Source organism: Hibiscus syriacus, unplaced genomic scaffold (assembly GCF_006381635.1).
Source record: "Hibiscus syriacus cultivar Baekdansim isolate YM2019G1 unplaced genomic scaffold, ASM638163v2 tig00000340_pilon, whole genome shotgun sequence".
In the NCBI taxonomy this organism is placed as follows: domain Eukaryota; kingdom Viridiplantae; phylum Streptophyta; class Magnoliopsida; order Malvales; family Malvaceae; genus Hibiscus; species Hibiscus syriacus.
Window position 1 is genome coordinate 9,272,647 of NW_024061783.1, and position 72,089 is coordinate 9,344,735.

Here is a 72,089-nt window from a genome sequence, read left to right on the forward strand (position 1 = left end):
TATGAGAGGAAGTAAATATCCAAGCTTCCAAACAACTCTTCTCCTTCTTTCTTCTTTGTGCGTATAAGCCAAGGTAAAGGTAACAATTCTTATTAGTTGTTTATTAGTTGAGATTTAAGTTTGGTTTTGATCATTAAATGCTAAGTAAGCTTAAGGAAAGTTTAATTTGCTTCAAAATAATAAGATGAAGGGTGTAGGAAGAATTAAAGGTTAGGAGTTCTTGAATGAAATTTTGAAATAAAGTTCATAATGAGAATTGGAAGTTGAATTTGACCTGTCACCAACTTGATCGAGGGATATGAAGTGTTAGAATTAGATTTAGAACATGTTGGAATTTGAGTGAGATTCTTGAATTTTATATGGAGGATTGGATTTTTAAGTTTTAGAGGTGTTGAAAGGATAATAATTAGTTTAAGTAGGTGTATGCTAGTTAGAGGCATAAAAGGAGGTGAAATAAAAAGTTTTGAGAGGATTATGAAGGGATTTTCGTGCTCAAAAGCACATTCTGGGTTATGTGCATCGATGCAGCTTCAATGTGTATCGATGCACTCTCAAATAAATGAACATCGAATGAGATTTGTGTATCGATGCATACCTTCATTAAAAGATAAAAATAGCTTTCATTTTAGCCTAAGGAGTGATAGTTTAGAAATATCAAATAGTATACTGATATGTATCAATGTATTACTATGTAGATATAGAACGTAATCTTGTTCCGGAACAATCGAAGGATTAGAATCGAGTCAAAGCAAGGCTAAGGTGAGTGCATATCTCATATGAAATTGTATTGAGATATGACTTGCGATGAGTCTATCTCTTATAGTTAAACTTATAATTTCACATTCATGTACATGCATATTTATATATGTATCAATACTATAGTGCTTTCATGCATAATTCATTCATGCTTTAATATGAATCTATTTGAATGAATGCAATTATATGAGAATCCATTCATGTATGGCAAACATGAAAATGATTAGGTGTACTAATATGAAGTGAATTATGTATTTATGTGAAAAGTGATTGAAGAGATATGAAAATGAGAATTGTATTATAATTAAGCCCATGTTAATTAATGTGAGAGCTGTAGGTATAATTGGCATGCCAAGAGTCGAGGGATTATCAGTGGTCCTTCGGGATAAATATTCAATGCCCCTAGTGGGATTTTATTCGAGTTGTGGTGACAACATTGTGTACAACCTCAGTGTACTCGCGTACCTTCTGTTCTCGATAACATACATGGGCGATCCAAAGATAAATTAAAGTGAAACTAGCATAAGAATACAAGTTTTATAGATGTGCATATTATCATCATATATGTGATAGTGTAACAGATACATGCAAGTTGAAATGTCATGATCAATGGTAAGAATGCATGTTCATGAATTCATTGTTATATATATGTATATGTATGTATATATATATATATATATTTATGCTATGCCTCACTAAGCCTGTGACTTAGAGTGTAAGTGATTTACATGTAGGTACCAAGAATCGGGAAGAACATAAATAGGAGTGGCAAGAACATCAACACTGCTAGAAGATCAGATCAGAAGTAACTGATAAAGTATGTATTTTGTTGTGTATAGAATGTTGGCATATAAGAAAAGTGTAAGTTGTGAATGCTCTGATCGATTTTGGTTATTTTGGTCAATTTATGTAAATAAATTACCTTTATTTTAATGAAAGTTTTAAATTTTCCTTAAATGTTGTCAAGAGTCAAAGTTTGAAAAGTTAATGTGACACCTCAGACTCGTATTCGGGTTGGGTACGGGTTGGGGGTGTTACAGTTAATGGTATCAAAGCTATGGTTTAGTCGTTTCTCGGCATAAACCGAAGTCTAGAGTGTCTTATAAAATATACATGCCAACAAAATAGTGAAAGCTTATGATTTGATATAATAGTAAGTATGTTGTTTTGCTAATAGAACAATATGGTTATTTTTTATATAGATGTACGGACATGGTAGTTCTAGAAGTGAAGTGGGAGATGATAGGCCTGCTGAAAGTAGCAATTCACCTGCTCTGGCCAGGCAAGGTGAAGAGCAGGAACCTTCTAGAGTGCCTGTAGCTGATCAAGATGTATTCTTTAGGACTTTGGACGCGGTATTGGCGTGTTTCTAACCTTCTGTTACTTCAACTCTGAGAATGATTGTTGCAATTGAGTTGAAGAGTTTAGGAGCACCATAGTTTAGAGGTAAAGCCCGAAGAAGGTCATGTTGATGCGAACCTTTGGCTTAATGATGTAAAAATTATGTTGGAGGGACTTCATTGCTCCGATTTAGAGAAGTTAGATGGGGTGGTTACCTTGCTTATAGGGTAAACAAGGATTTGGTGGACAAATGTTACACTGAGAATGACTAATGATCAGGTAACATGGTCCTTGTTTCTAGAGGAATTTAAACATAAATATATTAGAGATCAGCTCATCTGACAAATGAAACGAGAGTTCATGAATCTGAAGTAATGGAACCGTACAGTTTATGAATACGAGTGTGAATTCAACAAGCTGAGCCGCTTCGCTACTGAGTTAATTCCTACAGAGAAGGATGCTTGCGAGTGGTTTGTAGAGGGATTGCGTCCTCGTTTAAAAGAGATGCTTATTGTGTTGAACTTATCTTCATTTCAAGAAGTGGTGAATCGTGCTAAAGCTCTGAAAAGAGCTCAAAATGAGAGGTTCGGAGATTCCCGAGCTTAGACTTCGAAAAGATCGGGCGCATCATCGAGTGTTGCACCCTAAAAAGGGGCAGAGATGTGAGTTCTCGACCCCAAGCGAGATCAGAGTCAGTTGCATCTTCTACAAGGGGATCAAATGAGATGAGGGGTTGACAGACACAGTCAGTGGGATCTAGAGCTGGGAGATCTAACCCAAGTCAAGTCAGATAATGTCCACATTGCGAAAAGAATCACTCGGGGATATATAGGATAATTTCTGGAGCCTGCTTTAAATGTGGGGACACCAAACATTTTGTTTGGGATTGTCCTATGTTATCTAGTGAATCTTCTCAGCTAGAGAGGTCTACCTCGGCTACCCAGAGGGGAAGAGGTAGAGGAAGAGGAATAAGCCAGTTAGAGTCCTTAGCTCCACAAGAGATACGTTCTACAACTCGTGTGTATAATCTCAAGACTAGCGAGGATCGAGATGACCCTGAGATAATCGCAGGTATTTTTCAGTTGTATGATAAGAATGTGTTTGTACTGATTGATTCGGGGTCTACTTATTCTTACATTTGTAGTAAGTTAGTAAAAGAATTGAATATTCCGTTAGAAGCTATTAGTAGTGAGGTGGTAGTGACTAATCCATTAGGGCACAGTGCTAGACTCAATATGATGTGTTGAGGGTGTCCCATACGGATTCAGGGAATTGAATTTCCTGCTAATCTGATGGAATTACCTTTTGACGAATTTGAGGTGATACTGGGAATGGATTGGTTATATCGATATTATGCTAATGTTGATTGTAGACTGAAAGAGTAACGTTGAGAAGTTCAGAAGGTATAAAAGTTATTGTATTTAGTGAAGGATGTAACTCATTGGCTAATGTAATATCAGTGATGTCGACAAAGAAGTTATTGTTACAGGGATGTTAAGGGTTTATTGCTAATGTATTGGATGTTAGAGCTAAAGAGAAGGGGATTGAAGAAATTCCTATAGTTAGAGAGTTTCCTGACGTTTTTCCTGCAGAATTACCGGGTTTGCCTCCAGATAGAGTGGTAGAATTTCAGATTAAGGTAATGCCAGGAACTGCACCTATCGCCATGGCACCATACAGAATGACCCCAAAAGAGTTACAAGAATTAAAGATCTAATTACAAGAATTACTGGACAAAGGGTTTATCAGACTGAGTGTCTCACCATGGGGAGCTCCAATTTTGTTCATCAAAAAGAAAGATGGATCCATGCGTCTTTGCATTAATTATAGACAACTCAATAAAGTGACCATCAAGAACAAGTATCCCCTCCCCCGAATTGACGATTTATTTGACCAGTTGAAGGGAGCTTCAGTGTTTTTGAATATTGATTTATGTTCTGGTTACCATCAATTGAAGATTTAAGATAAAGATATTCCAAAGACGACATTCAGAACGAGATATGGGTATTATGAGTTTATTGTTATGTCATTTGGAGTTACGAATGCACCGACTGCTTTCATGGATCTCATGAATAGAATATTCCAACCCTATTTGGATCGATTCATAGTGGTGTTCATAGATGATATTTTAGTGTATTCAAAGTCAGAAGAAGAGCATAGTTCACATTTAAAGATTGTTATACAGATTTTGAGAGAAAAGAAGATGTATGCTAAACTCTCCAAATGTGAATTCTGGTTGAAGGAAGTGACGTTCCTTGGACATGTGATTTATGTAGAAGGAATTCGAGTAGATCCCCAAAAGATTAAAGCCATTTTAGATTAGGAAGTTCCAAAGAATGTGTCAAAAGTCAGGAGTTTTCTGGGGTTAGCTGGATATTACCTAAGGTTCATTAAAAACTTTTCGATAATAGCATTACCCCTAACTAAATTATTGAGGAATGAGATAAAATTTTTGTGGACTCCGGAGTGCCAAGAGAGTTTTGAAAGGTTAAAGAAGATTTTGACAGAGGCTCCAGTGTTGGTTCAACCTGAGTCTGGCAAGAATTTTGTAGTGTATAGTGATGCGTCTCATAATGGCTTGGGATGCGTGTTAATGCAAGAAGGTAAAGTGGTGGCTTATGCATCGAGACAATTAAAACCGCACAAAAAGAACTATCCAATGCACAATCTGGAGATGGTTGCAGTAGTATTCGCTCTTAAGATCTGGCGTCACTACTTGTATGGTGAATGATGCTACTTGTATACAGACTATAAGAGTTTGAAATATTTGGTGACTCAGAAGGAGTTGAATTTAAGATAGAGGAGATGGGTGGAATTTCTAAAATATTACGATGTAGTGATCGATTTTCATCTAGGGAAAGCAAATGTGGTAGCAAATGCCTTAAGTCGAAAGACGTTTGTAGCCTTACGAGCTGTGGATGGCAGAATATCGTTAAGCGGAGACGGTGCAATATTTACAAAGTTAACTCTCAAGTCATCATGGCTAGATCGAATTAAAGAATTCCAAGCTATAGATGAAAAGTGTTCAAAGAAGCTACAACATATAAGAAATGTAGAGGTTACGGATTATGAATTGAAGACTGATGGGAACCTATATTATCAAGGGAGGCTAGTGATTCATGATAATGTTGAATTGAAGAAAGACTTGTTAACGGAATCTCACTGTAGCCCATTAACCATGCATCCAGGAGGAAACAAAATGTATTTTGATCTCAAAAGTCGATATTGGTGGCCTGGAATGAAGAGAGATATTACAAAATTCGTATCCAAATGTTTAACTTATCAGCAAATCAAAGCTGAGCATCAGGTTCTGTCAGGACTGTTGCAACCTATGTATATTCCTCAGTGGAAATGAGAGAATATAACAATGGATTTTGTAACGGAGCTGCCTTTGACTCTAAATAAAAGAGATTCAATCTGGGTGATTGTAGACAAATTAACTAAGTCAGCTTACTTTATTCCGGTACGAGTTGATTTTTCCATGGATAAGTATGCCGAACTGTATATCAGGGAGATTATACGTCTACATGGGGTACCTGACTCTATTATTTCGGATCAAGATCCTAGATTTACCTCACGATTTTGGAAATCATTACATCGAGCGTTGGGAACTCGGTTGAACTTTAGTACAACGTTTCATCCTCAAACCAATGGGCAATCTGAGTGAACAATCCAAAATTTTGAGGATATGTTAAGAGCTTGTGTTATCGAGTTCAAAGGATCATGGGAAAGGTACTTGCCACTTGCCGAGTTTACATATAACAACAGTTATCAATCAAGTATTAAAATGGCACCTTATGAAGTTCTTTACGGAAGAAGATGTCGTACGCCTCTAAATTGGTTCGAGCATAAAGATAAATAAGTTATTGGTCCTAAGTTGATCCAGGAAGTCGAAGAAAAAGTTCAAGTGATACAAAATAACCTCAAAGCTGCAGCTAACAAACAGAAAACTTATGCAGACTTAAAAAGAAAAGAAATTGAGTTTCAAGTGGGAGATAAAGTGTTTTTAAAAGTATCCCCAAGGAAGAAAGTTTTAAGGTTTGGACGTAAGAGAAAACTTAGTCCTAGATTCATCAGACCGTATGAGATTGTTTAGAGAGTTGGACCAGTGGCATATCAACTAGCTTTGCCACCTGAGATAGAAAAGATTTATGATGTCTTCCATGTCTTAATGCTTCGGAAGTATCAATCTGATCTCTCCCATATTGTGACTCCATAAGAGATCAAGATTCAACCGAATTTGACATATGAAGAAAAACCGGTTCGAATCTTAGCTCATGAGATTAAGCAACTAAGGAACAAGACTATTGCATTAGTCAAAGTATTGTGGAGGAATCACAAGGTAGAGGAAGAAACATGGGAGAGTAAAGAGGATATGAAGAATCAATATCCCTATCTCTTCATGCAATGAAAATTCGAGGATGAATTTTCTTAAGGGGGCGATTTGTAACATCCTCTATACCGGGTTAGTGACTAAATTGTAAAGTTACAGAATCTGATGATTAAAGTAGAATAATTGATTAGTTCAAGGACTTATATGAAAATGTTGTGTAGGATCAAATTTCAAGGAATGGAGAACGGAAGAACAATATGGTCATTTTGTTAGTAAATAATTAAATTGGTTAGATATATATGGAGGCCACGTGTATGAGAGAAAGCAAATATCCAAGCTTCCAGTCAACTCTTCTCCTTCTTTCTTCTTTGTGCGTATGAGCCAAGGTAAAGGTAAGAATTCTTATTAGTTGTTTATCGAGATTTAAGTTTGGTTTTGATCATTAAATGCTAATTAAGCTTAAGGAAAGTATAATTTGCTTTAAAACAACAAGATGAAGGGTGTAGGAAGAATTAAAGGTTAGGAGTTCTTGAATGAAATTTTAAAATAAAGTTCATAATGAGAATTGGAAGTTGAATTTGACCTATCACCAACTTGATTGAGGGATATGAAGTGTTAGAATTAGATTTATAACATGTTGGAATTTGAGTGAGATTCTTGAATTTTATATGGAGGATTGGATTTTTATGTTTTATAGGTATTGAAAGGATAATAATTAGTTTAAGTAGGTGTATGCAAGTTAGAGGCATAAAAGGAGGTGAAATAGGAAGTGTTGAGAGGATTATGAAGGGATTTTCGTGCTCAAAATCACACTTCTGGGTTATGTGCATCGATGCATCTTCAATGTGTATCAATGCACTCTCAAATAAATGAACATCGAATGCAATTAGTGCATCGATGCATGAGGAGTGCATCGATGCACCCTTTAAAAATACAAACATCGAATGGGATTTATGTATCGATGCACAGGAAGTGCATCGATGCACACGTTAAGGAATGCATCGATACACTGTAGAGTGCATCGATGCATACCTTCATTAAAAGATAAAAATAGCTTTCTTTTTAGCCTAAGGAGTGATAGATTAGACTATATCAATTAGTATACTGATATGTATCAATGTATTACTATGTAGATATAGAACGTAATCTTGTTCCGGAACAATCGAAGGATTAGAATCGAGTCAAAGCAAGGCTAAGGTAAGTACATATCTCATATGAAATTGTATTGAGATACGACTTGCGATGAGTCTATCTCTTATAGTTAAACTTATGATTTCACATTCATGTACATGCATATTTATATATGTATCAATACTATAGTGCTTTCATGCATAATTCATTCATGCTTTAATATGAATCTATTTGAATGAATGCAATTATATGAGAATCCATTCAGGTATAGAAAACATGAAAATGATCAGGTGTACTCATATGAAGTGAATTATGTATTTATGTGAAAAGTGATAGAAGAGATATGAAAATGAGAATTGTATTATAATTAAGCCCATGTTACTTAATGTGAGAGATATAGGTATAATTGGCATGCCAAGAGTCGAGGGATTATCAGTGGTCCTTCGGGATATTGTGGTCTTTCGGGACATAGTGGTCCTTCGGGAACAAATATTCAGTGCCCCTAGTGGGATTTTATTTGAGCTGTGGTGACAGCATTGTGCACAACCTCAGTGTACTCGCGTACCTTCTGTTCTCGATAACGTACATGGGCGATCCAAAGATAAATTAAAGTTAAACTAGCATAAGAATACAAGTTTTATAGATGTGCATATTATCATCATATATGTGATAGTGTAATAGATACATGCAAGTTGAAATGTCATGATCAATGATAAGAATGCATGTTCATGAATTCATTAATATATATATATATATTTATGCTATGCCTCACTAAGCTGTGATTTAGCATGTAAGTGATTTACACGTAGGTACCAAGAATCGGGAAGAATAGAAATAGGAGTGGCAAGAACAATAACACTGCTAGAAGATCAGATCAGAAGTAACTGATAAAGTATACATTTTATTGTGTAAGTATGTTGGCATGTAAGAAAAGTGTCAGTTGTGAATGCTCTGATCGATTTTGGTTATTTTAGTCAATTTATGTAAATAAATTACCTTTATTTTAACGTAAGTTTTAAATTTTTCTTGAATTTTGTCAAGAGTCAAAGTTTGAAAAGTTAATGTGACACCTCATACTCGTATTCGGGTCGGGTACGGGTTGGGGTGTTACATATGGCGTCAACCTCTTTGCCATTGATACTTGTGGTTCCTATCTCCCTATAGATAGTGAGTCAAAGTCTTTGTTACCACCCCTTAGAAAGATTTGTAAGGCTGGGTCTTTTCTCATTATAGCACTAGTTCTTCCTTGGTCTTTCTAAGATACTATCCTCACCAACCATACTTTGTTTCATCTCCCATTCCATATCCATATCAACATACTTCCGCTACCATTTCTCATAACATAAATTGCCCTCCATTTCACATTTACATCAACTACCAAGCCATCTATTTGAGTCATTCACTTATGCAGGTTGTTTTGCTTCCTTCCTAGATCCACAATCAATTTAAGGTAGGAGTACCTTACATCAAGCAGTATTCAGAGCTTTGGTGGATGAAGCAACGTGCAACAACAACAAAAATAAAATACAAAAAGAAGTGCAAGTGAAAGATTAAAAAAAATCAGTAAAGAAATTGCAAGCACTCAAAAGAAAAAAATTCAAGCACTCAAAAAGAAGAAAATAAAAAGAAAAGAAAGAAAAATTGAAGCACTCAACAATAAATCTCATCACTAAGCCATTTCAAGTAAGCATTTAAAATTGATTGTGGTGATAGACAGGTTGTGAAGTGACTTTGTATAAGTAACCCCTTTATTCTCTTCTTTCTTATTTCTAAGCCACCCTTTTCATTATATTTTGCTTTCCATTCCTACTAACCCTTTTGCAGCCGATGCAAAAGTAAAACTTTACTTGGTATAGTTTTGAGTAAAGTTACTTAGAACTTGAAATAAAGAGAATGAGAGGAAAAAGGCTTGAGTGTGGGAGACTAGAAGAGGACTAGTAAAAGCCTTGAAGTCCTAGAGTGCAAACAAGAGCGGATTGAGTGACATTCAAGTTTCCTTGGAGGGAACTCGTGAGGCTTTGTGAGAGCGTTATTTGGTAAAGTCCTATACACATTTCCTTTTTCTTATTTGCTAATATGTCTCTTCTATCCAATATATTTGTAGTTAAAAGGACTTTGAACATTCAAAGTCAAGAAGATGAACAAAAAGAGAATATCTTCCATACAAAATGTCATGTGGGAGATAAAGTTTGTGTAGTGATCATTGATAGAGGAAGTTGTACAAATGTAGCAAGCACTCACATGGTGGAAAAGTTGGGCCTAAAGACTTCTAAACATCCTAATCCTTACAAACTTCAGTGGCTCAATGATGTGGGGGAAGCAAAGATAACCAAACAAGTTGTTGTCCCTTTCTCTATTGGAAGATACAAGGATAAAGTTCTCTGTGATGTGGTGCCCATGAGTGTAAGCCATATTATATAAGGACGACCTTGGCAATTTGACAAGAAGACTACTCATGATGGATTTTCCATTGAGTATTCCTTTCAACATCAAGGAAGGAAAATCATATTGGCTCTTATGATTCCAAGTCAAGTCCATGAATGTCAAGTGACCCTTAAGTCACACATAGAAGAATGGGAGAAAATGAAGGCCATAAAAAGAAGCTTTGAAGAAGAACGTTTTGAAGAGACAAGAACAATTGGAAACTAATCGGTTGGAGTTGAAAAGAATGTTTTGCAAGTAGTGGAGCAAATTGAAAATGGCAAATTTGAAAAGGAAGAGTGTAGAAAAGAGAAGCAGAGTGAAGGACAAATTTTACCTAACAAATCTTCTTCTACCATTTCTTTTTCCTTGTAGGATATTCAAAGAGACATATCTTTTCAAGCTGAAGATTCAAGAAACATGTCTTTTCAAGAACCAATAGGTGTGACCTTTGGTACTCCACAAGACATGTCCTTTGATGTTCCAACGGTTATGCCACTTGAAGTTCAAAAAGATGTGTCACTTGAACTGCCACAAGTTGTGATCATTGAGGCTCCAAGTACAATACAACTATTGAAGAGAATTCAACAACCAATGGAGTTTTCCATCATCAAGCAACCAACGCCCATTAAACATCCACCATGGTTTGCTATTTCCATTCATATTGTTTATTCAGTTTCTAACGTTGGTTTATTTTGTAGCAAAATGATTCATATCTATGGAGTTATTTTCACTTATGTTGAACAATTCGAAGAGATGAATCGAGAATTATCAACCAACTCAAAAGCCACCATTTGGAAAGGTACAAAGTTTAAAGGAGTAATCCAAAAGGCAAGTCCTATTCTAAAAGAACATCTCGCTTCCAAAGAGGGATCTCAATGGATTTGTGCCTTTTCAATCAAATGTTTTGTTTCAAGCAAAAATGAAAACTTCCAAGGATTATGTCCTATCACCAAGGGTGATGAATTTCCAAACATGCATGATAATTTAAAAGGACGCAATAGAGGTTTTCAAGAGATATGAGCTTATGCAAGGGGAGAAGCTGAGCAAATGGAGGTGAACGTTCTACATGGAGTATATTCATTCATTCCTCCACAAAAGAATCAATCAATGGAGAAGAGCTTCAATTTAAGGAAAAATTGCCTTAAAGAAGGGGGATGATACATGCATGATCATGCCCAACATTCTCCATAAGTTAATTATTCCTTGGACATTTTTCATTGTTATTTTTAAGGGAGTTCTTCCTTACCCTATCTTATATTATATCATTTATACATTCTATTCTATAATAAGCATGCATTCACATGTTAGTATAAATTATCATATTATTATTTCCATTATATGCTTAGTTGATCATGTTTTTCATATCATTCAAATATATGCTATGGTTACATATCATTTCTTAGGATATTATTATTACATGTTTCCATTTATCATTTATTATGAATACCATGTTATATGATATTCTTGCATATAATATATACAAATCTTTATAATTGATGCACATTGATATTTTAAGTATGCTAAGCATGTTAGAATATTCTTGCATTCATTTAAGCATGATTTATTACATTCATGAAATGACAACATGCTTATTCATTCATTTGTTAGCTCATGTGCATTCATTTTATTTCTCAGACCTTATACATTAGTTTACATATGTTATATAATGATATACTTAGCTCATGTCAAGCATTCATAGCTCACAAGGTCATAATCACGCACAACAGCAAGGTAATTAGATCATACAAGCTCAATGCCTTTGATTTACCTTGTTTTCTTTGCACATGTAGGTATATTGGAGCATGGCACACATTGGGGCAGCTTGGTGGAGTATTTGGGATCCATATACAGCTAACAATCAGCTCACAAACATCATGGCAGCTCGTGGAACAAAATGGGAAGCTCAACTCAGTTGGAGGACCTCAAGGCTAGCTAATCTCAACTAGTTGGACTATTTGAAGACAAGTTGCTTAAAGTGACACCAATTGTAGCTGAACATAGATGAATGCGCTTGTATGATGATTGAGAGATCACGACTAAGAAGATCCTTCACCACCAACCCTTACATTGCTAGCTAGCTAGACACATGCAAGCTTGAAGATATCTCAACTCACGCCCAAGGCTGCTGCACATGCTTGGTCTTTATCCTATACATAAGACTACACCATAAGCCTTCTAGAAATCCATGTGCACGCCTTGTGACCAGCCAAGCCACGTGTTATATGTGTGACCCCTTTTTAGGTGCCAAGATGAATGTCCACATAACCATTCGGCCAAACATTCTTTCTCCTCCAAATTGGTGCCAACTTGAAGGGATTCAAACACTATTCGTCCATGAGATATGCCTCCACTATTCAATCGAAACAACACATGTGTTTTCATGTTATTTATTAATTAATTATGTCATTTTAGAGGGACACAAGGGTTGGCTGAAGCACCATGTATCCATTTGGCGAAGTCCTTAATTACTTGTGGCGTCAACCCCTTTGTCATTGATACTTGTGGTTCCTATCTTCCTATAGATAGTGGGTCCAAGTCCTTGTTACCACCCCTTATAAAGATTTGTAAGGTTGGGTCTTTGCTAATTATAGCATTGGTGCTTCCTTGGTCTTTCTAAGATACTATCCTCACCAACCATCCTTTGTTTCATCACCCATACCATAGCCATATCAACATACTTCCGCTACCATTTCTCATAACATAAATAGCCCTCCATTTCACCTTTACATCAACTACCAAGCCATCTATTTGAGTCATTCACTAATGCAGGTTGTTTTGATTCCTTCCTAGATCCACAATCAATTTAAGGTAGGAGTACCTTACATCATGTTCAATATATCTAATAAAATTATAAAGTTACTTGATGTGCAATAGAAAATAAATATCATAATTATAAGTGACAAATATAAAATATTTTTTTATATGAAATCACAAGTTTCTAACACGATTCTAACGTCACATATTATAGTTACTTAATTGATATAAAATAATTATGCATACCAATTCAACGATCTTATAACATTATGATTTTTCAATTTAAAATAAATAATCAAGAAAAGAATATGTTGTTCCATCATATTGATTTTAGACAAAACTTTGATTGAAAATAACTGAATATGAACAGTGGTGAAACTTGATAACAGAGTGTGAGGGGTCAACTTAAAATTTTAAAAAATTCAGAAGTTTAAGTTAAGATTTTTAAAAATTTAGAAGAGTTTAGTTTATATATTTTCCAAAAAAAAGGATATAACTACATTTTTTTGAAATTTTGAGAGACTTAATGAGAATTTTTAAAAATTATGGGAGGGGGTTTAATTAAGAACATTAAAAAGTAAAAATTGTATTTAAATTTCGAAAAAAAATTGAGGGGCAAATTAATTTTTTTAACATTTTAATGGTCTTAATTTTTTTAAAATTTTGGGGGCAGTGGCCCCCTCTAGTATAGCTTATGTTTCGCCTCTGATTATGAATAATTTGGTTTCTCTTACTTGACCTCTTAAAATTTGACAACTTTTTAGTGACAAAAATAATTTTTATAATCTTTTATGGATAGGATTGATGAGTGTTATGAATCGATAATATTTTCTCGTTAATTCTTCGATCTTATGAATTTGTTGCTGCTAATTTGGTTGTGTTATGCTTATTTTCGTACATGGTCTTACTTTCCATATTTAATAGTAAAACGAGTGCAATCTACATTTTTTTTATTATTTGGTCACGACTGGAGACATGACCACGACTCTGGGCATGACACGGTCTGACATGGCAATTTCTAGAAGGTCAAGTCAATGGCAGTTTTCTAGAAGATCTAGGCACCGCCTTCTGGAAGATGGACGAGCAAAGTTTATTCTGGAAGATGGACGAGTAGAATTTATTCTAGAAGAACTCGTCAGCGCCTTTTGAAAGATGGACGAGCAGAGTTTATTCTTATGAAAAATGGAAGATCTAGGTTTTTAGAGGCTAGAAATACCCTCTTGGGGTAAGCCTAAACTCACAACTCAGAACTTATTCTTCTTCTCCTTTCTAGTTTTATAAAAGTTCTCTTTTTTATTTTTTATTTTTTAAGTTTTCATTTTTCTTTTATTTTAAGTTTTGTTTTAAATATGCTAAGTGTGACTTTTGTCATGCTTAGCTAATTTTCTCATAAGCCGAGAGCTGAAGCGATGACTCAATTCCAACGTAAGAATTGAAATGCACTTGAATAACTTCGGAATATCTCTCTCAATCTATGCGCTTATTTTTCAAAATCAAAACAATTTTCAAAATCAAAAACTGACTTTGGTCAAAATGTTGTTGCGATTAAATGCGTGGGAGGAAGGATCGACTTATTGAAATCACATTCGACTTCCTAGGAACACACTTGGCGAAGAGGAAATTGAGATCGAAATTAGTAGTTATTGAAACAACAATCCGAGTCGGTCTTCACAAACTTAAATGGTTATTGATCTATGACAATTGATGTTAATCAGATCAATTTTCAAAGTCGGAATCAAAGATTGCCTTGGGTATTCAGTATACAAAATATAGTCACGAGGATTTCCCTTGTAGACAATATAACCGACGTGAATCCCGAAGGGAAAATCTAATTCGATGATTCGAAGGAAATTGAGTCAAATCGAGGCTTGAGGCTGTTTTACCATATTCATTTTCAACCTTCAATTTTTATTTTCTTTACTTTTCTTTAAATCGCTTTTATTATTATTTAATATATTTTAACCAAAACCCTCTTGTTTACTACTTATCGTATGGTTTAAACCACTCAAATAGAAATTTGGAATTTTCTAAGTCCTTGAGGATCGACTCTTGCTTCTCTTTACTATGTATTTCCTTTATTTATTAATTGAGAAGGAGGAATTTATTTTGACATCAAAATGATAGTTGTCAAATTGGCGTCGTTGCCGGTGACTTCGCCAAAGTTACTAATTTTTGTTTGCTTTTGATTTATGACCAGGACAAACTCGGGTGAATTAGTGGAGTACGACCCGGAAATCAAAGCCAGAGCTCAGAGACTTCATGCACAGACGCTTTGGGAAAGAAGGAGACAACAATCAAATCCAGAATTGAATTCAGAATCAAATTCAGGTGAATCCGTTAATACAAAACCAAATTTGATGGTCGATCCCACTATCAGAGAGTTAGCTGCGACACCTACTGAACAAGAGCCTTTGTGCATTGATTTTCCCCAAGGTAAAACTCTATACCAATTAAAAACTGGTCTTATTCATCTCCTCCCTACCTTCCGCGGATTACCAAACGAGAATCCACATAAACATCTCACAAAATTTCACATGGTATGCTCCAGCATGAGACCACAGGGAGTAACTGAGAACCAAATCAAACATAGAGCTTTTCCTTTTTTCCTTAGCCAATTCGGCTAAGGAGTGGTTATTTTATTTTCCCCCAAACTTTATTACTACATGGGCTCAATTGACTCGTATTTTTTTGACAGGTTTTTCTCTGCAGGGAAAAAAGTGAGTTACGAAGAATAATACTTGGAATCAAGCAACTTGATGGAGAGTCACTCTATGACTACTAGAGATATTTAAAAAATTATGTGTTAGTTGCCCACAATATGGGTTAACCGAACAAACACTCATTCAATATTTTTATGAAGGATTAACTCCCCTGGAAATGAAGATTATCGATGCTGTCAGCAGATGAGCTTTGGTGAACATGACTCCTACTGAGGCTAGGGATTTAATTTCCACAATGGTCGTAAATTCCCAACAGTTTTGCCCAACTAATGAACCTCCTCGAAGGGTTCATGAGATAAGTTCATATTCTTTAGAAAATAAGAGAGATAAATTAACTGAAGTAGTTAACTCTCTTGTTGCAGGAAAGATATGACCAAACAGATTATATGGAATATGTGCATTACTTGATCATCCAACAGACGGTTGTCCACTGATTCAAGATGACATAGCATCTCAAGTTAATGTAGTGGGAAACTTTCCAGGACCTCCCCAGAGGGCTTATAATCCCTACGACAATACTTATAACCCAGGATGTAGGGATCATCCAAATTTCAGTTACGCCCAAAACTCAAGGTCGAATCAAGCTTGTCAAGCAAGACCACCTCCACCACCCCAACAGCCACAGAAGACATTGCAAGAGTCAATTGTTGAAAGATTAAGCACTTTCCCAGGAAAAGTTCCAGATTAGTACCGAAGCCCACCTACAAGATATAGACAAGCAAGTGAGCCAATTTGCTCAATATGTAGGACGCTTGGAATCACAAGGTAAACTTCCATTTTAAATTGAGGTAAATCCAAGGGAGAATGTCAGTGTCATCACTCTTTAGAGTGGTAAAATAGTGTCATCTCCCTATGACGTGCCACCACCTTTTCAATCGAGGTTAGTAAAAAGAGATAAACAAACTGATGAAAATAAAATACTAGACGTATTTCGGAAGGTGAAAATCAATATACCTCTCCTCGAGGTTATCCAAAAGGTTCCAAGATATACCCAGTTTCTAAAGGATCTTTGTACAACAAAGAGGAAGCTTTCTAGGGTCGAAAAGGTGAATTTGGGATAACATGTCTCATCCGTCTTCCAACGAAAGTTACGACCGAAACTAAAAGACCAAGGTATGTTCGCAATACCCTGTAAAATTGGTAAAGTTTGGATAAAATGAGCCATGTGTGATCTTGGCGCTTCTATTAATGTAATGTCTCTGTAACACCCCCAACCCGTACTCGACCCGGATACGAGTCTGAGGTGTCACATTGACTTTTCAAACTTTGACTCTTGATAAATTCAAGAAATTTAAACTTCATTAAAGTAAAAGCATTTAGTTACATAATTTGACCACAATAACCAAAAATCAGAGCATATTTAACTCAATCAATTAGTACATGCCAACTATATTCAAAATAACAAAAATCATTTAACTCATATATTTTATGATCTGAAATCTTGTAAGGGAGATGTTGATCTGTATTGCTCCTCACAGCTTCTATATTCACTTTCTGTAACCTGCGTGTGAAACACTCACACGCTAAGTCGATGACTTAGTGAGGCATAAAGAAAAACATCTAATGAATTCATACCCACTAATCATGCATGACTGTTTTATGCTATCAAATTATACAACTCATTTACATATACATCAACATATATTCTGTATATTATGTAACATACCATAACCCCTATCACACATATCATATCATGCAATTTATCACACATCATATACATATCACATACATTGTTCTCATATCACCACCTGTTTATCCTTACTAATTCCCTTGTCATTACTTCAATTCCGTCATATGAGTATAATGAATATAAACATATTATATATTTTAATATGCCACAATACATTACTAATTCTATAATCATATAATACATAAACGCATATCCTCATATCACCATGACATATATGCACTTCTACCATGTCACGAGAAATACACATATCATTATATCCAATTATGTTATCTTTTCAAAGCCCATGCACACATGTGAAAACTATAGATATGTGAGTCTATAGAGGTTATGCACTATGCTATCACCACAGCTCGTATAATTGCACCGAAGTGCCACGTAGAATTGCACTATAGTGCCATATAATAATGTCCATAAGGACCACATATCATTCCTTAAGAATCATATACATATATTAGGGATCAAGTATGTGTCTCACCAGACTTCACACATGTTCTAAAGAATACATATATGTCCCGAAGGACCACATATCATTCCTTAAGAATCATATACATATGCCAAGGATCAAGTATGTGTCTCACCAGACTTCACACATATTCCAAAGAATACATATATGTCCCGAAAGATCGCGTAGACCCTCGACTCTTGGCATGCCAACTATACCCCTAGCTCTCATGACACATAACATGGGCATTAATATTTATGTTAACATACATTCACATATACACATAGTCATGTAGTTCTTTCACATAGCTCATAGTCATATAAATCACATATCACATATACATATAAACACATGGTTCACTTACGCGTAGAACATTTTCATATAATCGCATAGTCATATAATATTTCATATAACATATATTTTCTCTTTCATATATCTCATATCATGTATCATATCTTGTGATCATATAATCATGTTACTTATAATCACATAACTTCTACTCATAGGGTTCAACATCATTAAACTTAGTTCACTTTTTCATATTATCATACATTTATATACTCTTATATGTCCTATCAATAACCTATAAACTTACTCATATTGTAACATCCTCAATATCAGGCTAGTGACCTAAAGGTGAATTTTGAAAGCATTGTGTTCAATTTCGAAATAAGTTAAAAGTTCAAAATTTTAATTGGAGAATTTTGAGGTTGGATTTAATAGTAAAGTTTGAAAGTAATAAGGGTATTATGGTCTTTTCTAAGAGAATATTTTTATTTCTCGTTTAGGGGATATAAAAACGTGGGAAATGAGGGAAATGAGTTTCTAGAGTTTTCTTCTTCTCCTTTCTTCTTCACGCGTGGAAGCCAAGAGCAAAGGTGAGAATTTTTATTAGTTGATTATTATTTGAATTCTAAGTTGGTTTTGATTCTTTGGAAAGTAAGAAAGCTTAAAGAAGTCTAAAGATAAGTGAAAACTCAAAGATGAAGAGGTTAGAAGAGATTAAAGAAAATGGGTTTTTAAGTGAAATTTTGAATAAAAAGGTTTAAAAGAATTTAGAGGATGAATTTGACTTGTCATCTATAATAATAAGAAGTTAGAAGTGTTAGAATTAAGTTTGGATAACATGGAAAATTGGGTATGATTATTGATTTCCATATGAAAGATGGAATTTAGAGGTTAAAGATGATATAAATGAATATTAATGAGTTTAAGTATGTATATGTAAGTTAGGAATATGAAAGGGGTTGAAATATGAAGGATTTAATCCAAAAAGAATGAATTTTTGGGTTCAAAAAGAGGATTCTGGGTAGAGTGCATCGATGCATATTCATAGTGCACCGATGCATCAAGGTTAAAACCCAGAAATTGTTTGAAGGTGTATCGATGCACAAGTAGTGCATCGATGCACTCTTTTAATCTAAAAACATCGAATGCAATTGGTGCATCGATGCATAAGGAATGCATCGATGCATCCCAGTAATAAACAAACATCGAATATATTTTATGCACCGATGCACAGGTAGTGTATCGATGCACCGATAGGGAATGCATCGATACACTGTGCAGTGCATCGATGCATACCTTCATTAAAAGATGAAATGGGTTTTTCTTTTAGCCTAAGAAGTGACAATTTAGAAGATATCAATTAGTATACTGATATGTATCAATGTATTATTATGATGTAGATATAGAATAAAGCTTGTTCCGGAACAATCTAAGGATTAAGATTGATTCAAAGCAAACAATGCTCAGGTGAGTGCACATGATTTAGTATATGAGGTTCAATGGAAAATAAGACTTGCGATAAGTCTATTTCCAATAGTGAAAAACATGAATTCATAGAAGTATGTATTGGTTATGATTTATATGTGTGCATGAGTATATGTGTTATTGATATGAATATGGTAAGTAAAAGGGATTAATGGTGATGATAAGAATAATAATAAGGATAATGAAATGATAGGTATATGTGAATATAGGTATTGATGTGTTTTTGTATGTATTGTAAGATGATATGTTTATGTGATAACATGATAAGATGACAATGATTTACATGTCATATGAACACATGAGAAATGTTATAAGCCATATGAAAGAGAAAGTATATGTGATATATTAGGGTGAATCCTATGTTTATATGAATATGAACTCATATGAGAATTGACATGAACTACGTGATTACATGTATATGTGAATGAAACCATGAGCTTATATGAATATATGATATGGTTACATGAATATGTAAAAGGATATAAAAGATAATGCCCATGTTATGTGTCATGAGAGCTAGGGGTATAGTTGGCATGCCAAGAGTCGAGGGTCTATGTGGTCATTCGGGACATATATGTATTCTTTGGAACATGTGTGAAGTCTGGTGAGACACATACTTGATCCTTGGCATATGTATATGATTCTTATGGAATGATATGTGGTCCTTCGGGACATATATGTATTCTTTGGAATATGTGTGAAGTCTGGTGAGACACATACTTGATCCCTAGTATATGTATATGATTCTTAAGGAATGATATGTGGTCCTTATGGATATTATTATATGGCACTACGGTGCAATTCTACGCGGCACTCCGGTGCAATTATACGTGGTGCTTCGGTGCAATTATATGAGCTGTGGTGACAACACTAGTGCACAACCTCTATGTACTCGCATATCTTTAGTTCTCACATGTGTATCATGGGCTATTAAATAGATAATATTAATAAAGTGATATGATAATATGTTTGTTTCCTTGTGGAATTTAATGTGTGATATTGATTGTACAAATGGTAACTTATAAGACCATATGATGAAAGGAATCAATGATAATGATAAAATAAGAAAGAAATGAAGATGATAATATAGTTGCTTGGGTATACGTGTTTTATGATAGTATATATATATATATATATATATATGGTTTACATGACATGGTATGTATATGTGCAATTGGTTATGGTATATGTTATATGATATGGACATAAGAGATCATAGGAACATGAGATAAGAGATATGAATGATAATGACATATATGTATGCATATATTCGTTACATGTAAAAGTATGAGTGGTATGAAATGATAGTAGTAATTGTTTAGGTATGATTATTAGTTACCGTTTACCTTATATGTTTATATGCCTCACTAAGTCTTTGACTTAGCGTGTAAGTGATTTACACGTAGGTTTCGAGAAGAGTAAAGAGCAATGTGGAGCAAGACAGGTCAGTTCTCCTTACTAAAGGTCAGATCAGAAAAGAGGTGAATAATATGTATTTTAGTATATAAAGTTCTAGTTGGCATGTTTTCAAAAGAATATATTGTTTAAGCTATGAACAGTTTTATAAATGTTTCGAATAGTTATATGTAAATAAATAAGTGAAATATACACGCTCTGATTGGTTTTGTAATAATGAAAATGTCTTTTATGTAAATTAGTCATTTATATGTTATAAAAGTTTTAAATTACTCACTATTTTATACAAGTACATGTTTTAAAAGGTTAATGTGACACCTCGGATTCGTTTCCGGGTCGGATACGGGTTGGGGTGCTACACATATTCTCATATATACTATTTTAATATAATTTGTATAGTAATATTCTATAATTGTATCATATAATGATTTTACCCAAGTACTCCTTTATAAAGTTTATATTACAGGTTCAATTAGTATCATTCTATCCTATAAATAATTTCCACTTATTTTATATCATTTTCCCTTTTCACTCACATAAACCATCTATTTATTTAGTTCAATTTCTCATGACTTCCACAATACACTTTAATGAAACTTTGTAGCTCTTCACTTTAATACATAAACCATAGTTTCCTTTAATTTATCAATCTTCCCTATATAACTTATGTATCCTTATTTATGCCCTCGAATTTATACTATTCTCTTAGAGTCTCCTAACATTTCTCGTATAATCACTTATACCATATCATATGACTTATACTTGATTATCTTATTCTCTCATGTTCATTTCATTTCTTATGACTATCATATACTTATTCCATTTTATTCCATTATTACATAATAAAGTTTTACATAAATCATATAGCATATACAAAGCATATCATTATCTTTAGTCATGCATACATACAATCAATGTAATACATATAATCACATATAGTTATAACCAACACATAATCATGTCTATGACTTCATGCATATTACTATATGAAATAGACTCATCGCAAGTCTTATTTCCATTAAACACTACATGTCACTAGTATGCACTCACCTTGGCCTCACTAGTCAATTCCAATCACTTATCTTTCCCTTAATTGATCTTAGTTGCCAAATGTTCTGGAATTGCTTTACGAGCAGAATCTACATAAATGTACATTTTGAGGCAATCATTAGATACCTACACCTTGTAATTGGATACTAGCAACTTAAACGAACTTATTAAACCCATATTCACAATTTTCCTTTAGGGGAATTGGTTCCCTCCTGTGTGGGAATCGGTTCCCCTATAACATTCTGGAATTTCTGGTTCGGTTGAGGGGGTATCGGTTCCCCTTGAATGGGTACCGATTCTTCTAGCCCAGAAATCACATTTTGAGCTCGAAAATCATTTCATATTCAATTCCACACTTCCTATTTCACTTCCTTTAACATTCTTAACTCAAATATACATACTTAAACTAATAAATTTTCATTCAATATCTCTTTAACTAAAAAAATCCACTCCTCCACATAGCATTCAAGAATCATACCAATTTTTCCATGTTACCCAAACTTAATTCTAACACTTCTAGCTTCTTATTCTCATAGATGACAAGTCAAATTCAACTTCCAATTTGAGTAATGAACTCTATTCCAAAATTTTATTCCAAAACTCTTAATCTTTAATCTCTCCTAATTCCACCATCCTTTGTTTTTAAGATGATTTAAGCTTTCCCTAAGCTTAATTATCATCCAATAATCATATCCAAATCCTAAATTCAGCTAAATATCAACTAACAAGAGATCTTACCTTTGCTTATGGCTTCACGGTGGAAAAGAAGAGAATGAAGAAGAGAAGTTTGGAACTCTCTCATATTTCCCACGTTTTATAATACTCAAAAAGGGAAGATAAAAATCTTTCCCATGAAAAGACCATTTTGCCCCTTTAGTTCATCCATCTTTGCTATTTAATCCAATATTAAAATTCTTTACTTAAATCCCGAGACTTTTAATTTCATTTCTAAATTGAACACAAAACTTTCAAAATTTGCAATTTAGTCACTGACCCTGATTTGGGATGTTACAGTCTCTTTGTTTACAATATGATTACTAAAGAGCCTTTGAAGGATACAAAAATATCAATTCAGCTTGCTAACAGATCTATGATCTATCCGGAGGGACTCTTAGAGAATGTATTGGTAGAGGTAAACGACTTAATATTTCCCGATGACTTTAATATAATTGACATGGAGAATGATCGCACAAGCACATCTTCTGATATCCTATTGGGGCATCATTTCCTAAGTACTGCACACACGAAGATTGGCGTAAGAAGTGGGATTTTAACGATGGAATTTGATGGTGAGATCGTTAAGTTTGATGTATATAAGGCAATGAGATATCCTGACAAAGTGGAGAGTATAAATTTTGTTGATATAATTGATCCTTTGACTGATGAATTTTTAAGGACTAATTTTTCCTTTGATCTATGCAGGGTGTTAGAAGATCATAATGAGGAAGTATATTCAGATTATGCATAATTAAAATTGATTTCTTCTAATACTAAGGTTCTACCTTCTGTTTTGTAGGTGCCTGAAGTTAAACTGAAACTGTTGCCAGATCACTTAAATTACGATTTCCTTGGGGTGAATAACACTTTTCCAGTTATCATATAAAAAAGATTAGCCAAAGAAGAAGAAAACGATTTAATAACGGTTTTACGCGCACACAAGGAGGTTATAGGATGGACCATTGCCGACATAAAAGGATTAAGTCCATCCATATGTATGCACAAAATTAAAACCGAAGAAGACGCAAAACCAACCTGTGAAGGCCAACGCCGGCTAAATCTGTCAATGATGGAAGTGGTAAAAAAGAAGATACAAAAACTCCTTGATGCATATATTATATATCCAATTTTGGATAGTAAATGGGTAAGTCTGATACATGTAGTTCCTAAAAAAATAGGAGTTACTGTGATCGAAGATTCTGAAGGAGAATTTATACCAACATGAGTTTAGAATGGATTGAGGGTCTGCATCTATTACAGAAAGTTGAATTCATTAACCCGAAAAGACCATTTTCCTCTTCCATTCATAGATTAAATGATAGAAATATTAGTCGGTAAGACTCAATATTGTTGTCTTGATGGATTTTCAGGTTTTTTCCAAATTCCAGTAGCACCTGAAGACCAAGAAAAGATGACATTCACATGCCCCTTCGACACATTTGCGTACCGACGTATGCCTTTCAGACTTTGCAATGCACCTACCACATTCCAAAGGTGTATGATTAATATTTTTTCTGATTATATTGAAAAAGTTATTGAAGTCTTAATGGATAACTTCACTGTTTACGGTAATTCATTTAATGAATGTCTATTAAACTTAACAAATGTGTTGCATCGGTGCCTAGAATTTAACCTTGTTTTAAATTATGAAAAATGTCATTTTATGGTTAATAAGGGTTTAATTATAGGCCATATTGTTTCGTCAAAAGGAATTATGGTAGACAAGGCGAAAACCGATATAATACGTTCACTTCCAAACCCCACTACTGTGAGGGAAATCCATTCTTTCCTTGGTCATGCAGGATTTTATCGCAGGTTCGTTAAGGACTTTTCCAAGGTGGTGCAACCATTATGCGAATTATTACAGAAATATAAAACCTTCAATTTCGATCAAGAATGTAGAGAATCATTTAACGATTTAAAAGAAAAATTGGTCTTGGCACCCATAGTCCAACCGCCAAATTAGGACATTTCCTTTGAAGTCATGTGCGATGCTTCAGATGGAAGTGTTGGAGCCGTACTCGGAGAAAGGGCCGGAAAAGAACCTCACATTATCGCCTATGAGTCACACACCTTAGATTCCGCAGAACGAAATTATTCAACAACATAAAAAGAATTATTCGCTATCATTTTTGCATTAGATAAATTTAGATCGTATCTTCTTGGCACTAAAGTTGTTGTTTTCTCTAATCATGCAACCTTGAAGTATTTGCTTAGCAAAAAAAAGGAAAAACCACGACTTATCCATTGGATCTTACTCCTCCAAGAATTTGATTTGGAAATCAAGGATAAGAAAAGAAGTGAGAATTTGGTGGCCGATCACTTAAGTTGTCTTCCAATCACTACAGTTGATCCTCCCATTCGCGAGGAATTTCTGGAGGAAAGCTTGATGATGGCGCAGAAGTTAATGCCTTGGTTTGCAGATATAGTTAATTACTTAGCTACAGGTAAATTACCATCTGATTTGACGAGAGCCAAAGTAAACCGTATTAAAAGAGAATCTCGTTTTTTCATTTGGGATGATTCGTATCTTTGGAAGCATTGTTCAGACCAGGTAATTATGCGATGTGTTGCTGAAAGCGAGGTAAGCTTAATTTTAAATTTCTATCATTCTTATTTGTGTGGTGGACATTTCGGACCAAAGTGGATTGCTCATAAAATTCTGGAGTGCGGTTTCTTTTGACCTCATATTTTCTGTGATGCTTACATGTTTTGCAAAACCTATGATAATTGCCAACGTGCAGGTAATTTGACTCGAAGAAACGAAATGACCCTTAATCCTATTCATATATGTGAAACATTTGATGTTTGGGGACTTGATTATATGGATCCTTTTGTTTATTCCTTTGGCAATTGTTATATAATTCTTGCTGTTCACTATGTTTTGAAGTGGATAGAAGCTAAAGCTACTCGAAATAACGATGCCAAAACTACTGTTCAGTTTCTAAATAATTGTATTTTTTCCAGGTTTGGCAAACCAAGAGCGACAATAAGCGACCTCAACACAAACTTCATCAATCTAATAATTGATTCTCTTATGAAAAAGCATGGAGTAAATCACAAAATTGCCACGGCTTATCATCCGCAAATGAACGGACAAGAAGAAATATCAAACCGTGAAGTGAAGACAATTCTTAAAAGGATAGTCAAGCGAAATCACAAGGATTGGAGCTTGAAATTAATTGATGCTTTATGGGCTTATCAAACTGCATATAAAGGACCTATCGACATGTTGCCATATCTCCTTGTATTCGGTAAGCCATGTCATTTACCAGTAGAGCTGGAACACAAGGCATATTAGGCGATAAAACAATGCAATATGGAAATGGAAGCGGTTAGCGAAGCACAGAAGTTACACATACAGGAACTTGAGGAAATCCGAAGAGATGCTTATGACAATGCCGGAATATATAAAGACAAAAAAAAAAGAATTTCATGATAGAAAAATTGCTTTTAAATTTTTTTATGTCAGATAAAAAGTTCTTCTTTTTAATTCAATGTTAAAACTTTTTAGAGGTAAACTTTGATCGAAGTGGAGTGGACCTTATACGGTAACTGAATTTTTTTCTCATGGAGCAGTCGAACTTAAAGATGATTCGGGTACTCGATTTAAAGTCAATGAATACAGAATAAAACCGTATTATGTGAATAGTCAGGCTTGCCTAATCGAAGATCTCAACTTAGAAGAACTTGTAGTCTGAATCAGGTCGTCAAGCTAATGACGTTAAACAAAAACGCTTTATGGGAGGCAACCCATTTTTAATTTTGTTGCATTTATTTTATTTTATTTCAATTAAGCATGTTTCATTTAATTTTTTTTTATTTTTCAGGCACTAAATGTTTTTAATCATGCTTAGACGATGAAGGTTCACACAAATTATATTCGAATAGTGCGAGAATAGGACCCCAGGAGCAGTAAAAATCGCACAAAAGTTTTTGCAGAATTCATCCCAGCATTGTGCGCACCGTTTCATTAAAAACGACGCACGCTAGCTGATCCAACTTTTATAGAAAAATTTTATCTCTTCATATTAATATTGTATTTTTTCATTGTTCACGTCATATCTCTTCTTATTAACATCATCACATCTTTTCATGTTAACATCATATCTCTTCATATTGATATCATCACTTCTCTTCATGTTAGCATTATCTCTTCATTCAAACATTACATCTCTTCATATTCACATTATATCTTCGTGAATCAAAACACGTCTCCTTAATTGAATCATAAAGTGGTCTCGTGATAAAAAACAATTGTTGTTCTCCCTATAGGTCTTGGGTTCGAATAGTTACGTTTGTAGGGTATATATGTGTTATCAATTTGTTAAAAATTGTTTGAACAAATACTACCTTATAATCACCCTAAGTTATTAAAAAAATGCACCTCCTTAATTAAAAAATATGATAGGTGAGGATCTAACCACCTCGAAGCAAATTAATTATAAAATAAAAATATGATAGGTGAGGATCTAACCTTCTCGAAGCAAGTTAATTATATCATAGGCCACTAAACTATAACTCTCATTTTAAATTAGTCTGTAAATTTTGAAATATTTTAATTTCATTAATAAAATATGATTTTCATTATGAATTAATCTTAAACTTTTGAACATTCTAATTTTATCCATAAATTATGATATTCTTTTTAAAATGTCTCCAAACTTTTGAATATTTCAATTTCATCCCCAAATTCATCCATATATATAATTTTCAACCATAGTTTAACCTAAATTTGTTTTTTCCCAAACATATAATAATATAATTTTACCTAACGATTTTATTAACAATGGATACAATTAGTATATACATATAGTTTAGGATGAAATTCAAATATTCAAAAAAGTTTTGGGACCAATTTAGAATAAATGTCATAGTTTGGGGGTGAAATTGAAATATTCAAAATTTTGATAACTAATTTAGAATGATAATAATAGTTTAAAGATGAAATTATAATATTAAACATTTATGGACCAATTTAAAATGAAGGTCCTTCTTTGAAGACATGTAATGTAATTAAGTCCCTCAAAAGTAGGGATGTACATGAGACTCGAATTCGACAAGTTCTGACCGGACCCGACTCGATTGGGTCGATTTTTTTTTAAAATATTTAAGTTCATATCGTGCTTTTTTAGATGTTATGTTTGGGTCGAGTCGGGTCGGATTTGGGTTTAGGGTGAAAAATACTCGATCGGACTAGAAAAATATAATTTTACATTATATATTTAGGGATAATTACAATAATACCCCTATATATATTATTTTTCAATTAAATCCCTATTTTTATTGAATAAAAATAATATTTTTTAATAAATATATTACTTTAGGTCGGATCGTATTCAAATTTTATCTCAATAAATCAGATCACATTCAAATCAAGTCAAAAGTATATATTTTTCAAATAGAATAAAAGATGTATAATTTTCAACTGAGGTTTGGCAGTAATTGGTTTTCCGAAAAATGAATTACTGGAATTTGAATTCTGGAAAATAAATTACATTTCTGGAAAACGTTTTCCGGAAAATGTTTTCCGTAAAATGAATTACATTTTTCTGAAAAATATCTAGAAAACGTTTTATGATGTTTGGAAGATGTTATTTAAACCTTTTTTCCACTAGTTGAAGAGTTTTTTAAAAATTATTTATTATAAATATTAAATACAATAAATAATATTATTTATCATAAAACTTATTTTATTATTAAAAATAATTTATTTATTATTAAATAGTATTTTGATATATAAATAATATAATATTATTCATTATTAAATATATAAATATTAATTAGTATATTTTAAATATCTTTATTAAAATATTATTTAAGTATATAAATAATATTATTCATTATTAAATATATAAATTTTTTTATTATATATTATTAAAATAAAAAATATAATATCTTATATTATTATAATATAATTGATTATTTTATATAATATTAAAAATATAATATTTTATATTATTATAAATATTAATGAATAAATAAATAAATAATATTTTGATGAAAATGATATTAAAATATTTTATTAATATTAAATTCATAAAATAAAATTATTTTGAATATTTATTCTTTGAAGTGAAAAATTCGGAAAATGAATCCGTAAGTCATTTTTCAGAAAACACAAAATAAATTTTGTTACTAGAAAAATGAATTACGTTCCGAAAAATCAATTAGGTGAAACAAACACGATAAAATATTTTCTAAAAAACGAATTACATGAAACAAACAAGAGAAAATATTTTTCAAAAAATAAATTACGTAAAACAAACACAAAAATTTAAAAAAAAAATTCTGTAATTTCAATTACAACAAATAATACCTGATTGAAAACCTCCTACTCAAAGGGGTCAAACAATGTATTAAAGTATTAAAACCGAACGACAAAAAGTCTCACGTAACTTCACGTTTTACTAAGCCTTTCTTATCACTTGTCTGATTCCCTCCCCCCAAACCCCCCCCCCCCCCCAAAAAAAAAGAAGGAAATCCAGAAAAAAAAATAGTAACACACACACAGAGAGTGGAAATGGCGGTGGAGTTTTTCAAGCAGTGCGAACAGTCAGGTGATGCTGCGTACGCTGCCTTCAAATCGCTTCTGGAGAAGCTTGAGGATCCCATGACCCGCACCGAAGCCCGGGTTTTCCTTTCGGATCTTCAAGCGCATGGCGGTTTCTCCGATGATTGCTTTGATAGGTACCATTTCCGGTTTCAGGACATTCACTTGGACCGGAATGAAGGTACTATTTTATAATCCGAGCTGCAAATTCTAGTGATTTTAACCATTGCTTTTGCCCTCGAGGTTTTTTCCCCTTCTTTTTTAGTATTGATTAAGAATATATTTATCTTCATGAATTGAACCTGTCGAGATTGCTGGGATTTTCATCTCCCGAGGGAAAAAAGGACAAACGGAACTGATTAAACCGAACCGGAAATTAAACCAGTTACGTTCATCAGTTCTCAGTTTTTCCCACTTATTTAACCATAAAAAAAGTCAACTCGATCCTTTTTTATTTTGTGTCGCTTTCTTCGGAGAGCAAACTTTACTTTTTGTTATTGTGTCTCCGTCGCGTGTCCCGCCAGAAAGCATGTTAATATTTCTCTTTAATTTCTTAGCAGACAAAAGCTCATGCTGATTAATAGATTAAAGGGTCCATTGTTAGAGGTTATTTAATTATTATTTGGAAAAGATTTTAAACGTTTAAAACATTATTTTTCATGATTTTTTTTATAAAAAAATTTCATGAAAAGTTGTGTATGAATTACACTTATATTTATTATTTTAACTAGTGTTATTAGATATTGATTTAGCTTATCAGGCAATGATGGTCTGTATTGCACAAATTGCTAGGTGAAGATGGAATACGAATTTGTGTCATCATCTTAACACCATCATTGGAAAGAAAATCCACTCGTGGAATTATTAATTTTTTATTGTACGCAGGTCATATGAACGAAACATAATAAAAATAAACGTGTAACTTTCTTTTTGGGACAAGTTTGCTTTTCATTATCCAAAAAACAGATAGTCCCTGATTTCTTGGTGTCTATGACAGAAAACGCAGCTACTGTCAATGTCTATCCTCCTCGAAATAAGGCTATCGAACAGCCTATTCAATATAGCCATTCTGAACAAGTAATGCTTAGGCATATGGAAAGGGAACCATATTAGCCTATCTCATCGTACCTTTTTCATGTTTGATCCTTTCTCCAAACTTTACATACTAAGCACCTTTCCCTTGGGATTATCCAGATTGATTGGCCAGTTTGTCAAGTGGCAATCTGTGAAATCAAATTCCTTACTTGGAGTAACTTCCTCCAGTTTGAAGCAACTAAGCTGTTTTCTCCTAGCCTGCCACAGTGATCCTCCTTTTAACACACAGGCTTATTTGAAATGAAAGTTTATACAAAATAGAGGAGTTCTTTCAAAATGAAAGTTTGGTTTCAGAAAGAGATTTTGCATCATTTAGTCCAAAACTATTTACAAGATATACTTTGCAAAATGAAAAATGAGGGCATTGTTCTGCTAATCTTTCAAAGAGCATGATAATTAATATAGTTTATTTTAAGCTGTCAATGGCCAATATCTGACCCAACTTTTGGCATTGTTTGACTTCTTTCTCTGTTTAGTGCCTTAACCAATGGGATATATTCCAATGCCAATTTGAGCTACAAATACTTGCTTTACAAACCTCTGGCTACTTGATGGATTAGACAGTTTTGAGGGGGAAAAAAACCTTTACTAGTGTTATTGGGGTTCTCTTTTTATTTTGCTACTAGCATATGTGACTATTTCATACTAATACCACAATTCTGTTAGGAATAAGATTAGTAATAATGAGATAGTTTCACTAGATATAAACCATATTCCAGCAACTACCTTAAATTAATTTTGTTCAAATGAGATTCATACATGCACACACATACACTGTATATGCATTAAATCCACCGTATTAAGCAATGGTTTCTATTCTTTATGTCTAACTTATCATTAACTGAACCATAAATAGCCCATCATATACCTGTCATGCTTCATATTTAACATTGCTTTATGCAGAGGCCATCATGGAAGGAAGAAACTGACAATGATGGTGATCCCTAGCATTTTTATGCCTGAAGATTGATCATTTACCTTTTATGGACTCAATAGACACCCAGATTCCATTTTCAAGGAAAAGACAGTCTGAACTTGGTTGTGGAAACGGATGGATAAGTATATCAATTGCTGATAATTGGTTGCCTGCCAAGGTTTTTAATTTTTCTTCCTTTATGTTCCTTATGCATGGAAAATTAGGTATTTAGTCCCAGTTATGAATCTTTTTGTGTTTGAATTGAATTATTTTTTTGATAGGAATTGAAGGACTCGTTAAAAACCCCTTTCTTGATTAAAGGAGTTTATAGAGAAACTTCTTAATCAGCAGAATGAGGAAAAGAGTGCCTTATGATTTCATTAAACAAAAGAACTTACAAGATACAACCATAATCCACCCCCAACATAAACAGAACACCAAAAACAGCCTAAAAAACAACATTAATTGCCACTAATCAAACAGACCAGACTTAAAACCTTAGGTTTGCCCGAAAGACATCACAAAACAAAACACCTATAGAAGCAAAAAAAAAAAAAAAAAAAAACAGCTGACTCAATCCATAGAAACCAAAATCAACCACAAAGGCCTAGAGCTTCCTCATGATAAGGTTGCAGAGAAGCAAGCTTCGAAACTCCTCCTTTCTACCATTTAATGCTCATCTTGTCATCATAGATCATCCGAACCTCCAGCACCAAAAGCTATGATCATATGCGAGTCACCTTCCAAAACTTCCACTGCCATAATCTTCCGAAATCAGAGCCACTACTAAGCCATTAGACTCAAAACCCAATTGTTTCCCAAACTGTAAGGAGTCTGTCTCTTCATTCTTTAGACTCTGCCCCAATGCTGGAAAGTCCAAATCATACAGGAATCTGCCTGTAAAGTCCTCGCGTTGTGCTTTCTTTTGTTTTAAAGTGCTTCGGCAATGCAAAGTCTTCCTTTGAGGAGCCGATTTTTTATCATGTAAAGATTGGAGAGAGTTAAATTTATTATAATTCCCCTCCTTTGCTCTGTGTTTCTGCCTGGAAATGTGCGAGAATAAATCATCCCTCACTTTTCGTGCACCGCCTTTGATGGGCAAATCAATTAAAAAATCCTTCTTACTACCATTAGGACATGTAGTCAAATTGTTGACATATTCTGCCCCTCTCTCCTCATGATCCAGCACTATCTCGTGTGATCCACCCTTGGAACTTTTAAAAGCACAAATATTTAAAAGCTCACATTACTCACATCCTCCACCACCTTTGTCTCTACCCGACCATCCAACATGGGGAATTCTATTAAATAATCCTTCATTCCCTCAAAAGCACGTGCAACCACACTACTTTTCCTTTTGACAATTTCAGCCTCTCTCTCCGCGTGAACCGACAAATCCTCGTGATCCACTACTTCCTCAAAATTCGTTTGTGCCATCCCCTGGCCAGCAACAATATTCCTCAGTCCCGTAAATAATTCCTCCCCTATGTTCCTATCATCCTCATCCTCACCTTTCAAGTTGCTGCCTCTAGTTCTGTTCCCCATACAACATAATAGACTGTCTTCTTCCTCAAAACACCTCTTGGAAATCTTCTCCTCCGAAGAGTCCACAATTCTTCCTGCATCCTCAACACATTATCTCGGAAGTTTTTACCGGCGAGTCACCAACGAGTTCCCCCACCGTGGATAACGGGTAGGCCACTACCTTTTCCATCAAGGACGAATCTACCCAAACAGATTCTGGTCTGAAACAAGGTTCAAACTCAAAAAAAATACTGTATAGATCCGATCCCCGACTTTCAAATCTAAGTAGTGTTCCACTCGAGCATGGCAGTTCGTAATAATCTAAAACAATGCCTTATCAAACGAGCCGGGATTTAAGGTCCCTTCCTCAATGGAGATAAGTTCTCCCCATTTGTCTGCAATGTTCTGAAGGTGGAATGACTCCACACAAACGACGGGATTGCTTTGCACGAAAGTCATGCCCGACGTCTGCTGCACTGAAAGTTTTCCGACCACACTTCCACTTTGTCAAAACAGTTACTCAACGCCCTACTCTGATTATTAAGAGAAAAATCCCTACTCTCTTCATCTTCAAAAATGATTAAAATTGCTAAACCACTTAACCTCATAATTTTTGGACCTAACACACCTTCCTTATGCAAAAGAGCAGCCAACTCTTTCATTTTTAAAAATTTTCTGCACCAACCTACCAAGCTATTTCTGAGAGTTATGAGCTTAACCTCGTCGACAACATCGACTATGGGAGCCTCTGAATGAGTATCAACCTACACTTTGCTCTTTACCTCGACTGGTTTTGGACCAGAAAACTTCTTTCACCAGAATTCATCACGAGGTTGAAATTTTGCCATGAAAACTCTAATTTTAAAACCTTGGATCCAAGATCTATCAGCACAGTTGATGGCCTTCCTCGCGTCCTCCAATCTGGTGAAGCGAACAAAGCCAAACCTACTTCCTCCCATGCTTCTTTTATTAGGGATGAAAGAATCAACCACTTCTCCATATTTATCGAAATATAACCAAAGACCTTGATGATGAAGACACTCTGGGATATTGAAAATGATCACTGTAACGCAATTTTCCCCAACAGATCTTCTCACCTTACTCGTCATTGAAGAGAGATGAAAAGTGAAAAAAAAGAAAATTTTTGAAAACGCCTGATTTTTAGAGAGGAGGAGCTTCTCTCACTAAACGCCTAATGATAGGGTCTTTTCCATCATTAAAAGTATGATGTTTGAATTGAATTATTGAAGGTTTATGGCCTTGATATAAATCCGAGAGCAGTGAAGGTTTCTTGGATAAACTTATACATGAATGCTTTTGATGAGAAAGGCCAACCAATATATGATGCAGAAAAGAAAACCTTACCGGATAGGGTGGAGTTTCATGAATCTGACCTGCTATCTTATTGTAGGGAACATGATATTCAACTTGAAAGAATTGTTTGATGCATACCTCAGGTAATGTCATTGTGCTATAAGTTGACATGTTCTTAGCACATGCTTGGAATTTTTTACTGGATGTTATTACTTTAATTATTTCCATCTGGTTAACTTTAATCTGGAAATCTAGTAAATTAGCTAAATGTCTACTAGATCCTTTTTCTTTTGTAGATCCTTTTAAGTACACTTAATAGGATTATTTTTTGTTTTATGTGGAATAACCAGAACAATCTACCACGCTCATTGGCTTGAAATTAGAGTAAAATAAATTATAATTCAATGAATTTGGAGGACATGAGTTTAATGCTGAAGGCCTTTCTCTAGTCCCTTTTAAGAAAAATATTTGCTCTTTGAATTTCTGTAATTTTTTTTTCATTTTTGATATGGCCTCATCCATGAACTCAATTTCAAGTAGTTGCAATATTAGCATAAACAATTATATTTTTTTGCAAAAAGCATTGAATGAATAGATCTCACATGCTCAATCATGCTTATTGTGGCTTTAAGATCTAAAGTTGAGGATAACAAGGTTTCAGATAAAACTTAGGACAAGACTTCTTTTACTTTGGATTTATCTACTGTTAATACATGAACTTAATGATTTCATTCAATTTTCCTTTGTAGTTTTGTTGAGGATCAATTTGGCTTAGGTCTGATTGCCAGGGCAGTTGAGGAAGGAATTGCTGTCATAAAAGTTACAGGTATTATGATCTTCAACATGGGAGGCCGTCCGGGACAAGGAGTATGTAGACGCTTGTTTAAAAGAAGGGGTTTCCGTGTCAACAGGCTTTGGCAAACCAAAGTTCTCCAGGCAAGAAAATCACATTTCACTTGTAACCTTTTTTTATTCAGATATACTAAGCTGAGTCATGTTACAGGCCGGGGACACTGATATTTCAACCTTAGTTGAAATTGAGAAGAATAGTCCTCACCGTTTTGATTTCTTTATGGGGCTTTCTGGAGATCAGCCTATTTATGCTCGCACAGCCTGGGCCTATGGAAAGTCTGGTGGCCGTATCTCTCATGGATTATCGGTTTACAGTTGTCAACTTCGTCATCCAAATCAGGTGGAATTTTGTGATGTTTTTCCTGACTGGGAAAAAATAAAATAAAATGGCTGATCATTCTTTTAAACTGATTTTAAACTGACAGATCAAGGTAATATTTGAATTTCTTAAAAGTGGCTTCCAAGAGATCGGTAGCTCTCTAGATTTATCTTTTGATGATGATTTAGTTGCGGATGAGAAGATTCCATTCCTAGCATATCTTGCCAGTATTTTGAAAGACAACTCTTGCTTTCCATATGAGCCACCAGCTGGATGCAAAAGATTTCGTAATCTAATTGCTGGCTTTATGAAAACATATCACCATATTCCACTTACTTCCGACGTAAGAAGACACTCTTGACTCTTTAATTCTTTTCCTTTTATTTTTTTTCCTGATCGACCTGATTAATCATTTTGCCTGTGGCTACATATTAGTTATTTGCTCAAGTGTTGTTTTCTCTTTCGTAAATCAAATTGTTTGTGGTTTCCTTTTTAATATGATCAAGTGTTTAGGCAAATTCAATAGAGGTTGGTGTACAGAAGAATAAAAAGGCTGTGGTATCATTTTATAAAATGTTGAAATCCCGTGCAGTGATTATATCTGTTCTTCTGCTTCTTGTCTTTCTACTCTGACTAGAAGGGAATATCACATTTCTTTTTGGTCTTTCATTGCACACTTGTCCTTACTCAACAATAAATAACTTAGGCCCATATACTTGAGTTAATTCATATCCTCAGTCATATTCTGCTGTGTGATATAATCAAAACCTTGTGAGGCCAACATTACAATGATGATTGGGCATTTTTGAAAATTAAAATAATGTTATATGCCTCTTCCGTCTATGCCCTTCAGTTTTATGTTTATTTCCGGGCTTAGCTTTGTGATCCTATGTACCTACCGATTGTGATTTCCTGCATTTTTATGTTGAGCTCCAAATGCTGTCAGAAGAGAATTTTAAAGCCAACAAGTGGATTGAAACTTCTGTAATAATACTGGATGTAAGATATTTCATAGTAACGTATCTTATTTTTTATGCAAAGATTTAAATTCTTCGCACATTGCAGGATACATCATGCAGCTGCAACCATTGTTTTATTTTCTCAATTTAGAAGTAGTCAGCATAACAGTACTCTGTTTATGTATGTTAAAGTAGTGCGCAACCAAATGCTGATTTAGCATCTCTTGGAACCTTATATATCATCTGAGCTTCTGACATCATTTTCTGTAATATGCAAGAATGTTGTTGTCTTTCCGTCAAGGACTGTGGCAATTGAGAACGTGCTTCGGCTGTTTAACCCCCCCCCCCCCCCCCGGTCGTGCAATTGTTGATGAACACCTTACCCGGAACTTACCCAAGCAATGGTTAACATCTTTGGAAATTAACGTATGGTCTATTTGGAATTAGGTGTGTAAATGAGACAAGCTAATCAGTGCCTGACTCATTCTGGTATTCAAACTCATCCTTTTTACTGTTGAGCTGAACTCAATCATTGCTTCTTGGATAAGTATTGGTCTTTGCTTGAATATTCTAATACTGGATACCAGCATTTTGCAAGCATAATTAAGCTTCTGATAAGTTTTCATTCACGTATACAACAAAAATATGATATTATTAATTTACCGGATCTATACGAGTTTGAATTTGAGTTCAGGCAAGGGCAGAAGTGTAACTTCAACTTCTATACATGGGTTGATGATAATTGAGCTATATTGAGTCGGTTCATGTTGCTTGATTACCATCTCAAGCCAAGCTCTAATACAATATATATAACATGACCAAAGCTTAAGCCAAGGTTGTGATTTGGGCTGTTGTGCTGAGCTTGAGTTAGTCACTTTATTTATTTTTTGATAAGAAGAGAAGGTCTCGTTAAAAACCCCCTTCATGATTAATGGAACACCACAAGGTGCTCCTTAATCAGCGGAAAGAGGAAAAGAGTGCCTTAGAATTCATTAATAACCGAAAGATACATAATGTTTAGAAAACAAATATAAACACTCCCTTTACAATAACCGACCCAAAGCATAAAAAGCAACCTAAACAAAACAGTGAAACTAGCCAATAGCAACCTTAGCTAAGCTATCAGCCCCAATATTGGCTGACCTAGCAACCCATCTAATAACACCCTCCAAATCTCTCAACCTAGCAACAATGTCTTTCACTAAATCTAAATAGACAAAAGGACAACGATCAGAATTCTTAACCCAATCCACAGCTAGTTTACTGTTACTTTCAACAATCAAACGTTCCTTGCAAAGCTGTTGGATCGAATCAAAGAAAATTAAGCCCTTCTTAATTGCCTTAAGCTCCATCAAAATAGGACTTGGGCCAACAACCTCTTGGAAAGAACCCATCACCGAGCCATCCTCAACTCTTAGTAAGCCACCTACACCACTTTTCCTCCAATCTCCACTCAAAGATGCATTCACATTCAGTTTTATAAAGCCCTTTGGGGAGGAGACCAAGTCACAATTTTGATGATTGAATTCCTGGAAGGAGAGCAACAATCCCTAAGAAGTGATCACTGATGAGAGCATCCTTTGAAATAGACACATCCTTGAACTTAGCTAGGAACCAAGTAGCGAGCCTAAATCTTGCCATAAAGAATAGATCAATCTGATCCAACATTCCCCCTTCAAACACAACGGCATTCCTAAATTTCCAAATGGTCCAAAGAACCACTTCCGGAATGGACCAAATAGAAGAATAAGGCACCATATCTCCCCAAGCTAAAATAAAGCTTTGCGCATTGCCTTGTAAAACCGAACTAACTTTCCAAAATCTCATAAATTTATTCCATAGGGACCACGCCACGAACCAAGTGAAAAATAAATGTGATGAAGATTCAATCTCCTTTTTACAGAAAGGACATGCAACGTCTACAATAGAAGAAACCCCTCTCCTCTGTAATTCTGATTTTACTGCCAAACTCTGATACACCACCTGCCAAATAAAGATCTCCACTCTAGGAGGCACCAAACCCCTCCAAATATTTTTCATCAAAAAATTCTCAACTGTCGAAACAGAGTAGCATAACTTTACAGTCGATTTAACAGAATAAATACCTTCCCCATTCCCTCTCCAGATCATACCACCTGTCAACTCATGAGACAGACTAATATGATGAATTATAGCCATTAAATCAGAAAACTGATCCAGTTCCCAATCACTCAAATTCCTTCTCATCTGAACATGCCAAAACCAACCCGATGAACGAAACTCTCCAAACTCATTTAACTTCCCATTCTTGTTTAATGAAAGAACAAACAATCTCAGGAAAACAACTTTAAGAGGAGAATCAATCGCCCAGCTATCAAACCAAAATCTGATACTCTCTCCATTACCCACTCGGACTTTAAACAAGCTTCGAAACTTAGCACCAAACTGATCTTCTTTAAAATGATTTTTGACTACTGATTTCCATATCCAAGAAGCATGTGCAGGAAGTTTGCTCTTGAACAACAATAAGCTAGGGTCCAGATTATATTTGTTACAAATCACCTTCTTCCACACAGTCTCCCTATCATTTGCAAACCTCCAAGACCATTTCCCTAGGAGAGTTCTATTCATGGAACTGAGATCCAAAACACCAAGACCACCAATACTTTTAGAAGTACACACTGTCGACCAATTAACCCAGTGAATCTTTTTGAAGTCTACCCCTCCTCCCCATAAAAATCTGGCCATGATGGAATTGAGTTTAACATTCACCGAAGAAGGAATCTTGAATAGAGACAAGAAATAGGTAGCTAACGAGCACAAAACCGCCTTTAATAAGATTAGTCTCCCTGCCATTGAAAGTGTCTTAGCCTTCCAGCCGGCTAACTTTTTATAAAATTTCTGCACAACCGGATCCCATGAAGCTAAAGAATTTCTATTAGCACGAGCGGCAACCCAAGATATTCCGAAGGGAAATGTCCTACTGAACAACCAATAGTACTCGCCCACTGCAATACCTCTTCCTCAGAAATGTTAATGCCAAATAGTTTGCTTTTGATGAGATTCAGTTGAAGACCGGACATAACTTCGAAAACTCGTAAAACTCTCTTAACATTAAGAATCTACGTCTTTGATGCATTGCAAAAAATTTTAGAAGCAATAGGTTTAGATTTTAGAAGCTCTCCAACGAAATTAAACAGCAGTGGGGAGAGGGAGCAGCCCTGTCAGAGGATGTAGTTACTGTCATTGAAGCACCATGCCAGTCAGATATAATGATAGAGCTTATTAAAAAGCTGAAGCCACAACTTGTGGTTACTGGGATAGCTAATGTTGAGGCTGTTACTAGTTCAGCTGTTGTGCAACTATTAGATGCCACCAGACAAGTTGGGTCTCGTCTTTTCTTAGACATATCTGATCACTTTGAGTTATCCAGCATTCCAGGTACCATTGGGGTACTAAAATAGAAACTCCTTTGCCATCACATGTAGCAATCCTTTGTGGCCTGGTAAAGAATCAGGTATGTTTTAAGGAAACTAGGTCACTCACAGTGGGTTTTTGTATTTATGTGGTTAAATTCAGTAGCCGTTAAATTGACCATTAGTTCCAATCTGTTCAGTTTCTTTTTTAGTTTATTATTACTGACAAATTCATTTATTTCTGTCAAACCTTTTAACAGGTTTATTCAGATTTAGAAGTTGCCTTCATAATTTCAGAAGAAGAGACCATCTTGAAGGCATTATCAAAAACTGTTGAAATACTTGAAGGAAATACATCATTGATTAGCCAGAACTATTATGGTTGTATTTTTCATGAGCTTCTATCTTTTCAACATACAGACAGACATCCACATCCAGAGGTTTGTGTATTAATTCTTGAGTATATATAAAAGAGACACACCATTATTCTATTGAGATGCAACAAAAGTTACTGGGACTCTTTTATCTCTTAGCAATAAAAAAAGGCAAGCACTAAAAAATAGTCTGTGAAGCTTAATAAATGAGTTTGAGAAAATCCAGGCCCGGTTTTATAAACCGAGTTAAAAATGGATAAGCTCTAGTTTAAAACAAACTGTATAAGCCACTCATGACAAGCTTGATAAGTTTGTTTTATCTGTCTTGTTGACTACTATAAACCTATAAGCTTTGATATCTTTTATTTTTAGCACTATTCTAACCGTGATTTATTTACTAATACCAAATAAAAGTAGATATAGTATATTAGAGCCATCTGTATTTTTTAAAATATATTATTTCAGAATAACTAATTATTTGTTGTTCAGCTTAGACTGAGAACTTGACTAGTGCTTGTGTTTGGATTGGATTCTTGTTAACTCAGCTGCAGGGGTGCAGTTTATCTCCGTTACTGTTTAACATTGTAGGTGAGCTGCTTCATTTGATGATAACTAAAGCAGTAGACAGGGGTCTGTTTCAAGGCTTTGTTATTGGGAAATCTGAAAACTCTGTTCGGTTGTCACATCTCCAATTTGCAGATGACTTGATCATTTTCTGTCAAGCTTCCCTCTCCCAGATTAAAAATGTCAAGAGAGTGTTGAGGATTTTTAGTATTATGACAGGGTTGCATCTAAATCTAGCTAAGAGCAAGCTGCTTGGTATTAATGTGGAAGAGGAAGTTTTAACAGAGTGGGCATTAGCAGTGGGCTGTTCAGTGGGTTCCTTTCCAACAGATTACTTGGGACTTCCTCTCGGTGCTAAGAAAAACTCAGAAGCTCTATGGGATCCAGTTTTCAAGAATTTTAGCTCCAAACTTGCCGGCTGGAAAGCTTCTTGTCTCTCTTTGGCTGGCAGGACAATTTTATTGAAGTCGGTGCTTACTTCCTTACCAATATTTTTCTTATCACTTTTTAGAATGCCTTGCATTATTGGTAAGAAGCTCAATTCATTAATGGCCAGATTTCTATGGGGGGTAATGAGGAAAAAAGGAGGATACACTGGGTTAATTGGAAATCAGTTTGCAAGCCTCTGAATTCTGGTGTTCTTGGTGTTTTTGATGTGAATCTTTCTAATCAGGCTCTTTTGGGAAAATGGGTGTGGAAGTTTGCCAATGAAAAGAATACTTTGTGGAAAAGTGTGTTATGTTGTAGACACAAGGTTAGCTGTAATTCCATGTCTATTAGCAAGGTGTTTTCGCCCAAATCTTCTTGGATTGTGAGAGGTATTGCTAACAATTTCTTGAAGAATGACTCGGAGGGTGAATGTATCAGATCACACTCTAAGTTGAAAGTGGGGAATGGAAAGTCTATTTCATTTTGGACAGATACATGGGCTGACGAGGTTCCTTTAAAAAATCTTTTCCCTAGAATGTATGTGTTGTCTACAAACAGATAGGGTAAGGTTGCTGAGTTTGGCTGTTTTGATTCGAATGGTTGGGTGTGGAACGTCGAAACCAGAAGGAATTTATGTGACTGGGAATTGGAGCAGTGGCTGGAATTGATGACAAAATTGAATGACTTTAAACTGACAGAATCAGTAGAAGACTTTCTTTCTTGGTCTGCAAGTGGGGATGGATTGTTTTCAGTAAAATCTTGTAGAAATGTACTCGGGAAGGTATCGGGGGGTTCTGATATGTGGTTTAAAGGGGTGTGGTAGGGATTATCTCCTCCTCGTGTTGAAGCTTTCCTGTGGCAGCTAGCTCATCAGAAAGTGGCAGTTAGAGAAGAATTGGTGAAGAGAGGAATGCAGCTAGGAGATGAAATTCTGTGTCCTTTTTGTAAGGAACAAGTGGAATCAATGCAACATTTATTTATTTCGTGTGTTGTAGTTTGGGAACTATGGTATAAGATAGTAAGCTTTTGGGATATAGCTTTGGTACTTCCAAAGGACCCACCTTCTTTGATCAGCTCTTGGGGTGAACTGAGGGGGAAATCATTGATTTGGAAATTTATTCCGGGAGTAGTATTTTGGTCGATTTGAAAAGCTAGGAACACAATGGTGTTCGAAGGTGCTCCCCTTGATAGGATGTCTCTGTTTTTTATTGCTAGATTCAGGTTATCTAAATGGTTTCTAGCCAAGTACCCTAAGTTTCCTATTCAGGAGGATGTGCTGATTGGTGATCCATCTCTTGCAGACGGTATTAAGGCTCTTAATCCTAAGAATGTTCAGGTGATTCGTTGGTTCCCACCCCCTGTTGATTTTTTGAAGATGAATTTTGATGGAGCTGTTAGACTTGATGGCACAAATGGAGGTATAAGAGGTATTTTGAGAGACTGGAACAACAACTTTCTTCTGACTTTTTCAGAAAATATAGGTCAAGGTCCCCCCAGGTTGCAGAGTTAAAGGCTATTAAGAGAGGAATTGAAATCTATTTGTCTTCTTGTTGGGTTACTGTTGGAAGGTTGATTGTGGAAAGTGACTGCAAGTCGGCTGTGGAATGGATATTGACCCCAACTTTGGCCCCTATTTTTATCTTACCTTTAGTTAAGGAGATTTTATCACTCTTCTCGGATAGGGTGCACTCAGCTAGATGGATTCCAAGGGTGTGTAATGGGGAGGTTGATAGTTTAGCAAAGATGGGAATTGGTTGATTGTTAGGCATTATCAGTGGGTTTTATTGTTTGAGTTTTAGGTTTTTGGTTGCTACTTGAGTGGTTAAATTAAGGAGCTGATTATCAGACTCCGTTAATCAAGGAGGAGGTGTGTGATGAGGCCTGTTATTCCTATAAAAAAATGTACTCTTTTCCTCCTTTCAATGGCTGTCGTGAGGTACATTCATCACTAGTAAGGTACATTCAGTGAGGTGGATTCCAAGAGCGTGCAATGGGGAGGCAAACAATCTAGCTAAGAGTGGGATAGGTTGATTGTTAGGAGTCAACTATGGTTTTCTATTCTACTGTGAAGGTTTTTATGGCAGGGGGTGTTTTTAAGTTTTATGTACTGTAAAGGCTTTTATGCCAGGGGATGTTTTTAAGTTTTATGTATTGTTATTGGTGTAATGGTTGTATCTTATGTAATTTTTCCGTTAGTAATAAAATTAAAGGCATTTTTTTCCTCCTTCTGCTGATTAAGGAGCTTATTATCAAGCTCCTTAATCAAGAATGAGGTTTTTAACGAGGCTTTCCATTCCTATAAAAAAAAAAAATCCTATCAGTTTTTCCAGTAAGAATCTTTTGACTAAATAGAGCATTTTTGTATAAACTAAAACAAAAAATAGAATTTAAACAATATAGCTGGGGCTGATTTTTCTCTGCACCACGTTTTCCTTCGTTTTTTCATGATTCTGCCTTCTATCTAGCTCTTATCCTTTTTGAACATTTGTCCCTCTTAACATGGTGTGAAATGTATTCTTGAAGCAGGTGCAAATTTGAATCTTACCTTACCACTGTTAGAAATAAGCAATTGATCTACATCGGTAACTAAACTGATTTTCTATAATTACAACTGAGTTACTGCCTTATCAAGTTATCCTGGCCTGTTTATTCTGCTTGAGTGCATTGTTTAAATGCTAGTTTTGAGTGGCAATTTTCTCAACCTAAGCAGTTCTCTTTGCTACTATTCTCGTAATAGGTCCTTGAAAGTTGTGGATGGAGTGTGCTTAGACCATGTGGTGGTGTTTCAATGGTGGCAAAGCCCTCTTTCCTCGACAGGGCTGTCAAGCTCAACCATTCACTTAAACACAGAGACGGTGGTGAAAAGGATGCCGCCTATGAAATTAGGCTAAATGATGCATCTCTGAGGGAAGCCGTTGCCAAGACAACTGGCTTGTGCATCAACACTGGCTTGTGCATCAACACTGTCTTGTGGACCGGAATTCCAGGCTACTGTCGCTTCACAATCGCCATGGAAGGCAGTGAATTTGAGCAAGCATTGGGTTGCTTAATCAAATTTAAAAGCATAATAGGTAACTGAATTATGATATCATTACCTATTTTACTCAATTAATTGCTTTAACAAAAAAAAAAAAAAAAAAAACAGACATGGAAAACCATCCCAACAGGTTTTGAAGAATGTTGAGTTCTTTGGTGAATTTGATTCTTAAATTTGGCATGGCCTTGTACTTCACAAAGCCATGGTTTCTTGTTTGTTCCCTTGGGAACATTCATTTAGTTCATGATCTTAAGCCTTTTTTATTTAGGTGATGTGTGTTTATTATTTATCTATCTATATTGATTTTTTAAGTAAGAAAATTATTATTTTTGTGTGAAATATTTATATTTAGGATAATTATTTATATATTGGAATTGGAATTATTAAATTTCTTATTATGTCATTTTATTTTCAAATATCAATTACCCAAAGTGTGGAGCTCAAAAAGTGCCTATTGCAAATCTTTTTGTATATCCCTTTTAAATGTTTAAAATTAATAACGTTCAATTCTATTATTTTATCTGAATTTGTACAAAAAATTGCTCAAAAATCGAGTTTAGATAACGTTAACCTAGTTTAATATTTAAATAAATTATAAATTTCATGTTTAACATTCACTCTTATTTTGATTATTAAAGTTAATTTTTTAATTTAATCATTAAATTTTCAAATTATTCCTTTTTAAATCATTCATTAAATTATAAAAAGATCGTAATCCACATGATTTCTCTGATATTGAGGCTCTAATACATTGAAGGTAACATGATGTGAACTCTAATAATATCAAGAACCAATTGGTCTAGTGGGATGAGGTTCTAGATTTTTTAAGTAATGTTAGGGGTTTGAATCATAGCGTTTGTGAATGGAACAAACTGGGTGGGGAGGGTCGTCTTCGCTTTTGTAAGACCGGATACTAATGATTAATTAAAAAGACATTGATAATGATTTATTTGGTGGAATAAATTGCAAATAATAAGAAGTAAAATTAAAGATGGCATTAGAATGGAATAACAATAAGCTTGCCTTTGCTAGTAGCTCTTGTTTAGAGATGAACATGGGTCAAATCAGGTTAAATTTTTTGTCAACTCGATCCGACCCGAAAAATATACACTCGACTAGAATCCAACCCGACTATAAATAATATATTTATTAAAAATATATTATTTTTATTTAATAAAAATAGGGATTTAATTGAAAAAAATAATATATAGAGTGATATTATTATAATTATCCGTAAATATAAAGGAAAAAGTATATGTTTTTCTTGGGTCGGATATTTTTAACTCTAAAATCGAACTTGACCCAACCCAAACTCAATTTCTAAAAAACCCGAACCAACCGAATCTGAATCTAATTTTTTTTTAGAAAAATCCGACTCAATCGGGTAGGAACCATTGAATTTGGGGGCCATGCCCATCCCTACTCTCGCTTGAGCCCTTTCTCAATCTTCTTATCTCTCTCTCTCTCTCTCTCTCTCTTGTTACCCCGTTTGCTTAAGTCAAGGAGGAAAATATAATATAAATACATTAAAATAAAAAGGAAATGAAAATACCCTAAAAATTTTGGGACCCATCGGCCATCATTATTGATGATCAGACCAATGGATGACATCCTAGTCCGAATCTGAATAGGTTCAACAGAGGGAGAGAAAATAAGAAGGAAGGAAAAAGAAGATAAAAATGACATTTATAGGAATCTGAACAGTGAATATGTCATCACATCGTCTGACATGTAATATGTTATTACAATATTTGTTATTTAACGGTAGAGAGATCAGAACATAAGTAATTCAAAAGTTTAATGATTGAATTAAAAATTGTTAAACTTAATGACCTAAATAAAAGTAAGAGAAAAGTTGAATGATGGAATTTAATTTTACCCTTAATATTAATAAAAATGTAAATATAAAAATTTTATTACTTTCATTAAGTTTAAAATCAATTACACTTTTTTCCCTCTTTAAGTAATGTAGATTTTGTTAATTTACTTAAACTCAAATGAACTAAATATATAAAAGTAAAAAAATGTATTTCTTTAATTGAAATCTAGTAGGTTAATTTACAATTAATTTTACAAAGTATGATTTTTAACTGATAAAAATTACATTTAGTATACAAATACAACTATTATTAAACATTTTTTTCATCAAAATCCTATTATTATTATTTTTATAAATAAAAATCCTATTACTAAACGTTTAAGTTTTAAGTTATGATATCATATTATTACACAATTGTATTACATAATTGAAAACATAAATAAAATATTAATAAAAATAAAATAACTTTTATAATCACATATATCAACTTTTTCATAGCATAAAATTATAATTATAATTTTAAGTGTTAAAATTATTTTAACTCACATATTACTTCATGATTTAGTTAATATGTTAAATAATTCTAAATTAAGAGTTTTAAATTAGTAAAATGTTTAGAAAACAATTAATATATTAAGAATTAATTAAAAAGATTGCATTAACATTTTAATTTAATAACATTGTACTAAACAATATATAACATAATAGCTAACAATTAATATTTTTTTTGTTACAAAAAAGTTTAGGTCAAGGGTGGCTCCCCCAGTCCAGAGCATACCTAAAACCCAATTGGGATTTACATAGGAATTTACATATGTCCACCAAGAGTGATAGTGGTAGAATTCAAACTTGGCCTTACAAGATTAAATTCTTTAATCCCAGCCACTTGTATCAACACTCGTTCGATTCAATTATTAAATGAATCAGTAGATGGATAATATCTATTCATATATATATAAGTATATGCAGTAGACACATAGTAGTTGGTAGCTCCCAGTAATGATAATTCTAATTTACTTAACGTGGAGAAGGTAAAAGGAGTTTATCGATATTAGATTTGATAAAATGCAATGAATTGTTTTAAGGCTCATCATAATAATATCTTATCAGAACATAACGAAAATCATTTATTTGATTTGTGTAATATCCTCAATTCGCTTTAAACGAAAATTGGGCAGAAAATGTTATTAGAGGACAAAAATCGAATATAAACAATCATTATTTGAACATGCATCGACTTACGATAAATTTATAGCTCATACATAGATTTAAAACGAACATTAATCGTTTCCAAAATGATATCTTGATTAGGGATCAGCTTGAAACTTTTCAAAATTTAGACACCAAAATGTAATTAAAAAGTTAAGGATCGATTTAAAATTTAATATCACTATCTAAAATACACATTTGTATCCTTATGCAAATTAATGTTCTCTTTGGAGCCTTTAATAATCAATGTATTACAACTTAAGGGTTTAGGGTTTATGCAAATAAAGATTTATAACCAATTTCAGGTTTAAAAGAGTTATTTATTATTTTAGTACATGAAGTTTCAAAATTAGGGGAAGAGTTTCGAAACTTTACCATAAAGTTTTAAAACTTGGACTAAAATTTCGAAACTGCAAAACTTATTGGAGTTATTTATCATTTTGGATGCCTTAAATAGTTAAACCGAGCTTTTTCTTAAAAAAAAGAAAGAAAGAATACAAGCATCATGTATGTTGATCAAACACCTCTAAACACTCAACATGTACTTGAAAACCAACATACAATCAAATGTTTCATTCTCATGTGTTATAAACCAAGGTTTTATCTAGGCCAATTTGAAATGTTGGATTATGCTTTGTAATGGTTTGACTTTTGTACTGGGAGTTTATACAAAAAAAACATATTATCATTAAAAAATATATTATTAAAACAATCATAATATCTTTACATATTCAAAATCCCATGAAATTAAGGGCATTAAATTCCCCAATTATTCACGTCCGGTGCCGCCTAGGGGTGTAAAAAGCTGACCCGACCTGTAAAACTAACTGAAACCGACTCGAGTCAAAACTGTTTTTGACCTGCGCTGCAGCGATCCGAAACCGACTCAAGTCAAAATTGGTGTTGACCTGAACCCGAGTTGGACTTGGAAATTGTGTATCTGAACCCGACCTGAACCCGAATTGAACCGAAAATATGATACCCGAACCCGACCTGCATATGACTGATATGAACCCGAACCCGAGATTGACCTGGTAAATAACTGGTATTACCCGACATGTTTTCAACCTGACTTGTTATGAACCTGACCTATAAATGATCCGACTTGTTATTGATATGATATGATATTTACTTGACTTGACATTTACCTGATTTATATATCACCATTGATGAAATATAAGATTTTAATAAAATTGTGATATTTTGAGTTTATAATAAATCATACTAATTAATATGATTAATTTTAAAATGTTATAGTAAAATATGAATTATGAATCATACATGTATGTATGTACACACATCAATATATTTTAATAGATATTTTAGTTTACAAAATTGTTCGTTGACATGTACCACATTTATAAAATTTTAAAATTTATTTAAATTAAAAAGCTTAAAATTTTAATACATGCATCATACATACATATATACATACATAATATATGCATATAACATATGTATCATACACACATCAATATATTTTTAAATTAAAATATCTATTAAAATATTAAACTTTTAATCTTATTTACACGATAGTCTATGTAATGCATCTTTGTATAGGAGAGGACGACCAAGGAGGAAGTGGGCAGACTGCTTGAGATTTGATTTAAAGGATTTAGCCCTTACCGAGGACATGAGCTCTGATAGGAAAGTATGGAGACTTAAGACCAGGGTAGTCGAGTAGTGTGGGTCATAACCATAGGGTGTATCATCTCTGTCTTCTTTTTAATGCCTTTGTATTAATTTCCATGACTTCTACATTTTATAGGTTTCTATCATTGGAATTTATGAAGGCTTAGAACTAGGGTAGCGAAGTAATGTTGCCTTAGTTATAGGTTTTAACCCATTTGACTTTATTCCTTCTCGTAGCTTGCTATCGCTGAATTCTGTGTATCCTTCTCTGCATGTTTCCTCCTTCTAAATTTAGCCGAGACTTACGTTTCTGTCTATATGCAGAGATTTTTACGCAATGATTTATTTGCAGGGATTAATTCCAATACATACGTGAATATGAAGACTGCATATGAAGATTGTTCAACTATGTATTTATTTATTTATACATGCATGTCATTTATCTTTATTTTTATTTTTCTTATTGTTGGAGGTCTTCAGCGGAAGCTGCTCTCAACCTGGCGTTGGGGGTAGCTTACTACCCTACCTCCCCCGTATCTCATTGCATATGGGAATAGGGTTTTGTTGTTGTTGTTGTTGTCGTCTATGTAATTCATGCATGCATCATACATACATGCATACATATCATAAAATCATACTTATATACATATTAATTATTTACACTATAATCTAATTATTTTAATAAAAATCGTTAGTGTTATATTTAAACATTTTTTAATAACATTGAAACTAATCACTTTAGATCATATAAAAATCATACATAGAAAAGGTTAAGAACTCAACCAAAATAATCGAACGAAAAATAAATACGAACAAATCAAACTAAATCAATAAACGAATTACAAAAAAAAAAAACTATTAAAAAATCATCGAAAATCGTAAAATAAAGCCGAACATCCTATAATCCAATTTCCAAGTTTATATGTATTGAATAACAAGTATGAATATTATATTTGATGAAAGGAACCCAAGGCATGCGAGAGGCATGGCTGAATGTGTCACTGTTCAACCTTTATACTTACAAACCTTATATAATAATTGAACATGTTGGTATGTGTAGCTACGTGGACCAAGGGTTGTGGAGTACAGTTAATAATGTATGAAGGTCCATAAATTGCTATTTACAATCGCATTCAAGAACCAATAAAAAATAATTTATTAGTTAATCCAGAATCCAAGAGTTAAGCATCTAGTAATCCTAACCCACAACATTATTAAATATTCTATAGCATTTTCCCTGTGTTTTTATGCACGGTATCTTTATTGTAAAATACAATCACACTTTTGGAATTTCAAAGTCTAATAATATTTGTTGGCTTTAAATTTGTTAACAAATCATTTTACTTTATAATTTTCTTTATAATTTTTTTTACATTTTATTGAATCAAATTAATTAATAAAAAGAGCATAAAAATTTAAATTTTGATCCATCACGATTATTAAAAAATTGTTCGTTGACATGTACCACATTTATAAAATTTTAAAATTTATTTAAATTAAAAAGCTTAAAATTTTAAACATGCATCATACATACATATATACATACATAATATATGCATATAACATATGTATCATACACACATCAATATATTTTTATAATATTTTTAAATTAAAATATATATTAAAATATTAAACTTTTAATCTTATTTACACGATAGTCTATGTAATGCATGCATCATACATACATACATATATACATACATATATGCATACATATCATAAAATCAAATTATAACTTCATTATTTACTGATGTATTTTTTTATGTATGATACACATACATTAATACACACATTATGCATATATACATGTATGCATGTAATACATATATTAGGGTTTATGATTAGGGTTTAGTATTTATGGTTTACATTTTAGGCTTTTGGGTTTATGATTTAGGGTTTAGGGTTTCTATAAACTATAAACTTTATTACTTTATATAGTTCATGCATAGTGATCTATAAACTATATAAGTAATTTGCTTTATATAGTTTATATATATATATATATATATATATATATATATATATATATATATATATATATATATATATATATATATATATATAGGTTATATATATATATATATATATATATATATTATATTATATATATAAAATATAAATTAAAAAAAATAAAAAAGAAATGAAATTATATAGTGTAATTATAATGTATGTCACATTGCATATTATATGGTTCATAAATAGTAGTACATGTCATATTAATTTCATTTGCATAATTAGTATTTATTTTGCATGTTAGGGTTTAGGGATAAGGATTGAAGGTTTAGGGTTCATGATTTAGGTTTTTTTTATAAACTATATACTTTATTACTTTATATAGTTTATGCATAGTGTTTCTATAATATATATATATATATATATATATATAATCTATAGATTACTTATATTAGTTATACATACATATATATACTATATAAAGTTTATATATAAACTTATATTTTACATATATAATCTACAATTAAACCATGACTAAAATGAAAGAAATCAAAAATCAAATACAAGTAGAAAAATGATGATTGTTGGAGGAGCATGAGTCTAATTAACCCAAAATATCTTTCTAAATAAAATCTCAATTCTCAATTTCCCTCCAAAATTTTCTATTCCCTCTAAATTTCCCAATTTCCCTCTAAATTCCCAAATAAAAAAAAAATCACACAAAAAAATCTTTATTTTAAAAAGTTTTCTCCCACCACTCACTTTGAATAATATATATATATATATATATATATATATACTATATTAATATAAATTATAGTTTATAAACTATATACTTTTTATTGTTTATACATATATAGTTTACATATATATAGTTTACATATATAGTTTATATATATAGTTTATATATAAACTTATATTATATATATATATTATATTTTTTTTCAATTTTTTAAATGAATACAATTTACTATATTTTTCATTATTTCTTCATATTTTGCATTTATTTCGATTTAATCATTTTTTTTTAAATTTATATCAATTTTAAGTCTTTGACTTTTATATATTCAATTTAGTCCTTAAATTTATATTTGCATCTTCATTTGGTCCATTGTTAATTGTTATTTATATTTTTGTAACTGGCCCATAACTTTTTAAATGTGTTTAATTTAGTCCTTTTTATATGAATTTAAACCTCACATTTTAAATTTATTTCAATTTAGTCCCTTACCTATATGTGTTGTTTAATTTATATTTTAAAATTTTATTTGTAATTTTACATTTCTTCAATTTCGTCCTTGAATTTATATTTTTTTACAAAATTGATCCATGTATATTTATTTTTCTCTTAATTTACTCGAAATCATATACAATTACAACTTGCAATTCAACAATCACGAAAGATGACAAAATAATTAATCCAAAAATAAAAACGACCGACATGAACTCAATCCGTATCTGGTAAACATCCGACCTGAATTTTATCTGTCAATGATGTGACCCAATCTGAACGAGATTCGACTGAAGTCCACCTGAACCTAAATTAACCTGGTCTTTATCTGCTTCGGACCTGAACTGTTTTGACTTGAACTGACATCGATCAGAACTAAAAATGACCTGACCTGAACCAGATCTGGATCTGGTGTCAAATCAACCTGAAAATAACCAGAACTGATTTGACCTGACCTGAACCCAATCTGGATCTGGTGTCAAATCAACCTAAGTTGACATGTACATGATTTTATCCGACCTGCCAAGATACGACTGAAACCTATCCGATTACCTGATTTTACAACATTAGTGCCGCCCATATTAATAGGGGTGTTAAAAACATCCGACTTGGATGATCTTGCCTGTTAACCCACTGATCCAATATAAAACTATCGGGAATTTATAATGAAAATACATGAATTCAGGTCAGTTACCCTACTCACTATTTTTTTTTACAGATTTTCAGGTCGGGCCCGTGTCATAAAATAATGCTTAACCGGGTATCCGCCGACCCAATACTCGGTTTCTTACATATTTTTTTTATTTTTATTTTTTTATTCCTAATTTTTAAATTTATTTCACCTAAAATTCTAAATTTTTAATTTCTTAAATGATTTCACCATAACATTTTAAACTATTAATTTCTTAAATTATTTTACCCTAACAACCTAAATTATTTCTCAAACTATTTTTTTACACTAAATTTAAGTGTATTTATTTAATTTTATTTTAAATAATTTTTATCTTTTAATTATATAATTTAAATTTTAAAATTTTATGAGTGAATTCTATATTATAGAATTTTGAAATTTAAATTTTAGAATTTACCTATATAATTTTTTAAAATAAAATAATTTAAAGAAAAAAAATAAAAAACTGAATTGAGTACTAGTGACCTGAAAATGTGGGTACCCGAGTTTTACAGATACCCGACTTACGAGTATCCGAATTTAACGGGTCGAGACATGGACCAACATTTTGGTACCTAAATATCACGGGTACCCAATAGTTTTGATACACGAGAATACGAGTACCCGATTTTGAATACCCCTACTTATTAGGGGTGTTTAAAAACACCCAACCCGTCGACCCGATTAAAAAATACCGGGTATTTATAATAAAAATATTCGATTTTATGGGTTGAGTACCCGATCTGCTATTTTCCCCGAGTTTTCGGGTCACAAAATATCCTTTAACCGGTTGCTATCGACCCAATATCTGATTTCTTATATTTTATTTTAATTTTATATTATATCTTTTATTCCTAATTCCCAAATTATTTCACCCTAACATTTCAAATTTCTAATTCTTAGATCATTTCACTGTAACATTATAAATTATTAATTTTAAAATTATTTCACCCTAACAATCTAAATTAATTCTTTTAACTTCAAAATATTTTAAATCTAATTGTATTTTTAATAAGTTTTATCTTTTAATTATATAATTTTAATTTTTAAATTTTATAAATAGATTATGTATTATAGAACTATAAATTTTAGAATTTTTTATCTAATTATTTTAAAATAAAATAATTTTAAAAAAGTAAAAAAAAAGATATGAATCGGGTACATGTGAATCCAAAATACGGGTACTCGAGTTTTGATACCTAAAAATCTTGGGTAGACGACATTTTGAGTATCCGAAAAATGCAAATATTCGATTTTGAACATCTCTGGCCCTTATAGTCTGCCTTGAGCCACCCCATTGATTCAATTAGGTCAACTCTCTAACTGATCTTTGGGAAGATCTACAAAGATAACAAAAGTGGAGAATCGAAGGTCAACCAAAAAGAAGGGAAGTTTTTAGAGAAGAAAAAAAAAAGAAACCCATACAAAAAAGAGCATATTGCGGCATAGTACTAAATAGCAATTGGTGTTGCAGTTGTCGTTGCGGTCGCGGATGTTGTAGACTTTACAAAGTGATTTTTTTTTTCAAAAATAATTATAGTTTTATATTATGAATGCAGTGTTGTGATGATCTTGAAAAATATTATGATTCTATCATTACATTGTGTTGTGATCGCAATTTAATATTACTGTCTCATTTGAAACTCCCATCAATACTTTGCCACTCTCATCCTTCATCCACAACACTCGAAGCCCCTTTATAACCCCCCTCAACCAACCTTCACTTTATCCAACCATTATATAAACTCAAACCCTAAATAGAAAAATAATAATTTAACCAAACCCTTAAACCATAAGTAACCTAAACTCTAACCCCAAATATGAGAGAGAAAAAGTTAACAAAACTAAAGTTAAAACTGAGCTAAAAGATAAAATGTCAAAACCCTAAATCTCATACAAAGCCTTATATCATTGATCTTAACTTGTGAAATGCCTCATCATACATCGAGAATCATCATATCTCATTCGAAACATAATTGAACGGTAGATTCATCACTATCAAAGGTAAATTTTTAAGCTTTTTAGGTGTACAATTATATAGGTCTTTTAAAAGGAAATTGATGAAAATTTGGGCTTAAGAACAGACAAGGAGCTCGAATAAGACATTTTAAGGATTCTATCATTATTGGTGGTGACCACTGGTGACAGTCGACGATAATGATATACAAATGATACAATTAACAATGATAAGAGGAATATGACCAAACATAAAAAATAAAGAAAAAATAGAGTTACCTTTTTTTTATCTTGTATACTGAAGCGGTCAAGCTCGATCAACGCTTGAATATGCGGGTGACCTAACTCGTGTCGATCCTTATCCGAAGGAGGTCTATGCATGTTTTAATTTTTAGGGATATTTTCTTTTGATCCTTTCACTGTCATGTTCCTTTTAATTTGATCCTTATTTTAATAGAACTTATTTAATGTTATCCTTTCATTTTATTTCTTCGCAATTAAGTCCCTTATTCCATATTTAGTCATTTGATTTTATTTATTGCATTTCATATCTTTTCATATTATTAATGTTATTCTCTCCCTCTCTCTCTCTCTATATATATATATATAATTTTGTATAATTTTAATATTATTTTAGTTATTATTATTATTATTACGGTAAATTACAAATTTATTACTGAACTTTTTTCTGTCTCATATTTCACTTACTATACTTTTAATCTTTTCAATTTACTCATTGAACTTTATACATTAGGTTTGAAATGCCATTTGCTTATTATTTTTAATTAATTAATATTTTATTAATATTATTTTTATATATTTTTATTATCCCCATCTTCCTCACCTGTCGTTCCCATTTTTTCTTTCCCATCTTCTTCCTCATCAAACTTCGTTAACTTCATTTGTCTTTCCACTGCGTCACCGCCACCTTCTGTTTTTGATTAATGAACATCTTAGAGGTGGCACAAAGAAGAGGAAGAAGAAGACCTACACCAAGCACAAGAAGAAAAATGTCAATCTCTGTTTTTGTTTCTTCACGTTTTCCTCACAAGCTAAACTCCATTCTAGCGGCGCTCTTTTCTCTGTTTGTCGACACCGGCGGGAAATACCGATATCGACTCAGAGTTGTTTCTTTGAAAAGTATTTCGAAATGTGAGGATTCGCCACCAATCATTTAAGGTGCGATTGGGACACCATAAAAACAATGTGATTTTAATAAAACATTTTATTTTTATCAAAATATCGAGTTTTAGGGTCTGTAAAAATCCAAAAATCAGGTTCAGAAGCCAATTACGCGTGGGAAATGATTAGTACCCCACAAGCGCCCAAAAATTGGTACCTAGTTGATTACCCTATATTTAAAATCGAAAATTTTGAGTTTGATCTTTATTTAATTTTAAAAAAATCATTACGGATGCAAAGTTAAAAAGGGTATTCGTTTATTAAGGCCGATAACATTTGCCCCCTAGCATAAATGCGGAGGATCAACTATTGTTCCTAATAACCGGACATTGCCTTAATTTCAGAAATCATGATGCAGTTTTGAAAAGGATGTCGACCTATTTCGGGAGTCACTAGTAGTAACCCATGAGCATACTTGCGGGATATATACCATTAATTCCTTACTAAGTGAACATTGTCTTAGGTTTAAAAATAAAATGAAATAAATTTTATTCGTCCTAATTAAATAAGGGTAATTTAAGGTTATCTCTATCCTAAAGTGTTGAATTATGAGAATTAAAGAACCTAAAGACACAAATCTAGGAATCTAGGTTCTAATATTAACCTTAATTGTTTTTTAAACCAATTATTGAATAGAATAACCTAGATGATCCCTCGAGCATTTAGGCGAGAGCCAACTCATATTATTCCCTAAATTAAAAGACTAATTTGAAATCTAACCTAAAATGGAGGCTCTAATATTAATCTAAATTAATTTTAAGATTTGAATAATTAAATTGAAACCTCGAGCAAAAGAGAGGGCCAAATTAAGAATTCTCCTAATTTTAGCAGTAAATCTAAAATAAAAGTGATGTAGATGGGGACTAAAATATAACAAAATAAAAAACAGTAGCTAAATTGAAAACATGCAGTGACCAAAATGCATAAAATAAAATAACAGTAGCTAAATCAGAAGTAAACATTGACTAAATTAAATTAAAATAAAACTGAATAATAAAAGGTGCAATAAATTAGAAAAGGGAGCTCCAGTGACCAAAATACAAAAAACACGGCTAACATAGGGGGACTAAACGTCAATTTTTCCTAAAAATATATAACATGAACAAAAAGGGGTAAATCACAAAAAGGTCCTTATAGGTGACTAACTTGAAAAACATGCGTAAAGTAGGGGATTAAACAGTAATTATACCAACAATTATAAAGTACAAATAAAAATGGGTAAATTATGATACATGTCCCTATATAGGACCATTTTGTAAAATTATGCGAAACGTTGGGGGTACTTAAGAGCAATTTTCCCTAAAATTTTTCTATAAAAGATTTTTTTTCTTTTTATTTTGTTTTAAAAAATTTTAGAGTGAGAAGCCTTAAAATTTAGAGTGAGAAGCTCTAGCTTCTCTATAGGAATTCGGTCATCGTGTTGCCGTCCAAGCCGCCGCCAGTCTTCGCGTCGTCTCCGGTGGCATTTGGCTACCAAAATTCACTAGGAGGGTCTCGACCTCTCTGTCGTCGATCTGGGATCATTTTTGCATGAAATGACCTCCAATACCGTAAAAAGGGTTGTGGCTCTCTGAATTTTCAGGGCTCCGATCTCCTCGGTCCATCGTTGGATCGAACTGATTTCTAAGTATGTTGCTCCCCTTGTAAAGGCGCTCTTTTTCACTGTTCGGATTGGCCGAAGAAGACCTCTGTCGTCGGTGAGGCTCTAACCGAATGTAAGCACTCTCTTTTCCCGTTTTTTAGTTTGTACATTTTAGTGGAAAAATAATAAAATAAAATATGTAAAATGCTGATTTTTTTACTGTCTTTCGAAATTCGAGGGAGCCCCCATTACATTATTTTACTCAGGATTATATATAACCCATTTTACATATATTTTTGCTGATTTTCAGACATGAAATGATTAAATAAAAAAATGTTTACGTGTGGATTTGTGTTTGTGTGTTGATTTGGGTAATAAGACACTGTAGCGCTTCAGTTGGTGGCAGAAACAGTGGCAGCAGACTAGTGGAGATGGGCGACAGACTTGGTTGGCTCCAGTGGCGGCGGATCTGGCTAGCTCTAGTGACGGCGGTGGTTGGTGATGACTGTGGTATATTAGGGTTTTAAAAACCCTATTTGGGTAGGATTAGGCCTGAGTTCAGGCTTTGAATGGGCTTTGAGTTTGTTTGTAATTGAGGCCCGGATCTGTTGGGCCAGTTGTGAATAGAAAAAAATGGTGCTCACAATTGCCCCTCTTTGCTCATTGCCGTGAAACAGGAATAAAGCAAATATAATAGAGCGCTATTTTTGATTTAATCTATGCACTTCAAGCTACGGGTTCTTCTTATCATGATCTTTCTACTGGAAATATTGGTCCCTCGAGTGAGGCATTGCTGATTCGAAATGTCGTGAATTGAGTAAAGGTTGAACAAGTTCTTCATTATGAATTCTCTACTGGAAATGTTGGTCCCTCATGTGAGGCATCGTTGATTCGAAATGTCGTGAATCGAGCAAAGAAAATGTGAAAACATCCTACCCGAAGGTCTTATGGATAACCCAAAGGTTTATCATCTTGCGTAAAAGACTTATAGATGACCCGAAGGATTTAAGCATCATCCTCAAAAGACTTACTGATGGCTCGAAGGACTTTTACTGATTTAAAATACTGTGAATCGAGCAATAGGAAATGTTAATCCCTCAAGTGGGGTATCGCTGATTCAAAATACCGTGAATTGAGCAAAGGAAATGTTAATCCCTCAAGCAATGCATAGTTTGTTTTAAGAAAAACAATCTTAGGTGGGATAAACTTATTGTTTCAAGTGAAACAATTTCAAATTTTATATTTCAAGTGAAACTTTCTCAACCGAGATGAATCTTGTTTTAAGAAAAACAATCTTGAGTGAAATGAAATTTCTTGTTTCGAGTAAAAACTGTCTCAAGCGAGACAAAGTTTGTTTTAAGAAAAATATCTCAAGTGAGATAAAATTTTTGTTTCAAGTGAAAACTGTCTCAAGCGATATAAAATCTTTACTTTGAGTGAAACTATCTCAAGCGAGATGAATCTTGTTTTAGGAAAACAATCTCAAGTGAGATAAATCTTCTGTTTTAAGTGAAACTATCTCAAGCGAGATGAATTTTGTTTTAAGAAAAACAATCTCAAGTGAGCTAAATCTTCTGTTTCGAGTGAAACTATCTCAAGTGAGATAAAATTGTTGCTTCGAGTGAAACTATCTCAAGCGAGATGAATGTTGTTTTATGAAAACAATATCAAGTGAGATAAATCTTCTGTTTCTAGTGAAACTATCTTAAGCGAGATGAATATTGTTTTAAGAAAAACAATCTCAAGTGAGCTAAATCTTCTGTTTCGAGTGAAACTATCTCAAGCGAGATGAATCTTGTTTTAGGAAAACAATCTCAAGTGAGATAAAACTTTTGTTTCGAGTGAAACTATCTCAAGCGAGATGAATATTGTTTTAAGAAAAATAATCTCAAGTGAGGTAAATCTTATGTTTCGAGTGAAACTATCTCAAGCGAGATGAATATTGTTTTAGGAAAACAATCTCAAGTGAGATAAATCTTCTGTTTCGAGTGAAACTATCTTAAGCGAGATGAATCTTGTTTTAAGAAAAAAAATCTCAAGTGAGCTAAATCTTCTGTTTCAAGTGAAACTATCTCAAGTGAGATAAATTTTTTTCTTCAAAAATATTGAATCTGAAGATGATTGCTCATTCTTGTTAAGGATGTCTTGTTGTCTTTTAATCTCATTTTTTCCTAAAAGATTTGTAAAAAATATGTATATGAATGCAACTATACTAAATGTCATCATGAGAAGAGAAAATATCCTTGAAAAAGACAAAATTTCAAGAGAAATTTTAATGGTACCCTCGTGAGAGGGGAAAATTAAAGATTTGAATGTACATGATGATGGATGTTTGATGCACAGATACAAATTCGTGTATGTGTAATGCATGTTTTTCTTGATTAATAGCAGTGAAAAGGTTCTCAAGCAATCTTGATTCTCTTCTCGATCTATTCGTCTTCATTCTTTTCCCACACCAAGGTGTACCATCGCATTTCTTTGCAAAAATCTACTTTTCTTTCTCCCTAATCATTCAAATTCTTTGCCCCAATTTCTGATTCTGAAATTCTAAATCTGAGGGACCTTCGTCAATTTTTAAGCTAAACTCTCCAGAGAGATTGTCCTGTTTGAAAATATTTTCTTTTTTTTATTTTCAAAATATGGAAAGTTTGTTTAAGAAAAATATCCTTCTTTTAGGCTCACAATTGAAGAAAATAACAAAACATGGGTTCACTAAATATTCAAAGAATCATTAACCTTTTAATATTTTCAAAGTTATAGCTCTTTGACAAGTGTCAAAATTGATGGGTTGGTTTCAGGTTAGCTCCTTAAAGTTTCTGAGGTTTCAGTCATCAATATGTCATTTTTTTGGTCCTTGTGAACCTTATGACATGCCCTTCTTTTTGGCTTGGCATTTTAATCAGATACGGAAAGAATGATGGAACTAGTATAATCAATTACTAGACTTCTAGAACACTCCTATTTTGGTTCTCTGAAATCTTTCATTTGTTCAAGCTTCGTAGACTTCCTTTAGTAGAGGTAGTGCAGGGACATCAGTCTAAATATAGAATTTCTACGTGCTTGTGTGAAATCGATTATAACAGGTGTTCCTCAACTCCTTTATTCCATTTTCATTAAAACTCATTATTAGAACGAGCATAGGCATTATAACCTTTATTTATTGGAATATATTTAGTTTGCCTTTGTTCAGGCATAACTGAAGGGTTCATCTCATCTCAAAGTCTTCGACTTGACAATCGCAGTGGAGCAAACACCAAAGTGACAGGTATCCGATCAATGTCATGGTTTGAATGCAATCTATTCATAAAGTTAGGGCTTTTGAGTTGCCTCTATAACCAATTTCTTTAGTGGAATAGCTCAACTTTATTTTATAATCTATAATAATAATATTTATTAACCTTTTGAGTATTCAGATTTAGAATTTCTTAAGCTCATAGAGAAGAACCTGTTATAGTCTAGGTGTCTTTGATGGTCAGGAAATCCCATATTTAGAGTTTATTTCCCAAACAACTGACATAAACTAAATTTATCTACTCCACTATTCCATTTTCAAAGATTAGGATCATCACTGAACGTCTTTAACAGAAGTGTAGTCTAGGTAGTTTTACAATATCATAACAAGAGATGCCCCATGATGTATGCTCTTATTCATACCTGAATGCCAAGCCTCTTGATCATTTCCTCATGAGAAGAGAATGTTATATTGGTCCGTGCAAGATAAGAGTATGGTGTTCGAATAAATCATTTGGGGTAAGGTCAAGGGTCCTTATTTTCTCAGTTTTCAATCTTTTCATTTTGTCAAATATCTATAACTCTGATTTTTGAAAGATCTTCTAATCCAGTGGATACTTAAATAATTTAGAGTTTGAAAGTTACTCATTGCTCATAACCTCAGAAGGTAGCATTTTATTTAAAATGTTCGATTGTCAAGTGAATTACAAACCTTTTAACGTAAATAGAAATAAAAGAAATTCAAATAAGACAATATGCGAGTGCATCAAAAGCTCTTAGTGGATGTAATGATTTTCTTGGTTTGAATAAGAATGCCCCATCATTCATCGAATGTCCATGCCCCTGAATCAATTAAATTCTAAACCTAGCGCTTCAATGCCCCACAATCCTCAGTGATGCGCCTTGAACTTCAGACGGGGATAACATCACGTCCATAGCTCTCAATCCTTTTTTGGGTACAAATTGAGTGACTTCATCTTACCTCAAAACTTTTATCACAAGATTCTCCACGAGTTACTCTCAGGATCAATGATTAATGCACGTTGAGATGTAATGTATACCATGTAATGTACAATGTATATATGCAAATGTAAACATGCACATGCAAATGTAAACATGCACATGCAAATGTAAAGATGCACATGCAAATGCAAAAGTACAAAAATAGTAATGCAAAATACGAGATGCAAATGTAGCAATGAATTGATCCAAAAAATAATTGTTCCTTGATCAATTCTTGAAAAAATCGACAATGTCTTGGTACATTGGGGAAATGAAAATATGGTCTATCTTCAAGTTGCCCAGCTACTGCGAGCATTTTGGTACTGCATCCTCTTCAAAGCTTCTACTTCATCTCCTACTTTCTTAAATCATTTCGATCTGGTTCGTGATCTTCAACTATTGGCTTCAGCATCAAATCTTCTTGAGTCCACCTTGTTATCTCAGCAGGTAGATGCCTGGCTTTTCTCCTTTGTAGGTATACTCTCTCTTGACGCTACTCGATCTACATAGAGCATCTTCGGAATTCTTCTAATCCCAGTGAAAGGTATTGCTGTGGGCATTGTTTTCCAAGAACCTTGTAAAAGATCAGTTATTTAAGGGATAAATACGTTTGAAGGATATGTCATGTCCATGCAAAAATGCAACAAGACCAGACAAAAGGAAATCAACGTTAAAAGAAACAAGACAAAAAGAATCAAGTTAGTTGAAAAGATTAGTCAAAGAAATGTAATCTTAGCAATAATAATTAAACACGACTCAAAGTTGAGACTGAAAAATAAAGTATACAAAGGAAATTAATAGTCCTAACCACATGCGTTCTAATTCTCCTAGGCTATCCACATGGATCTAGCGGGTAGGTTTACTAAATTCTCTATATGGGGTCGGTTCAAGCAAAGGTTCCCAAGCTATCTTTACAACTTGATAAGGTTGAATCCGATTCTGGCCCATTACAGACTTGTGAATCGGATTCGACTCAGGGGATCACACCACTAAAAGCGTACCTCGGATCTGATATCTGGATAGACAAATTAGGATGCTTTCCAGAGGTACTTTATCAGACCCACACAAGGAAGCCCAATGCTTCTCATGAGGTGTGTTGTTTCTCCCTACTTAGGTAATCTGAGTTTAAGCTCGGGTTTAGAGCTATGATATACAACAATCCTAAATAAATTTACAAAAGTGTAAGCATTGACCAGAGAGAAAATCTATTTTTTCTTTTGAAAAATCATAATGAACTGTAAATTAAAATAAGATCAAACTCATAATTTCTAGAATCCTAAATACAAGGTAACCAACTCATGGCTCGACTCTCAAGTTGTTTTAAAAACAAAACATCCCTAGTAGAGTCGCCAAATTATCGACACCATTTTTCGCCCGGGCAGGGAAAGATCGATACCGACTTTGGGGGTTTTTCTTTGAAAAGTATTTCGAAATATGAGGAGTCTCCACCAATCAATTAAGGTGTGATTGAGACACTATAAAAACCAGGTGATTTCAATAAAACATTTTATTTTTATCAAAATATTGAGTTTTAGGGTCTGGGAAAATCCAGAAATTAGCTTCGGGAGTCAATTACACATGGGGAAGGATTAGCACCCCCACAAGTGCCAAAAATTGATACCTAGTTGATTACCCTATATTTAAAATCAGAAATTTTGAGTTTGATCTTTATTTAATTTAAAAAATCATTACAAATGCAATGTTAAAAAGGGTATTCGTTTATTAAGGCCAATAACATTCGCCCCTACCATAAATGCAGAGGATCATCTATTGTGCCTAATAACCGGACATTGCCTTAATTTAAAATTTTTTGATGCGGTTTTGAAAATGATATCGACCTATTTCGAGAGTCACCAGTAGTCACCCCCTGAGCGTACTTACGGGAGATATACCATTAATTCCTTAATAAGTGAACATTGTCTTAGGTTTAAAAATAAAATGCAATCAAACAAATTTTATTCGTCCTAATTAACTAAGGGTAATTTAAGGCTCTCTCTATCCTATAGCGTTAAATTATGATAATTAAAGAACCTAAAAGCACAAATCTAGGAATGTAGGTTCTAATATTAACCCTATTTGATTTTTAAACCAATTATTGAATCGAATAACCGAGATGGTCCCTCGAGCATTTAGGCGAGGTCCAACTCATATTATTCCTTAAATTAAAAGACTAATTTGAGATCTAACCTAAAATAGAGGCTCTAATATTAATCTAAATTAATTTTAAGATTCGAATAATTAAATTGGAACCTCGAGAAAAAGCGAGGACCAAATTCATAATTCTCCTAATTTTAGGACTAAATCTAAAATAAAAGTGATCTAGATGGGGATTAAAATATAACAAAATAAAAAATAGTAGCTAAATCGGAAACAGGCAGTGACCAAAATGCATAAAATAAAATAACAGTAGCTAAATCAGAAGTAAATAGTGACTAAATTAAAATAAAATAAAATCAAATGATAAAAGGTGCAATAAATTAGAAAACGGAGGTCTAGTGACCAAAATATGAAAAAACGGCTAACATAGGGGGACTAAACAATACTTTTTCCTAAAAATATATAACATGCACACAAAAGGTCCCTATAGGCGACTAACTTGCAAAAACACGCGTAAATTAGGGGGATTAAACAGTAATTATACCAAAAATTACAAAGCACAAACAAAAATGGGTAAATTATGAAACAAGTCCCTGCACAGAACAATCGTGCCGCCGCGCCGCTGCTAGTGGCCTTTGGCCACGAAAATTCACTAGGAGGCTCGTCTCGACCTCCCCGTCGTCAATTTGTTCTCGGTTTGGCACGAAACAACCTCTAATGCCATAAAAAGGGCCAAGACTCTTCGGCTTTCCCGGGCTCCGATCTCCCTGCTCCGCCGTTGGATCGACCTGATTTCTATGTATGTTGCTCCCCTCCTCAAGGAGTTCCTCCTCACCGTTCGGATTGGTCGAAGAAGACCCCGGTCGCCAGCGAGGCTTTGATCGAATGCAAGCACTCTCTTTTCCCCTTTTTTTATTTTGTACATTTTAGTGGAAAAAATAATAAAACAAAACATGTAAAATATTGATTTTTTTATTGCCTTTCGAAATTTGAGGCGACTGTTTGTGATCGAGGCCAGGGTCTGTTGGGCTGGTTGTGAATAGAAAAAATAATAGTGCACACACCACCACTTAACTGGTAATTCAAGCTATAACATGCAAAGAAAGAACAAATAAAGGGGAGCAAAAAGGGGAAAAAGAAAAGAAAAACCGAGAAAAGAGAGAGGCTCTGAACCACCTCCTGATAACCCCATTTTCTATCATTTAATCAAGCAAATATCATTGACGATTAATTTTGACTCCACTCCACTCACCCGTCTGAATCATTCTTCACCACTTCATAATCACTAACCAACAACACCAAAAACCCCACTGTCCACCATCATTTAAAACCAAATTATGAACCACCCTTATCATCCATGTCCAAAACCTCTAAAGAAAATTAACAAAACAATTACCCTTTAACAAACCTTAAACCAACAAACCAAAAAAAGGAGAGAAAGAAATTACCATCGACTTCATGTCCATACGAGCTGCAGAAATCTTCACTCTCGACGGCGGTAAAACAAGTCTTTTATTGTTTTCTAGGGTAAACAGATTTCAGTTTAGGTATTTTTTTTTGTTTTTTGTTTTTTCCTTTTTACCATATAATTTAGTGATTAAGAAATGGTTAATTAAGCCAGATTATAAAACTGTTAGAAAGTTCACGGCAGAGTGACAAAAAAAACTCAATGTATAAAGTTCAATGAGTGAATAGAAAAGATTAAAAGTACAATGAGTGAAATAGGAGACAAAGTAAAGTTTAGTGAGTAAATTTTTAATTTACCCTTATTATTATTAAAATTATTAATAACTCAGTCACTCATACACCCCTGCATACATGGTGTTCGAACTCGAGACCTCAAGAAATAACAATAATTCCTTAACCACTAAAGTTACTTGGTTCGTGCAATAAGATTAAATGGTACGTATGCAATAAGATTATCTTATGTTTAAACAAAGTAAAAAACGATGCTTAATTATTAAATATTATGAATGCAATAAGATTAAATGGTACGTATGCAATAAATGAAGTAATAATGTGCATAGTATATGGAATTGTATAATAATCGTGTATATTATAATTAAAAATATTTGTATAACATTTTATAATTGTTTTAAGAGATAGACGATGATATCCTTTCACCCTTTGTGGAATTGTACTTTAACGATTTAGGAGACTATTCCACTAATCGTTCAATTTCCTCCCCTCACATACTATTTAATATTTAATATATCATGTAATAAAATATTTTTATTTAAACGTTATTTGAATATAAGTAAGAGTACATATTCGTTTAGAAAATCCTTTGAATCACATTCCAACAATTTAAAAGGCGATTTCATAGATTCTTCCCACATAAAAGTATTATCTCAAAGTAATAATATATATATTAAAGTGAAAAATATACTCAAATATTCAATAATGAAATCTATAATTTGTTATATGAAAAATTATATTTATAGAATACATATATTGATATAAAAAATAATATATACATATATATAATAAATATATACATTGAAAAATTATAGGATATAAGGTGGAAAAATATACTAATAATATATAAGAATCGTAATACATCCTATAGTAATTCTATAACAATATATATATACATATATATACATGTGTGTGTATGTATGAATGAAAGTAGCTTCTATGCATATATATATATATATATATATATATATATATATATATATATATATATATATATATATATATATATATATATATGAATGAAAGTAGCTTCTATGCAATAAAATACAGATATATAAATATTTATAACAAATATCAAAGCAAAAATAATTTATATATATAAAAGTATAGATATATGTATATTAAAAAAATATTTTATAGTGTAGACACTAGCTTTTGTCCCGTTTATTATTATTATTTTATTATTATTATTATTATTATTATTATTATTATTTTATATTAATAATTCAAATTTACATTACAGGCCCAAACAAAAAAACTGAGGCCCAAGTTACAAAACAACCCTGACCCAATTACAAAGGAGACCCGACCCGAAGCCCAGGATCTGACCCAGTCGACCCAAACCCTAACCCGTTTAGGGTTATCACCCTAAATTCTCCAGCGCTGCCCATTGCTCTCAACCGTTGGATTTGGCCTTGATCCAACGGTGCTTCCAGAAACCCTAGGGTTTCATCATACCCCTAGGGTTATCTTAGCCGCCACCGCCAGGTGTGCCACTCAGCCTTCGCCACACACGTCGCCATTGTTGAAGCTCACCAGCCAGATCCAAGAGATCTGTGTGCATTTAATGCACCCAGCCGCCCCTAGGGTGAGTCACCACCATAGCTCCGGTGACTCACCGGGGTTTCCTCTTTTAACCGGTCCAAATAGAGCACCATGGGGGCCTATAAAAAGGCTAACAAACCTGCAAAGAAAGAGAGAGAACAAACACAAGAACCGGCCAATATTTGAAAAAAAATGAGAGAAGATGAAAAGAAACTTACCCAAGACCGTCAGAAGCCAAACGTCGAAAGAAACCACCGTCCGTTCGAAGGTAAAAAATTATATCTAGTATGATCTATGGGTTTTTAGAGAGAAAAGAGATCAGATTCGACTTTAGGGTTAAAAAAGGGTTGATTTGGGTAAATTTCCAGAATTCTAGCCACCGTGGACGGTGGTCGGCAGTACCTGATGGTGTCGGTATGTGGTGGCCGACCAATGACTGTTTTTCCTTTGGTCAGGGTTTCTAGACGATTTTGGCCTATTTATACCCCTTCCCAAATGACGACGTTTTGAGGAGGGGCTTATGCGTAATTATTGTTCTGTGTATTTTAAGTTGGCTTTAAATTTTATTTTATTTCTATTTTAGTCATTGACCGTGTTTATAATTGATTTAGGTAAAATATTCTATTTAGTCATTGGATGTTTAATAATTTACATTTTAATCCCGAATAATTATTTATGGTTAAATTACACTTTCACTACTTCGATTTTGTGATGTTTCTATTTATGTCCATTAATTTTGATGTTTTGCAATTTAATCCCTGAACTTTAATATTTTTAATTTTTAATATTATTAATGGTTTATTTACATAGGTAACCTTGAAATTTTGTAGTTTTATGATTTAATCCCTAAAATTAATAAGTTATTATTTTAATCTAATATTTACATATTTGTTAATATTTGTTAATTGTAATATTTTTAAGTGTTATTTTACTTGAGTAATTTATAGAAATGTGCCTTAACTAACAAGGAGTATTTTTCTAAGGATTATTCGTATAAAATAATATCTCTTTTTATTTTTCTGAAAAACAAATATCATAATTTAAATATTATTAGAATTTGCCAATTTTAAAAATTAGATAATGTATAATCGTAAGTAGCAATTTTGGGTGTTGTGGTGGTGCTAATCATCCCCTACACGTAACTGACTCCTGAACCCTTTCCAAAATGAATCCCTGGTCAATCGCAGATCAATTTGTTATCTTTTAAAATTATTTTTTCTTAAAAGTATTTTAAAAGGTATTTTTAGGTATTCGACTTACCTAACCCAAAAGTCGATGGCGACTCCAAATATATATTTATTTAAAATCCGACATATTCCCAATATTAATTTGGATTGATTCCCGAGAAAGCCCTGAAAAGCCTGGCGGGAATCGTTTCGACAGCTTGATGACTGTGCTGGGGACTTTTGTTTAGAGAGTCAAGTTATATTCGATTATACATTATCTTTTTAGATAAAAATGGAAAATATGAATGATATTTAATTTTTGATAATTGATTATTGTTTAAGTTATACTAATGTGATTAGTTTTTGTGTTTCAGATTTCTAACCTGTTTTTAGATTGATTGTTCTGGGATTGATGCAAAAGATTGTGAGTTTCCCTTCACACACTATGACCATTTGAGATATTTAGAGCTTTCTAAATGTTCTCTGTCCCTTTAGGTAGGGGTGAACGCTAAACTTACGTGAGAAAAATTACTTTTCTCTGTATGGGCTTTAGCAAGTAACCTCTAGGATAGATATTCCTCATGTGTTTACGAGTGAAACATCGAGTTTCCTCACATGGACATGAGGAAATGAATCCTCTCGAATTGAACTCAATCTGTTTAAACCTATAATGGTTGAGGATTGAGGGTCTGACAAGCTCAAGGGGGCACCAACAAAGGACAAATTGAGTATCCTGTTAGTAGTACCAAATTTCTGCTCGTTTTATACTGAATTTATGTCAGTAGGAAAACTCATTTTAACCTTTTCCTCGAATCTATTTATGTATTTTGAAAAAAGCATGAGAACTAGAAGAGTATGTAGTTAAGTTCATTTTTTTGGAACAAGTATGCAAAATAGAAAACATGAGATTAGGATTTATATGTTGAATAAAACATTAGGGTAGATACTAAGATGAATAGGATTTTTTCTTTCCCTTAATTAGTATTAACCATTCCTTTTGACTTATTTATTCTGTATTTACATTTTTGTTTTGCAGTAAATTATTAATTTTGTTATTTGTACTAACTTGTGTTTTTTATATTGATTTCTTTTTGCTTACATTGCATGATCATGACATAATCAAAAGGTGTTGATTTGAGAGTGATCATCAAATTAAAAGGTTTTCCTATTGGAAAAAGGGTTTCATGCTCAAGTAAACTATAACACAGATACGAAATGACATTATGAGGAAACTTCAAGGATAGTGGAGAGCTATACACCCAAAGATCTTATGTCCGATGAAGATCAAAAGGAGTTACAAGATATTAGAGGGAAAACGTCCAAAATGATGAATAAAATATTTGCTTTGGTCAAAGGGAGAGAGATTTATGTACATCAAGGGAAAGAGCTCGATGAATATAATCATGCGATGTCAGATATACAAGGGACTGCTAATCCTAACTAATCTGAGAAATTATACATAGTCATCATTCGTATCAACAAGTTGTCTGGAGACACCAAGGAAATTATGAAAACTTTAGAAGTACCCAGGGATGATAAGAAGTCATACGATCAGAACTCATTGGTATTTAAGAGTCTTCTCCCAACGTTGAAGACTCATGTTCAATCCAAGCCAATAAGTGACTTTCATTTTGATTCTATCCCTATATCATATAAAGAGTTATACGAGAAGCTATTAGAAGCTCGAGAGGTGGCTCCACATTATGTGAAACCTAAGCAACCTTCGTATCCAAATTGGTATGATATCAATGTTCATTGTGAATATCATGCCGGAATTCAAGGACATTCCATTGAGAACTGCACTACCTTCAAGCATTGAGTACAACATCTGTTGGATCATGGAATCTTAAAGTTCGAGATAAAATATCGACCTAGTTTGGTAACTGATTATCCTAATAGATTGATACCAAAAGTGTTCAAGGCTAAGGGTATCAGTAGGGGCATCCAAAAGGAAGAAAATTAGCTGAAGTACAAAGCTCAAATTCGTCATTTGAAGAATGAAAATGATAAACTGCGTACAGAGATGGAAGCCATGCTTAATGGTTTTTAAAGGATCAGTTTAGCTTTTAAAAATACTGGTATAGGAAACACCCCAGAAGAATGGACAACAAGGGTCACTAAACTAAAAAACGATGCTGAACATTGGAAAAAGAATTGCAAGGCACAAGAAGGTCGAGCCAAGAAGTTCTCTTATGATTTACGGATTACTGAAGAAATGCACAAAACAACCATCATCAATTTTGGAAAGATGTCAAGCCAAAAATCAGATGTTAAATTTGTCCGTAACCAACATGGAAACTATATACCAACACCTGAGCATGAATGGAAACTAACTTGGCTTTTGAGAGAAATAGACAAATTAGGAGTGAAAGCTATCCATTATATGTAAAGTTTGTTTGATGTACTAAAACTTTTTATGTTCAATGAAATTTGTTTTAAGATGATCACTCTTGAATGACACCTTTTTTCATACATAAATTTACATTGCACAATTTGCATTATTATTTCTGCATTTTTGCATTTTTTGTATCTTTACATTCACGTTTATATGTTATACATTTCATAGCATGTTAACATGCCTCAATCATGAAAACATGAGAATAATTTGTGAAGGATATTATGATAGAAGTTCTTAAAGCAAATTAAAGTCACCCTGGGCGTGTTTCTAAAAAGATCGAAAGCAATGAATGAAATATCAACACGTGTTAATAGGATCGAGAGAATATTGGAGCAACACATAAAGACTTAACAAGAAATGTTTGATGAAACAAGAAAATTCCAAGTTGAGTCCAAGGAATAGGTGTCCAAGCTAATGAGTATGATGATTATTGTAATATATGGGGATAAAATATTAGGGGACCATACTGAGCAAGAAAAGATGAACATTTCGAGTGAAAATCGAAATATTGATTGGGAAGTAAATGTGATAAAAAATGATCAAGGACCTGTTGGAGAGTATAGTAATCCAATTTAATTCCAAAAAAGGGTATGCTTCCAGAGATCATGTTGAAAAAAGCAAAAAATTGAGGGTAAAATTTCTAACACGAAAGTTGAGCCTGACTCAAAAAAGAGAAGCATGGAAGAAGTTCAAGTGCCATTGAATAAGACAAAACATCTTGGTGATCAGTCCCAAGGTCTTCAAAATAGACATAATAATGGCAAAGAGAAAATGAGGTTAAAAGAGTTTCTACCCAATTTTCCTTCATTTTCGTACAACAAGTTGCTCCAAGCCCAACTGATTTCTCCCACATCTAGCTAAGCCTATGTTGCCTTCTTATCCGAGTTGGTATAATGAGAAAGTTAGTTGTGAATATCATGTCGGAGCCCGAGGACACTCCATTGAGAAGTGCATCAACTTCAAACGACGAGTACAAGATCTTTTGACTCATGGATTTATAGAGGTGGATGATAACACTCAATCTATTTTGGTTACACAATTGGGAGTCAATCCACAAAACAGAGTTAATGGCATCAAAGCAAGTGATGTGCAGAAGGAGAAAGACATAAAAAGGTAAAAGGATAAAATCAAGGAAAACAAAGTATGTGAGGCAGAGATAAAAGATTCAACTCTCGATAGCTCTCTGATGCTAAAAAATGAGAAATAGATGGAAAATGATAAGAAAGAGGTTAAAGGAAAGGTAATCTGAGACTGGTCGAAAAATATGTCTTGGAAAAATACAACCCTCAAGGTTTTTCAAGTACCCATTTCTGACTTGCTATCCCCTTTAATCAAGAGTCAATACCTTACTCCAAGGCATTTAAGAGTGAAGACTAGCCCATCTGCTTATGGCTATGACCCAAATAGTGCTTGTGATTTTCATCTATGGGCATTGGGTCATCCCACTGACAAGTGCATACCATTGATGAAAGAAATAGAAAAACTTGTTGATAAGGAAGTCATGACACCATAAATGATTAAGAAATGTGGAGCAATTAGTCGTTCAGATCGATTAAAGAAAGTGAAAGTCTCTCGATCGAGAAATACTTTGAAGGTGTTCCAAACTTCTATCTCAGATCTGTACCCTTATTTGATTAACGGTCAACATCTCACACCGAGGACAGTGAAAGTATCACCAAACCCTTATACCCATAACTATGATCAAGATAGCGTCTGTGATTTCCACTTGGGGAATCTGGGCATTCTACGAGGAATTGTAGGCCACTGTTAAAAGAAATATAGATGCTTGTTGATAATGGAATGTTAAAAACAAGAATTGGTGAAGCAGTCGATAACAAAC

At 33.3% G+C, this 72,089-nt stretch overlaps 2 protein-coding genes and 1 pseudogene across 2 annotated transcripts; all 3 read left to right on the top strand.

The window, feature by feature from the left end:
* The first annotated feature begins 29,010 nt into the window (after nt 1-29,010).
* LOC120203978 (methionine S-methyltransferase-like) lies at nt 29,011-31,684 on the top strand. The gene is made up of 2 exons (XM_039204100.1): nt 29,011-29,281; nt 31,101-31,684. Exons 1-2 carry the CDS (start codon nt 29,071-29,073, stop codon nt 31,163-31,165), a joined length of 276 nt encoding a protein of 91 aa, XP_039060031.1. The 5' UTR covers nt 29,011-29,070; the 3' UTR covers nt 31,166-31,684.
* A 2,204-nt stretch (nt 31,685-33,888) lies between these two features.
* On the top strand, nt 33,889-39,963 carry LOC120203989 (annotated as a pseudogene).
* A 490-nt stretch (nt 39,964-40,453) lies between these two features.
* On the top strand, nt 40,454-41,988 carry LOC120199656. Its single transcript, XM_039200692.1, has 3 exons — nt 40,454-40,882; nt 40,969-41,349; nt 41,665-41,988. The coding sequence occupies exons 1-3, from the start codon at nt 40,454-40,456 to the stop codon at nt 41,986-41,988; spliced, it is 1,134 nt and encodes a 377-aa protein (XP_039056623.1).
* Nucleotides 41,989-72,089: the final 30,101 nt, after the last annotated feature.

Bases quoted from the DNA above. Each gene is read 5' to 3' on its own strand.
- LOC120203978 (XM_039204100.1), top strand. From the start codon at position 29,071: ATGGCGGTGGAGTTTTTCAAGCAGTGCGAACAGTCAGGTGATGCTGCG. The intron at 29,282-31,100 runs GTACTATTTTAT...CTTTATGCAGAG, and splicing joins TCACTTGGACCGGAATGAAG to GCCATCATGGAAGGAAGAAA.
- LOC120199656 (XM_039200692.1), top strand. From the start codon at position 40,454: ATGATAACTAAAGCAGTAGACAGGGGTCTGTTTCAAGGCTTTGTTATT. The intron at 40,883-40,968 runs GTGCTTACTTCC...ATTAATGGCCAG, and splicing joins GGACAATTTTATTGAAGTCG to ATTTCTATGGGGGGTAATGA. The intron at 41,350-41,664 runs GTTCCTTTAAAA...GGGGTGTGGTAG, and splicing joins CAGATACATGGGCTGACGAG to GGATTATCTCCTCCTCGTGT.